Below are 69,585 nucleotides of genomic sequence, written 5' to 3' on the forward strand. Positions count from 1 at the left end.
CTTCCTCCCACCTGCTAGCTATCCGTCCTGTGTCTTTTATGCTGTTATGTGCCCGGTCCTCTCCTCCACGGAGGGAACCATGCGAGGAATCTGGACGGAAAGTCTGAGAGCTGGTACCGTTTCAGGAGCTTCTAAGACTTCACATGACTCCAGTTTCCTTGGCCTGGACTGTGATGGTCCAAGTGCATTCAGGTGAGCTTAGGTCAGCTTGCTAAGGGGTCCCTTCTGTGTTGTTCTGTTCTCATAACTTGAGCCATGTAAACTGTAAAGCCATAGTAAGTATGAAACAGTGGAGACTAGGTAAACTGGGTAGCTAGGATACAGGTGGAACCTTGACCATGGCCATGCAAACAAGCCAGCCGTTGGGTGCAGTCAAACCTCAAGGGTATAGCCTGTTTTATCAGAGTAGGTGTGAGCCTGGTACACGTTGTAGTCAGCTCTGCCTGCCATAACAAAAAAACACCACAGACTGTGTGGGTTAAACACATTTATTTATCACAGTTCTGGAGGATAGGAAGTCCCAGATCAAGATCCATGCTGGCGGATTCTTTTCTCAGTGAGCAGCTTCTGGCTTACAGACATTGCCTTCTTCCACTATTGTCCGATAGTGGGGAGAGGGTACATGGTGCCTGCTGTCTCTTCCTCTTCTTCTTCTTCTTTTTTAAAAAAGATTTTATTTATATATTTTAGAGAGAGGGGGGCTCACACGGGGAGGAGAGACAGAGGGAGAGGGAGAATCTTTAAGTAGACTCTGCACTGAGCTCAGAGCCTGACATGGGGCTCAGTCTCACAACCCTGAGATCATGACCTGAAGCCAAAACCAAGAGTTGGACACTTAACTGGCTGAGCCACCAAGGCATTCTACTTCCCCTTCTTATAAGTGCTCTAATCTCACCCTGGGGGCTCCACCCACAAGACCTTACCTAAACCCAATTTCCAGGGGCTCCTGGGTGGCTCAGTTGGTTATGCATCTGCCTTTGGCTCAGGTTCATGATCCCAGGATTCTGGGATCTAGCCCACATCGGGCTCCTTGCTCAGCGGGGATTCTGCTTCTCCCTCTGCCTACCACTCCCCCTGCTTGTGTTCGTGCTCTCTCCCTCTCAAATAAGTAAATAAATATATATCTATATCTATATATTTTTTGGTGGGCAGCAACAAAGCAAGGTTTTTTGAGTGACAACAAAGTGATCATACAAAGATCCCAAGGAGGGAGGGGTCCCAAGGGGGGTCCTAAAGAAATAAAATCTTGCCTTAAATAAATACAATCTTAAAAAGAAAATAAATGCAACTATGGGACACCTGGGTGGCTCAATTGGTTAAGCGTCCAACTCTTGATTTTGGCTCAGGTTATGATCTCAGGGTCGTGGGACTGAGCCCCATGTCCAGAATGAAGCCCGTTTAAGATTCTCTCTCTCCTTCTCTCTCTGCCCTTCCCTTCGCCCTCTCTAAAAAAATAAGTAAAAAAATAGTTTATGATGTTTCTCATAATTTTTACATAATTTACTCATAATATTTACTCATCTCCCAAAGCTATCTGAAGAATCAAGTGTGATGGTGACTTCAAAAGTGCTTTGTAAAATTAAAACCACATTGAGATTAAAACCACCTGACACCAGTTAGAATGGCCAAAATTAGCAAGACAGGAAACAACATGTGTTGGAGAGGATGTGGAGAAAGGGGAACCCTCTTACACTGTTGGTGGGAATGCAAGTTAGTGCAGCCACTTTGGAGAACAGTGTGGAGATTCCTGAAGAAATTAAGAATAGAGCTTCCCTATGACCCTGCAATTGCACTGCTGGGTATTTATCCCAAAGATACAGATGTAGTGAAAAGAAGGGCCATCTGTACCCCAATGTTTATTGCAGCAATGGCTACGGTCACCAAACTGTGGAAAGAACCAAGATGCCCTTCAACGGATGAATGGATAAGGAAGATGTGGTCCATATACACAATGGAGTATTATGCCTCCATCAGAAAGGATGAATACCCAACTTTTGTAGCAACATGGACGGGACTGGAAGAGATTATGCTGAGCGAAATAAGTCAAGCAGAGAGAGTCAAGTATCATATGGTCTCACTTATTTGTGGAGCATAACAAAGAACATGGAGGACATGGGGAGATGGAGAGGAGAGGGAGTTGAGGGAAACTGGAAGGGGAGATGAACCATGAGAGACTATGGACTCTGAAAAACAACCAGAGGGTTTTGAAGGGGCGGGGGGGGGTGTTGAGAAACCAGGTGGTGGGTAATAGGGAGGGCACGTACTGCATGGAGCACTGGGTGTGATGCCAAAACAATGAACACTGTTATGCTGTAAATAAACAAATTTTTAAAAAAGTGCTTTGTAAGCAGGAAAACACCTTATAAATAGCTGGTTGGTGGGGGAGGTCTTTTGCAGTGTTCTATGACTGAACACTGTTGCTCTAAATTAGCTCCCCACCTCTTCCTATTCATTTCCTATCTTCATCAGTTCTGAGCTCTCTTCATAGGGCTCATCACTGTCTGCTATGATTTTGTTTTTTTATTTTCTTCCTGACTTGATGTCAGTTCCCATTGGACAGAGACGTCTCCCTGGTTTGCTGCCTAATCCCCATCTTAGCATCCCAACATCAGATCAAACCTGGAGGATTCGTTAACTGCCCCCCAAGGGCTTTATTTTTAAACCTTGATCAAGTGCTGTTCTAGTTTGACTTGTACAATAGGTAGAAATAAAGCCTTTTGTGAATGACAACTTCTCTGTGAATGCTACAAAGGAATGAATAAATATGCACTTTGTCAAGTGGAAAAAAATCACTTTATTACAATGCACCCTGCCACTCTGCTAAGATCTTTTGTAAACAGAAAAATTTTTATGTTACAAAATGCTGTATAGACCACATGCAGTGTTTACAAATACTCTATCTCATGTGCCATTTGGAATCTTTGTAAGTGGTAAAGTGCTTTGTAAATGTCAAACTACTTAAAAACTATGGAATGTTCTGTAAATAAGAAGTTCTGTATACTACAGAACACTCTGCCTCAAAGAGTTTTGCTAAAGGCAAACAATATTTTTAAATGCAAAATGATCTGTCCACACCAAATACCTCTGTACTTATAAAGTGCTCTTCAACTGCAAAACACTTTACATTTTGGAAAGATAAATAGACTGATACATAATTTAAAATAAATTACTGGCAAGAGGCAAAGTGTCTGACACAGTGTAAGGTCCTGGGCACCCTAAGTAGTAATTTGTAAATAGGTGCGCGTTTGTTGATGGTCACCTGCTTTGTTAAGTATGTGATTTGTTGGTTATCCAATGGCATCTCTTTCTCCTCCTCTGGAATCTGGGTGGAATTTGTAGCTGCCTTGGCCTGTGGAATGCATACCAGACTTCCAAGGCAAGATCCTAAAAGGCAGTAGTTTCTACCTGGCTCTCTCTGTTCCACCTTCCACTCACTGATTCCCCATGAGACTAGTGCCAGCAACCCAATCTCACCCCTACTGGAGGATGCCTGGGCTGGTCCATCAACGGCTCTTGAACAACCTCCATCCCACACAGATCAGCCACCGACCAGAGCCCTTGGAAGAAAAGACCAGTGCCCCGTTTTCCTTCTAAAATTAGAGGACAGCTTCCACAGCTTTCCTTCTGGCCACCTGCCCCAGCTGAACCTGAGTCTTACTGTTCATGGCCCCATTAGGGAAGGGAAGAAACACTGGTTAGCTCCACACGTGACCTCAAACATGACCCATCCCTTAGCTGTGAAGTTGTAGCCCAGACTGTCCAAAGACCATAATCAGAGATGCAGTAAGCCCTCCACCCACCGCAGAATCCTGCCTCCCTTCTCCTGAGCACTGGGACAAAGCACGTGTCTGGGGTTGAGGCAGAGAAGATGGGACAGGGAAGGGGCGTTACTCTGGCTGACTGGGACCCCCTATCCCCACATCCATCCTCTTAGGCATAGGACCTAGCTACCCCTCCCATGCTTCTCCATGCAACAGCCTTACTCCAGACATGCTTTGAATGGCCCCTCAGCATGGGACAGGAGGGAAACCGAAGCACAGGGCTGATGGGACAGGTACCCCCTCTCCACAGCACCCCAGTGTCAAGAGCTCAGCCTGGAGAGTCACTGGACTCTGGTAGGTCAGGCTCTGCCTTCAGGCCAATGACGTCACCTCCTAGAGGATTTATTTACTTGTCAGACACTTCAGGGCTATTCGCTTGGTGCCAAGCCCTGTTCTAGCCACTCTGGCCATACTGTCTCATGGAATCTTCAATACCACTTGGGAGGAGCATTTGGGAGGGGAATTCTGGCCCCATCCTTCCAGGGCCTCAGGTCCAAAGGCAGAAATGGAAGAACACCTGCCTTCCATTCCCAATGGAGAGTAAAACAAACACAAGGCCACCCTGCACACAGCTGTCCACAGTGGCACTGTTCACAGAGCCAAAAAGTGTCAACAAGCCATGTGCCAATTACCTGATGGGGGGGATAAACCAAACGTGGTATTTCCATCCAGCAGAATATTATTCAGCCCTCAAAAGTACAGTGTTTCCTTTTGGGGTGATGAACATGATTGGATGCTGGACAGAGACAATGATTGCATGATACTGTGATTGTACGAAATGCCATTGAATTGTATACTTTAAGATGGTGAGTGTTTAATTTTGTTATGTGAGTTTTAGCTCAAAAAAAAAAAAAGGAAGAAAAAGAAAAGGAAAAAAAAAAAGCATGGTAGCAAGATAGTTGTTGGGTCCAGAAAGAGCAGAACTTTATTTTGATCTGGTTGGTTTTGGTGGATAAGAGCAGAGAAATAGGGGAGGTCTTTTAGAGTATGCAGCCCAGAGGCTGAGGGCCACAGTGGCCTTTTCAACTCAGGGAAAGAACAGGAGGGTTGGGGATGGTTGGGTATAGGTGTGGGCCTCAGTTTCCCCAACTGCACAATGGATGGTGATGACACCAAACTACTGAAGGTATTTCTTGGCCCTGAGGGCCACAGTGGCCTTTTCAACTCAGGGAAAGAACAGGAGGGTTGGGGGTGGTTGGGTATAGGTGTGGGCCTCAGTTTCCCCAACTGCACAATGGATGGTGATGACACCAAACTACTGAAGGTATTTCTTGGCCCTGAAGGCCAAGGTTTTACCCTCCATCAACAGGGCAGGCCATCTAGGATGAAGGGTGAAGACACCAGGCTGACAAAGAAGACTACAGAAGCGATTTTCTCCAGGGGAGAGTGAGCAGGAAGGAGTCAGGACTCCTCCACAGACTGCCTGTGGGCAGAGGCAGGGGCTAGATGGAAGAGCTCCAAGGGGATCTACAACCTTGGTGCCACTCCCTGGCGGGGTAGGAAGCAGAGCTGGAACTCAGGGGGCATTTTTCCCAGCCCGTTCCTCCGGGGAGTGATATCAATATCTTCCAGGGCCTTGGGAGATCTCAAGTTGAAGTTCTGCAGCACAGAGGTCAAGAACAGGAAGAGCTCCGAGCGGTCCAGGTTCTCACCCAGGCAGAAGCGTCTTCCTGAGGGTGTGAGGGGGACATGTGTCATTGGGGGAGCCCTCAGGAGCACTCAGCTGCCCCACCCCCACTCTCCTGGGACATTTGCATGCTCATTTACATAGATTTACATATGAAGTACTTCTGTTCTTGGCAACACCAGCGTATGCCTGCATGCCTCTTTCTATCTGGTCTCACCTCTTCTCAGCCTGTCCTCTACTGTGTCCTCCTCTGTCTCTCTTGGTCCCCAGTCTTTGCCTGTTAAGAGTTCTCTCTCTGTGTTATCTCTGGTTAAGTATATTCTCAGCTCAGCCGATGTTTTGAGAAAATGTGCAAATAGTGGAACAAATCTTGCAAGCATGCCCTGGGTATGAGGAATCATAAGAGAGAAGTAGAGGGGAAATGAAGCCTCTGAGGTCCTGGGTCTGGACCATACGTAGGAGGCGGGCCCCACTACTTAACAGGCAATTAAAATATAGAACTTCTCTGGGGTCGCCTGGGTCTGCCTTTGGCTCAGGTCATGATCTCAGGGTCCTGGGATTGAGACCCCATCAGGCTCTCTGCTCAGCAGGGAGCCTGCTTCCCCCTCTCTCTCTGCCTGTCTCTCTGCCTACTCATGATCTCTCTGTCAAATAAATAAATAAAATCTTTACAAAAAATAAAATATGGAACTACTCTGAACCCTCAATTTGCAGCACCTGCTTTAACCTTCTAAGTGTCCCACTCTTCTGGTCACCTTGGTCTCCTCCAAGCCCCCAGACCTACCCACAATCAGCACTAACGGCATGAGCCTTCCAGACCTAATCCCCACACCCCAACCAGTGACAGTTTCAATTGGTTGGTGGGCCCCATCATGCTTGATAAACATTCAGAAAATCACCCCTGCCTCCTTTCTCCCTGCAAGCCGGGGTCAACCACCACAGAAGTGTCCCGTCCAGTTGGAGCCTGGGTGGGATCCCATCTGCAGCAAATTTTCTAGAACATAGCTAGTCTATGTCAGTTTGTTATGGAAGCCTGAGCTGAGGGAGACAAAGAGGCTCTGTGAACAAGAGCCACTATCTCCTCCCGAGTGTCTTAGAAATAAATTTAGCAAGAAATATGCAAAACTTAATTAAGAAAACAAAAGCCTGAGATGCCACCAAATCATACAAGAGTTGGTTCAGTGGACACACGCTCTAATTTTGTCTGGGATATCTCAAATTTCTCAAGTTGTCAAAGCTGTCCAGATGAATCTGCAAATTTAAGTTAATCCCAATAAAATTCCAGTGGGATTTTTTGAGAATTTGAAAAAAAGTTCTAAAGAGTACGTGGAAGAAAAACAAAATGTGTTACAAGGACCATGTAACTGTGTGGGAAAGAAGGGTAACGGAGGGAGTTAGACCCTGTAAAATAATGGAACTTATTATACAGGTATAATAATTCAAATAGTATGGTATAGCTAGAAAAGACACATCCGTGAACCAGTGTGGATATGGGTCAGTATAAGTAAGCCAGGAATAGACCCAAGGAGATTTAAAGTGTTAGCCTATGATAAATTTCAAGTCAGTGGCTAAAAATTGAATTAACTGATAGGTGAATGAAGGCACTTGTACGACTATCACAGTCAGTGAATATTCTTTATATTTTTTGTCTAGGTCCCCCTGGGGCCTCATTCTAGTCTGGGGCTTGGATTTCAACAACTGGCAAATAAGAAGTAAATCAATTCCTTTTCCTCTTCTCCCTTCCCTACTGTTCTCTTTTTCTTTTCTTTTCTTTTTTTTTTAAGATTTTATTTATTTATCAGAGAGAGAGCGCACAAGCAGACAGAAGCGGAGAGAGAAGCAGGCTCCCTGCCAAGCAAGGAGCTGGATGCAGGACTTGATCCCAGGACCCTGGAATCATGACCTGAGCCAAAGGCAGTGGCTTAACCGACTGAGCCACCCAGGCATCCCCATGTTCTCTTTTTCATCTTACCTTCCTTTTATCTACCTACCTATTATCTATCTGTCTACCTATCACCTACCTTTGTGTGTGTGCATATGTTTAACAGGAAATATGGAAGGACATCCTCTGTGATATTAACAGGTCTGGGTTTTGGAGCTCCTCTCTACTTGCTAGATGAGATGCTTCCCAATTCATGTATTAGTTAATAAAGCCTATTCAATTTTTTTAAAGCCTGATTTTGACAGTGAATTACAGGTGATTTTTACTTTCAATTTTATTACCTCCTTGTTTGTATAAAAATTAGAAATAAACAATAAAGATCTTGGGGCACCTGTGTGGCTCAGTGGTTTAAGCCTCTGCCTTCGACTCAGGTCATGATCCCAGGGTCCTGGGATCAAACCCCGCATTAGGCTCTCTGCTCAGCAGGGAGCCTGCTTTCCTTCCTCTCTCTGCCTACTTGTGATCTCTGTCTGTCAAATAAAGAAATAAAATCTTAAAAAAGAACAATCAAGTTCTTTTTATTTTGAAAGAAAAGCTCAAATGCCTTCCTCAATTCTTGGCACATGGCAGACGCTCAATAATGGATCCCTCATTTGTCTGTTCTTTGTGTAAGAATGTGCAAGCATGTGTGTGTCTTTGTCTTTTACTTCATCTCCATCATTGACTTAGTCTCTGTCTTCCCTGTTATACCCCCTCTTTCCCTTCTCCCACACCATCTATATCTCTGCAGATTTCTTGCTTTTCCTTTTCTTCTGAATCCTCATCTTTTTCAAAAATCTTCACTGTGTGTTTGGGGTTGGACAAAGGGAGGAAGTCACACAAAGGGGAAGTGGTGAGCAGGAGTTCTCAAAATGTGGGGAACGTCTCAGCTTACCTAGGGAGAATGGGATAAAGGTCTCCTGCGTCCTGAAGTTGCCCTCCGCATCCAGAAAGTGGCCAGGGTAGAACGTTTCTGGCTTCTCAAAGTGGCATGGGTCATGGAGGACGGAGCTCAAGATGGGATACACAGTGGTGTCCTAAGAGGGTGTCAAAGCCAAGAGGAACCAAATGGGCATGAACAAGGAGCGGCTGAATCAATGATGGTATATCCACAATTGATTAACAATAGCTTCATCCTTTGTATGGTTCTATAGTTGGTGGCTGATATTTTGAGTAACTTTGCCCCATTTGGTTAATAGTTGTGCCCCAAGCCTTCTAGGTATCCCCACCAACTACCCCATCTCCTCTTCCTCCAAGACCTTTTGGACTTCTCCATAATCCATCGACTGAAAGTTTCACATTTGGCTCAGCAGAAGCCTCCAAGGAACCAACTCAACAAAAACCAGGATCTACAGGCACATCTCAGAGATATTGCAGCTGTGGTTCCAGACCACAGCATTACGTGGGTAATCCAAAAAGTGGATCAAATGAATTTCTTGATTAACCAGTGCATATAGAAGTTATGTTTATACTATGTTATACTCCATTAGGCATGCAATAGCATTATGTCTGGAAAAGAGTTTAATAATTACAATTAATTTCAAAATACTTTATTGCTAAAAAATGTTAACCATCATTTGAGTTTTCAGCAAGTCATTGTCTTGCTGAGAAGGGTCTCACCCAGTGTTGATGGCTGCCGACAGATCAGGGGGGTGGTTGTTGATGGCTGGAGAGACTGTGGTAATTTCTTTCTTTATTCCCTTGTTTCTTCCTTCCTTCCTTCCTTCCTCCCTTTCTTCTATTTTCTTTTTATTAAAGTAAGCTCTAGGGGCGCCTGGGTGGCTCAGTGGGTTAAAGCCTCTGCCTTTGGCTCAGGTCATGATCCCAGGTCCTGGGATCGAGCCCCGCATTGGGCTCTCTGCTCAGCAGGGAGCCTGCTTTCTCCTCTCTCTCTCTGCCTGCTTCTCTGTGATTTCCATCTGTCAAATAAATAAATAAAATCTTTAAAAAAAATTTAAAAAAAAGTAAGCTCTATGCCCAGCTGGGGCTTGAACTCATGACCCTGAGATCAAAAGTCACATGCTCTACTGACTAAGCCAGATACGTGCCTCTGGTTGTGGGCAATTTCTTAAAATAAGACAACAATGAAGTTTACCTCATTGATTGACTCTTCCTTTTACAAAGAATTTCTCTGTAGCATGTGATGCTGTTGGATAGCATTTTACCCACAGTAGAACTTCTTTCAAAATTGGAATCAGTCCTCTCAAATCCTACCACTACTTTATCATATAAGCACATGAGTATGAGAATATGTGATATTCTAAATCCTTTGTTGTCATTTCAATAATCTTAACAACATGTTCTCCAAGAGTAGATTCCATCTCAGAAAACCACCAATCACAGATCACCATAAAAAATATAATAATAATGAAAAAATCTGAAATATTTGAAAATTACCAAAATACGACACAGAGACATGAGGTGAGCAAATGCTGGTGGGAAAATGGCACCAAAAGACATGCTCAATGGAGAGTTGCCATAACTTTCAATCTCTAAAAAAGCAATATCTGCAAATTGCAATAAAACAACATGCACTAAAAGGAGGTATGCCTAAGTCTCATGGGTTAGTGCCCACTAGGTGATTAGTTGTTGTGAACATTATCCTTAGGTATATCTGTGCTTGGGAATCTGTGCAACCACAGAAAAAATGAGTTAGAACCATAGGTATTGACTTGAAAATATACTAACAGCATACTATTGTTACATTATGAAAAGAAAGACACACACACACAAACACACAATAAAAGAAAAGTTGCACATTGTAATGATTTGCACATGAAGACATGAGGGGAAGGAGACATGCACACTGGACACACAAATTTCAAAGTGATAGATAAAATATGAACTGAATCGGGGCACCTGGGTGGCACAGTTAATCGTCTGACTCTTGGTTTCTCCTCAGATTGTGATCTCAGGATAGTGAGATCGAGCCCCGTGTCAGGTTCTGTTTTCAGCCTAGAGTCTGCTTAAGACTCTCTCTCTTGGGGTGCCTGGGTGGCTCAGTGGGTTAAGCCTCTGCCTTTGGCTCAGGTCATGATCTCAGGGTCCTGGGATCTAGCCCAACATTGGGTTCTCTTCTCAGCAGGAGCCTGCTTCCCCCTCTCTCTCTGCCTACTTGTGATCTCTCTCTCTCTTTTTCAAATAAATAAATAAAATCTTTAAAAAAGAAGACTCTCTCTCTCTCTGACTCTCCCCCCATGTGCTTTTTCTCTCTCTTTCTCTCTCAAATAAATAAATAAACCCTTTAAAAAATATAAGCTCATCTATTCTGTGTATATATGGAGTGCATGTTCATATAAACTTAAAGAAATTATAGAAAGAGAAACAAAGCTTTGAATGTCTTCTCATGAAAGAGGAAGGTAGGGGAGATGACAAAATGCTTAAAAAAAAAAACCCAGCTCTATTGTAATACATACTTCAGTAAGTATATTGTTTTCCCCCAGTGTATCCAACATCTAATAAAGGTTTAAAAAAAAAAAGGACAGAAGGGAGAAGACTTTTCTACATTCCAAAATCTGTCTCCTTCCCATAGAAATCTGGAAATAATAATTCTCATTGTGATCCATTGACCAGAGACATGAACCATAAGACTACACCAAAATTCTGTGGTCTCACCTTAGGGAGATGATATCCCTGGAAGTGAGTGTCCTTGATGACACAGTGTGGAACACCAAGGGGGAGGACATCACCGAATCTCTGAATTTCATGGATGACGGCGTTTGTGTAAGGCATTCTTGCCCGATCTTCAAGGGCTGGGAGATGGTGTGAGCCAATCACTCTGTCAATCTCCTCCTGGACTTTCTCTAAAAATGGTAAGGATGGAAGGAGGGGGTAACATCAATGAATGTCAGTAATAGTGGGCTCAACAAAGTCACACAGAAGATGACCTGCAGACTGGGGAGAAGGGGTGTCTTGTGAACTCTTTGCTAAGATGTTGGGTTATTGTTCCTTCTCAATGAAAGGAACGTTCATTGACTTTTCAATGAATGAAAGTCAGTGGCTTCATTGTGGAGAAGTCTTGTCTGATGTTTCCACTCTAGTTATGAGTGGGGATCAGTTGAGTAATGATGGGTGGGTGGAAACTCACTCAACACTTAAGGCTATCTTTTTCTTTTCTTTTTTTTTAACTAATAATGGGTATGGCTGGGACTGGTGTCATATCATTTTGTCCCAGTGACTTGCTATGTGATCTTGAATAAACCACTTTCCCACTCTGTCCACCAAATTGATTACCTGTAAAATAAGGGAATTTGATTAGATAAGAGTTTCTCCAAGTCTGATTTGCAGACTGTCGGCATGAGAACTGAATGAGGGCCTTTCTAATTAGCTATAAATCAGCAATATACTTCAAAGTGTCAAGTTCTTTGTTAACCTCAAAACGTTCTGTCAAGAACCATGTGGTTTTGTAGACTGCAAAATGCTGTGTGAATGATACTCCGTGTGATTGGAGCACCCCTCCTAAACCAGGAAGCATTTTACAACTCACCTTATGTACTTTATAGAAGTACCTTTCAAGCCACAGGGGCTTCACTGAATGGAAAACATTTTTAAACTGTAAATTACCCTGTCAACTCCCAAGTGCTTTGTTCTCAGCAAAACTTTATAATAAGCTACTAATCCCTTCAGGGGTGGATCTTTGCTGACCCAAGTGGTCTGTCTGCACCCATCACACGACCACCTTCCAGTATGGCTGCAAGACCCTCAGCTCTTGCTGGCCCCCGACCACCAATGCCCAGCTCACCTACAACATCAGGGTTCTTAAGAAGGAGTACAAATCCATGCAAGAGAGTGTTGCTGGAGCTCTCTGTGCCGGCGAGAAACAGCGAGATGACCGTGTAGACAAGGTTATGAAAGTGAAACTCGCTCTCAGGATCAGAGCGCTCCTGGGGATAGCGACAGACAATCCTTAACATCTCCCCTTGCAAAGATTCTCAGCTTCTAGGTCTTTTCTTCCTACCCACCTCCATGTTACTCTGTGCCAGTTTCTTCTTTCTTTCTTTTTTCTTTTTGGTATTTCCTTTTTTCTCTATTCGAGGCCAACAATGGAGCAAAGGGGTGGGCTTTGGACCCAAACTGCCTATGTTTAAACTAAAGTCCTACCATTCACTAGTTAGGAGTCTTTGGGTAAGGAGCTTAACCTCTCTGTGCCTTAGTTCGTCATCTGGGGTTGTGTTTTTTTTTTTTTAATATTTTATTTATTTATTTGACAGACAGAGATCACAAGTAGGCAGAGAGGCAGGCAGAGAGAGAAGAGGAAGCAGGCTCCCCACTGAGCAGAGAGCCCAATGCGGGGCTCGATCCTAGGACCCTGAGATCATGACCTGAGCCGAAGGCAGAGGCTTAAACCACTGAGCCACCCAGGCACCCCTGGGGTTGTTTTGATATTATGTTTGTAAGTACTCCATACATGTTAGGGATTAATATTTTTTGGTTTTTGCTATCCTTTCTTTGGGTGTCTCTCTCTCCTTGCAGTTGTCTATCCAGGGGTGATACTGAATATACTTAATAACCAGCTACGCACTTGCCAGACCAATCAGAACAGACACCGGCCTCTGACCGATCAGAACAGAAATTGGCCTCTGAGCAATCAGAGCAGACATAAGCCTCTGCCTATCTAGAATGTGAGAGGTGGAGAAGGGCCTTAAAGACCCCCTGTGTGGGGCCGGTGGTCGCTAGGTCTTTTAGTTGCTACCTCAGACCACCGTTCCAGGAGAGTCTGGGAAAGCTGAGGAAGGACTGGGAGATGGGAAGGGAGGGTGGACTAGTGGCTTTCTTACCAATTCACAGGGAAGTATTTCAACATTTAAACATCACATACATCATACCCAAACATATTAGCTCGATATCAGTAGTGTGCCCATCGCTCTCTTTCCCACCCACCCCTCATCCAGCTTGGTCCTTGCCTTGTCCATGCAGACCAGGAAGGAATCGATGAAGTCCTTTGGGGCGCTGGGGTCCAGCATTTCCCGGTGCCTCTGGATGTTCTTAATGACAAAATCTTCAATTTCTAGGACTTTGCTGTGCACGTCCCTGTGGATGCCCGGAAAGTATTTCAGGATGCCGGAGAAGACTTCAAACATCTGCAGGGAAGTAAGGAGGTCCCAGAGTCTGTTCCCTCTGGGCAGGTGCTGCAGGGTTGAGGCTGTGCCCTGTATGGCACAGCAATAACTAAAGGGCTTAATTCACCCCCTGGCCTTGGGGAATGGCGTGCCTCCAAGTTGAGCAAACACGCACACATGTACACACTCAGTGGTGTGTGAACGAGTGCACCCTGGCCCAATCATGCTTACTTCTACTGAGATTTCTTCTCTCATAGGCCTCCCTCTCCTAAAATCTATTTCCTACCTCCAGGCTGACTCATCACCTTTTGGTGCCTTCTTGCATCAGTGTTAAGACAAAAAGCATCTGATTTTTGCCCAGGGTCCACCCATCCCAATTCCTGCCCTCCCTCACCCCCAGAACCTTTGGCTTCACCTGGCCATAGAAAGAGCTGGAAAGATCGGAGATATCATTCATTAAATGTAGCAACCGTAGGAATTCGGGGTCCTGGTTATTGAAGCGCTGGCCAAAGATGATAGTACAGATGATGTTAGCCATGGCGGAGTGAAAGAAGAAGGTGGGATCCAGATAGGCCACTGTGAACAGGAGTTCTGTCATGGCAGGGCCCTACAGGGTGCTTCTGGGAGGCTCTGACCTGGCTGGTGCCATCTCAGCTTGGTTGGTTGGTCTCTTTCTCTTTCTCTTGGCCAGCCTGCCTTTGCTGGGTCTCTTATGGTTTTTTCCTGGACATCTCAGGCTTTTGTCTCATGGTTTTCTTGGGCTCTGTCTGCATCTGAATCTCCTGGTGCACCTTCGTCTTTCTCTGGTCTTATCTCTGACTCTTTGTTTGAGACTCAGCCCCTTCTTCTCTGTCCTCTCTTTCCATGCCCTTCTTCTTGGCCCTCTCCCCCTGACTCTATTTTCCCCTTTACCCTTTTCTTTCTATGCCCTTTCCTTACAGTTTCTGCTTCTGGATCGATCTTTGTCAGCATCCTGGGTTTTCCCTCTAACTTGCTTCTCTGTCTGCTTTCTCTGACTTTTCCTCTCTCTGTCCCTGTTTTCTTCATTCTCTTTCTCTTTCTGTCTGTCTCCTTCTCTCTTTCCTTGAACTTGTCTCTGCATCTGTCTGTCTCTATGTCTGGGTCATTTCGTCCTCATCTCACCCACCCCCTGCCTGCCCATCCACCCCCTGCCCCTGCCCCTGGGCTCACTCCGGGATTTCTGGAGCTCCTCTACCAGATGCTGAGCCTCCTCCTGGATTTGCTTCTCAATGCTCTGCTTCCCCATCCCGAACTTTCTCATGGTGAGCTGGGAGAACTGCCGAAGGACCTTCCAGGACTTTCCATTGACAAAGACCAAACCTGATTGGGGGGGCATGGAGGGAAGTTTGGGAGGACACATGAGGCCCCCACCCCTGTGCCCCACTCACCTCTCCCCTTGAAGAAGGGATCAATGATGGCGATGTGTCCTCGGCCAGAGAAAGTCTCAGCTTGATCCACCAGAGCCTCCTTCACTGCCTTGTACCCATACAGGATGACAACAGGCCGAGGTCCCAGGTAGACTGTGAAGACATCCCCGTATTTCTTCTGCAGCTGTGGAGGCGGGGTCCAGCTCTCACTCTCTCACCCAAGAGTCTCCATCCTTACACCTGGGTCACACCCTCCAGTCTAGCCTAACCACCACCACCAGTCCCCATTAATCCCTATCAAGGAAGAAGGGAAACCCGAACTCTGCGGCCTCTTCCAAGCCTCCTTCATACACCCTTGCCCCAAATGTTCTCAACTCAGCTTTTCCAAGAACTCTCCCAGCTTCAAATTTTAAAAATGACAGAGACTCAGGGCGCCTGGGTGGCTCATTTGGGATAGAGCCCTGCATCGGGCTCCCTGCTCAGCAGGGAGTCTGCTTCCCCCCGCCCCCACCCCGCTCCCTCTGCCTCTCTCCTGGCCCCTGTTCTCTTTCTCAAAGAAATAAATAAAATCTTTTTTTTTTTTTTAATGACAGTGACTCCTCATATGTAAGCTCTAGTAACTCTCCCTTCCAAACCCTGCAGGACACAGCTCAAAGCTTCACGTCTACCATCATAATTTCTCCCTCCAGTCTACCTTCCCTGTATTCCTTCTTATAGGAATTCCAGAAGCTTCTCTCGTGGACATATTGGGCCAGATGGCAGATTGAGGCTGGACGAAGATAATCCCCAAGCTGGCCTGAGAAGTCCCAACCACAGTTAGAACCCCAACTGCCTTGCTGCTTGTGATCTCTTACCTGTCCAGCCATCTCCTGCTTATCCTCCTCCTTCCCCCTCCCCAACTCACCGACTGGAAGGTCTTGAGAAAGCCCTGGTGGTCTATTTGCAAAATGTTCCCCAGGAAGGGCAGAGGCCAAGGTCCTGGAGGGAGGCATCCCCGGGAGTTTGGGTAACCCCAGAGTAGCAAGAGGCCAATGAGGACACTGAGAAGCAGGAGGGTTGGCAGCACCATTGTCCTGGTCGTGTCTGCCTTCCATCCTGCTGCCCCTTTTTAAAGGGAGGCTGCTCTGTTGTTTGTCACTTTTTTGGGTTGGTGGGGGCGGATGGGTCATAAATCTACCTTGGGACAGCTGTTGGGAGCTCTTCAGCAACAGGGATCCCAAAGTTGGCAGGTGCTGCAGAAGCCAGGAAGTTTAGCATATCACATGGGTCCCAAAACTAGCCTTCTTTTGGGCTCTGGCTGCCTGGAGTATCTTAGCTGACAATGCCCTTGAACCTGGAATACCTTCCTGAAGGAAGGGTAGTGGCGTCAGCCTGTGGAACATGTAGAGGCTGGTGAGGGGAGGTTGCACCACAAGGATAGCTCTTGGCCAGTTTTCTTAAAGGATAGCATTGCATCGTGAGAGACTGAGAATATCTTAGAAGGCAGAATTGGTACATCTTGCATTCTTTGGGAACAGGAACTTATTCTGGTCATCAGAAGAAAATGAGATATGAAGACAAAGACAAGGTCTGATGGGGGAAGTCTAGCTCCATGTTGGGGGTGCCTTTGAGTTGCCTGATTCAACCATTCGTTCATTCATTCCTCAGAAAATTTTTGCCTTCTTGGAACTGGCCTGGCAGTGAAGAAGTTCTCACCTTCCAGAAAGATCCTTAGTGACCTGGCAATAGATGGGTCTCACATAGAATGGCATGGATCAGGCTTTGTTTATTTGAGTGTCAGGGGAATTGAAGGGCACTATCAGGGAATCCAAGGTCCCAGTGTAGAATCATGCAGCTCAGGGGGTTGTGGGCCGAGGAGACCCTTGCCCCGAGGGAAGCAGTAGGGAGAGTCTTTGGGAATGAGGACAGCAATGGTCTACAGTGTGGATGAACTTCCAAAATATGATGCTGAGTGACAGAATCCAGACACAACAGAGCACATACTGTATGATTCCATTTATATGAAATACACAGACAAGGCAAAGCCATAGAGACTGAAAGCAGGTTAGTGGCTCCTGGGGGCTAAGGGGAAGGGGGAATGGAGAGTGACTGCTGATGGGTACAGGGTTTTCTTCTTGGGTGATGAGAATGTTTGGAACTAGATAGTGGTGGTGGTTGTACCACATTGGGAATGAACTCAATGCCACGAAATTATACATCTTAAAACGCTTTGTTTTATGTTATGTTAACTTCACCATAAATTAAAAATATATTGGGGGGCAGTTGGGCAGGACCAGCTGAAGAATCTGAGTTTGAGAGGCAGGGAGATGGAATGTGAACCTTGCTTCTCCACTCCCAGCCATACGACCTGGGACAACCGATGCCAGTGCCTGGCCTTTGTTTACTCATCTGTAAGATGGACGCGATCATCATACCCACCCCCATGGAAGTCCTGGAAGGAAAATCCAAGTGAGATCGTGTATGCACAGATCATGGCACACAAACAGTTGCTAGGAGGGGGTGGTAGTTCTGAGGAAGGGAGGAGTCACTGGGGGAAGCTGTGGCTTGGGAGGTAGAAGGGAGCCATGTCTCCCCTCTTAGCCCCCAGCTTTTACATATGCAGTACGTCCAGAACTCTGTTAACAAAGGAGAGAAAACATTTCCAATGAGTCTTTACAAGAGCTGCAGAATGGTGGGCTGAGATGAGGTGGCACCAAGGAGGGGAGGACGCTGGCTGGCTGTGGGTCTCTTCGTGGCAGGAAGACCCAGAGAGAGGCAAGGAGGTATTCTCTGCAGAGGTGGGATACTTCATGATCCTGGGATTCTTTGACACCCCCCTTCCCTCAGCACCCTCCACGAGACAGAAAGCTGATCTGGTACACAGGGGGCACTTTGCCCACACCAATCTCCCGGGGAGTGAGGTCGATGTCCTCAGGGGCCACAGGGCTGGCCACAGAGAAGTTCTGGAGGATGGTGGTGAAAAAGAGGAATAATTCCATGCGGGCAATGCCTTCACCAAGACAGATGCGCTTCCCTGTGAACACACAAGATCACCAGCGTGGGCACGGAGACAATGCGTGTTCCTTGCCCTCTCACATGGCAAACCCAGACATCTGTGGCCATTGCAATAGATGTGTATGGGATTAGCCTTTAACCTGCAATTCAGGGTGTAATTCCTGGGGGTTCCTGGGCCCTCTGAAAGTACAAACATTTAGGCCCCAGGAGAGAGTTTGTAGCTTCTTTTAGATTTCCAGAGGGTCCAGTGGTCCCCCAGAGAATAAAGACACATTTCTGGTTGGATGTATGTGTGTGTCTGTCTGTCTGTCTGCCTCCACTGTGTAGGTGTGTGCACCTTTCTGACATTTTTAACGTCTTTCATTTCTAATATGGGGAGAAGAGTATCCATCAAATAGGGCCATTGTGAGGTTAAAGAAATGAATATTTGGGGGCGCCTGGGTGGCTCAGTGGGCTAAAGCCACTGCCTTAGGCTCAGGTCTGATCCCGGGGTCCTGGGATCAAGCCCCACATCAGGCTCTCTGCTCAGCGGGAAGCCTGCTTCTCCCTTTCTCTCTCTGCCTGCCTCTCTGCCCACTTGTGATCTCTGTCTGTCAAATAAATAAATAAAATCTTAAAAAAAAAAGAAATGAATATTTGGAAAAATTCCTAGACTAGCACTTGGCCTCTGCTAAGGATGCAATCGGTGGGTCTTGCTTTGTGTTTCCTTCTGGGTGTATGTGGCATGGAGTGCGTGTGTGGTGGTGAGTGTGAGGCTGCAGGAGAGCAGGGGAGAGTGCGTGTGCTGGGGAGCCTAGGGGTGTAGCTGGTACTGTGTGTTTCCCTATCTCTGGGTTGTCTCTTATCTCAGTCTGAGAGCCACCGGCGTCAAGAGTTTGGGGCAAAAATCAAACTGCACCTAAAACTGTGAGTGGGACTGGCACTCGTGAGAGGGGAGTCTACGGCTTCCTGCAGACTCTCGGAGGCGTGAGAGCTCCCCAGTAGGTTACAGAGCATGGGCCTGATGAGAAATGAGGACACATGGAGGGGAGCCCTCAGGCAGAGACACTGAAAGCCTCCGCCTTTATGTTCGGGCCTGTTCATCGGCAAGCTGGCCACCTTGGAAAGGCCAAGGTTTTCTAGACCTTGCATTGGGCCTGCGTGGAGGTTTCTGGGGAACATGTCCACATCTTTTTGCCCATCAGAAATTAGGAAATACGAAATTAGGAATACCAGGGGCAGAGCTCGGGTCTAGTCCTCCTACACCTGGTTCTTTGACCCAATTCTTTCCAGAACAGCCTGGCTCTACTCTCTCCTCCCACCCTGTCTTCTTCATCCCCGGGGCTATCTATTGGGACACTTCTGCATGCTTTTTGCTTTTGGGGACACCATCTTTTTGCCTTGGCTTGTCTTTCTTTCCCACCATGGCGAAATTGCTCAGTATCTTGCTCTGTTTGAATCTTGTCTCCCTCCTCTTTTGCCCACTTTCTTCCATTTTAAACTCCCTGTCTCTGTCCATTTGCATCTGACTCCATCTGAAACACTCTCTCTCTCCCCTTTTCTGTCTCTCTCTCCCCTCTTTCTTGCTCTATTGTCTCATGTTCACTCTGTCTCTTTCCGTCCCTACGTCCCCTGTCACTGTCTCCCTCTGTGTCCCACCTTGTCCCCCTTTCTGTTTCTCACTCACTCCTTCTTTGTCTGTCTGTCTCTGTCCTTCTTTTTCTACATCTCTGTCTTGACTCTAGGGTCCTCCTTTCTCCCAAAGGATGAGGACCCTGGGCATTGGGGTTGTCTCTAGAAGGGGCCAAAAGGTGGAGAATATGGACAGAGACAATTCAGAGCATGTCAAGAGCCTCTCTGGTTCCCCAGCACCAGCAGGATAAATCCAAACACCCCCAGCTGAGCTCTTCACCTTTGTCCCCTTCTATAATCCACACTCCAGCTCCCAGGGTTTATCAAGTTTCTCAAATATGCCATCATGTTTCCACCTGCAGGCTTGGACCTTGCTGTTGCCTCTGCCTCAATCACTCTTTCTAGAGGCCAACTGATACTTATCCTTGACGTCTTAGCATAGAGACCAGGGCTTCAGGGCAAGTTTTCCCCACTGAATCATCAAGAGTAGTCAGTCCTTCCTATTTTGTGTTCTCAAAGGCCCTTTTAGAGCACTTATCACAATCACGATTCATCGTAATAAAAATCACCACCTCTGTGACTTCTCCCTTTGTGGTAAGCAATCTTAAGCACATTGCAAGCACCGACTCATTTCATTAGGGACTATTTTTGTGGCCAGATTATAAATCCCCATCTTCCCTGCTGGACTGTAAATTTCCCGGGGCAGGAACTGTGTCTCCATGTGAATTGTCCCACGCGTTATTTTCAGCCCCCAGCCGAGCACCGAGCTCAGAACAGTGCTCGACAGATATTTCATACCAAGGTATAGAGAGGTTAAAATATTTTCCCTGGTCCAGCTCACCAAGATGTGCCTTTGGGACGTGATCTTACTTCGTAAGTCCCCTCTAGGGTTGCAATAAAGATGGAACAGATTAAAGTGGGTAAAGCAACGGACACACACACACACACACACACACACACACAGATGCTCAGGAAGCAAAGATCTCTCCTTGATTGTCTCAGGGTGGGGGTAGCACTCTGGGGTCTGAGAAAGGGAGTGGAGGCCCAGCTCACCTATGGAGAAGGGGATAAAAGCTTCATTCTTCTTCAATGCCCCCTTGGCATCCAGGAAGTGGTCAGGGTTGAAGACATCTGGTTTTTCAAAGTAACGTGGATCATTGAGAGCAGAGTGCAGGATGGGAAATACTTCAGTACCCTGCGGGAGGATCACAGGGTCAAAAGATACTGCCATTCCCTTCCTCAGTGCACCCCATAATAAAAATAAAATAAAAAGGGGCGCCTGGGTGGCTCAGTTGTTCAGTGTCTGCCTTTGGCTCAGGTCTTGATCCCAGAGTCCTGGGATAGAGCCCCACATTGGGCTCCCTGCTTGGTGGAAAGCCTGCTTCTCCCTCTCCCACTCCCTCTGCTCTGTTTCCTCTCTGGCTGTGTATCTCTCTGTCAAATAAATAAATAAAATCTTTAAAACAAAATAAAATAAATAAAAATGATGGACCTAGATAAAACCAAAGCAAACCAAAGCAAAAACAGGTCCCAGGCAGAGATGAGCCACACCGGAAAGATGCGGGAGCCCAGCTGACCTCACCTTGGGAATGATGTACCCTCTGAAGCAAGTGTCTTTGGTGACCATATGGGGCACGCCAATTGGGATGAGGTCCCCGAATCTTTGAATCTCATGGATGACGGCATCCGTGTATGGCATTTTGGCTCGGTCATCAAGGGATGGAAGGCGGTGTGGGCCGATCACCTGGTCAATCTCCTTGTGGATTCTTCCTGCACAGATGAGTGGGATCGGGGAACCTCATTTTAAAAAGACCTTCCAGCAGGGACATTGCTTTCTATGGCCCAGCGAGCCAGAGAAAAGGCATAATAAATGGTTAGGTCACTGATACCCCTCAGAGCAACGAGCCTGGGGAAGAAGTGGAGGGGGAAGCAAGAATTCTCCCCTTTTGAAATCTAATGAATGCTATGAATTCTCCCCACCGGGCACAGATAAACACACACACACACACACACACCACAATTTTGCATAGAATTTCAGATTAAGAACTCAAGACTATAAGCCTGCCAAAATTCTCCCTCTAAAAGGAGTTGAAAATGAGCTAATAATTACTGTGTGTGTATTAGAGATGGCACACAGAGCTAGGTCCTCAGGAATGAAACAGTGGAATAGATCAGCAGACTAACCCGTGAACAACTGTATAAATAAATGAATACAGAAATCAATCAACTTATGAGTGGAAAGATCGATGAATGGAAGAACATTAATGAATGTGTGTATGTATGTGTTTATCACTCCATATGTGAATTAATGAATCATTCATCATTGATTAATAAATGGCCCAATAGACAAACCTGATTAACCAGTAAATCACATAAATGGATGGCGGGCTAGATCTATAGAGGAGTAAGTAAATTAATTAACGAAGCAATAGGTAAGTAAAGAAATGGATGGGGGGCGTATAGATGAGTCTGCCTTTAAGGGACGGGAGGAAACAGTGGGAGAACACGCTGACCATCCATCATCCTGTGTTCATTCACAGGACTGGCTTCGTTAAGGGCTCATTCAATACGGGCAGTGCCCCTGGTATAAGAGACGAACACCGGACACGGCCTGCCTCATTCAGGAAGGACGCCAGCTCCAACTCCTGCAGCCCCAAAAGGGGTCAAAAGACCCCCTCCACAGGCTGTCCCGGCCCGCCCACCTGTGATGTGGGGGTATTTGAGCATGAGCAGGAATCCGTAGCGGAGCGTGGTGCTGGTGGTCTCCGTGCCCGCGAAGAAGAGCGAGAGTGTCGTGAGGATGAGGTTCTGATGGTGGAACTCGCTGCTGGGGTCAGCCTTCTCCTGAATCCAAGGGAAAGCAAGGGGGCGGGGTGGGAGGGGCGGCTTTGCTGCAAGCGCTTCCCTCCGGGCGCCCTCCCCCGCGTCTGGGGCTCTCACGCGGTCTGTGCGTCCAATCGGGAATCCCTGCCTCTCTCTCTGCGCTCTGTCCCGGCTCCAGTGCATTTCCCACCTCTCTGCTGTGTTTGTCTCCCCCTGGCTCCCAGACTTCAGGCCTCTGTGAGTCTTGTCATCTGTTGCGGTCCTTGGGTCAGGCGTCATGCCTTTCCCCTTTCTTTCTCTCTCCCTCTCTGCTCCCGACTTTCTCCTGTTTCCTCTGTCATTTCCCTTCTGTGTCTCCCCTCCCTTTTCCCAATCTCCATCCATACCCTGCGTCCTTCCCTCCTTCTTCCCCATTCCCTCCCTCTCACCTCTCCCTTCTCCTCACACCCCCATCTTTTCCTCCCTCCCCGCCCTCCCCACTTCCCTCCCCCAAACCCCACTTTGTCCATGCGGATCAGGTAGGCATCGATGAAGTCCTGGGGGGAGCTTGGGTCCAGGGCTTCACGGTGCTTCTCCACAACACGGCCAATAAAGGCGTTGATTTCCTGCAGGTTGTTGTAGACTTGCCTGTGAGCACCAGGAAAGTACTTCAAGAAGTTGTGGAAAAGCTCAAACACCTGCGGGAGAGAAGGGGCTGTGAGGTCGTCCTGGGGCTGAGCTGTGGGTCCCAGGGAGGCGGGCTCTCTGGGGCCCTAACACCTGGGGTGGAGGAGGGGATCTCCTCTCCCTGTGTCTCGCTCTGTCTCTGTCACCCTCTGTCTTTGCCTCTCACTCACTGATTCCAAGTTTCCTTTGATCTGTCATTCTCCCATTTTTCTCCTTCTGCATCTTCCTCATTGTCCTCACATCTCTGACTCTCTCCTTTGTGCCTCACCTTACTATGTCTTTAATCACCCTGACCTTTGTCTTTCTTTTCTTTTTTTTTTTTTAAGTAACCCCTTTGCCCAACGTGGCTCTTGAACTCACGACCCTGAGATCAAGAGTCCCAGCCTCTGCCAACCGACTGAGCCAGCCAGGTGCCCTCTCTGCACCTGTCTTATCTTCTTCAGCCAGCTGATCTCTTTGGCTCAGACCTCTCTGACTCTGTGAACCTGCCTCGCCTCCCTTGCTGTGCCCAACGTTGAGAACCTGTTGCTTCTGCAAGATGAGCCTACTGACTCCTTAGGACAGACGATATTTATTTTGAAACATATTTCCAGTATCATCTGAGGATTAATGTAACACCTAACTTGTTGCAAATAATTGCCAAAGAATGTGGGAAAGGAAAGAGTACAACATAAAATTCTTAATCCTTCTTTCTAGGAATAACAGTAGCACTGAAGAATCACCTTCCAGAGTTTTCTCTCTCTGTGATTTTCTGTGGGAGGAGAAAAGTGAAATCACCTGCTGGGCTTCTTGGAAAATACACATCCCGGGCCCCATTCCAGATTTGTGGAGCAGACTCTCCGGTAGGAAGGTCACACGAATTTGTGTTTGTGACGGTCCTACGCACATATCCAACATATTCCTGGTTAAGAACCATAGATAGGCATAGTGCTCTGAAGTTTAATTTTCTTTTTTTTTTTTTTAGAGAGGGAGAGAGAAGTGGAGGTGAGACAGAAGAAGAGAGAGAAAGAGAATCTTCAACAGGCTCCATGCTCTGAGCCAAGCCTGGGCTGGGCTCCATCTCACAACCTTGAGATTGGGATCCGAGCCGAAGTCAAGAGTTGGAAACTTTACCAACTGAGCCACCCAGGTACGCTTTCAGTTTGATTTTTTAAACTTAAAATATAACTGGGGTATTTCCAGGTTCATTGAGAAAGAGAAAAGATACTATTTTGTTTTAAAAGTGGAGCATGGGGCACCAGGGTAACTAAGTGGGTTATGTCCTCTGCCTTTAGCTCCGGTCATGATCCCAGGGTCCTGGGATGGAGCCCCGAATAGGGCTCTCTGCTCGGTGGGGAGCCTGCTTCCTCCTCTCTCTCTGACTGCTTCTCTCCCTGCTTGTGATCTCATCTGTCAAATAAATAAATAAAAATCTAAAAAAAAAAAAGAAGAAGAAAGAAAGCGGAGCATGAGGGCGCCTGGGTGGCTCAGTGGGTTAAAGCCTCTGCTTTCGGCTCAGGTCATGGTCTCAGGGTCCTGGGATTGAGCCCCACACTGGGCTCTCAGCTCGGCAGGGAACCTGCTTCCCCCGCTCTCTCTGCCTGCCTCTCTGCCTACTTGTGATCTCTATCTCTAAATGAACAAAATATTTAAAAAAAAATAAAAAATAAATGAAAACGAAGCATGTTACTTCATAATCCGGGAGACATTAAAAAAAAAAAAAACAAAGAGGAAGGAGAAGTGGCAGACACAAAGAAATGTCGTTCCTTATTTTCATGTGTCCTTTGAATTGCTTCAAGCAAGGAGCTTTGCCCAAGACACAGGTGAAGGTTTGGAGAAATCAGGGACAGAAGAGGAGAGAGCCTGACAGCCTGACTCATAGTTTGCCCCCCTGTCTCATCATACTCAGCCTTCCAGTCCCTGTCTCCTGTCCCACCCTCCAGCTCTCAGTGTCCCTGTCCCTTCCGGTTGTCCCTGCCCCCCCTTCCAACCCGAAGCTGCATTGCTGAGCCCCCAAAGCAGATTGCCCCTTTCCTTTGCCCTGGGGACCCACTTCATGCCCACCCTCCCACACCCTGACCTGGCTGGAGAAGGAGCTGATGAGCGTGAAGGACTGGTAGAACAGGTCCAGCAGCCGCAGGAACTCAGGGTCTCTGTAGCCAAAGCGTTTTCCAAAGACAATGGAACATATGATGTTGGCGGTCATGGAGTGGAAGAAGAAGGTGGGGTCCTGGAGGGCTCCTAGGAGGAGGAGGAGGCACGGATCATGGGACACAGATTCAGACAGAGGCCTTGGGAATATTGGCGACTGCCTCGTCTCTGCGTGTCTGCCCTCCCTCGCCCAGTGACGGTAAAGAAAGGGGGAGAGAACAGCTAACATACACCAACCCTGACATTGTGCCAGGCCCTATTCTAAGCACTTCATGTATTATTTTATTAAATTCCCACCACAAGGGGCGCCTGGGCGGCTCAGTGGGTTAAAGCCTCTGCCTTGGCTCAGGTCATGATCCCAGGGTCCTGGGATCTAGCCCCGCATTGGGCTCTCTGCTCAGCAGGGAGCCTGCTTCCCCTTCTCTCTCTGCCTGCCTCTCTGCCTACTTGTGACCTCTCTGTCTAAATAAATAAAATCTTTTTTTAAAAAAAGGGTGAAATCTGAAAATAAATTGTAAAAAAAAGTGAAATCTATAAAAAAAAATTCCCACCACAACCCTGGAAGGAAAGTGCCGTTCTGTTATTATTTCCATCTCACAGATGGGCAGAGAGGTTGTGTGACTTGATCAGTGTTAACCCAGTTTCTCATCTCTAGGGTCGGGTTTCAGACCCGGGAAGCCGAGCTCCAGAGGCTATGCTGTTAGACCCTCTCTGGTCTTGGCTCTGACCCTGGGAGCAGGGAGTTAAGTCCCAGGGGCAGATTAGAAAGCTCTGCTCTCCCTCTCTCTCGTCTTCCACTCCCCCTCATCTCTTCTCTCCACCTCTAGGGCTCACGGTGTCCGGGGAATTGTTCTATATTTGCTAGTTGAGGTCTGTCTATATTCTCGCCTCCCTGACTATGTGTCCAGGAGCGACATGGCATCAGCCTTTCTCTGTGGGTCTCACCTGTCGATCTTCTCTTGTCCCCAGCAGACCCTTCCCTGAGCCTGTCTGTCTGTCTGTCTAATTTTCTCTGCCTTGGTTTCTTTCTGCCTCTCCCAGGCTCTTCCAGTCTCTCTCCGTCTTGGTCCCTCCATCTCTGCCTCTTTCTCCTTCCCTATCCCGCCATCTGAGTCACTCTGTTTCTTCCTGTCTGTCTTGGTCTTCTGTCCCTATTCCTCTATTGCTCCCTATGTCTCTGCCTCTCCCTCCCAGCCTCTATATTGATGTCTCAAAATATCTCTTGTGGAGGACCCTGTCCTCTTTATGTCCCCCCTCTCTCTTTGCCTTCTTCTGGTTAAGTCCTATTTTCATCCTTGATAGATGTAATTAATCCATGAGTTGGCTTCCCTGAATCCAAGTAAATAGCATGCTAATATCTAAGTTTATGCCTTTGAGTTATTCTCGACACTAGACACCCCACACCTCTTCTGGCTCTCTGGGTTCTTCTCCTACTCGTCCCTGTGTGTCCCTCTGTCCAGTGATCTCTCAGGATCATTCTCTGGCTGTGCTTCTGTTTCTCTGCCCGTGGATACCCTGCGATCCGTGCCTTGCCCGGGACTCACCCTGGGTTTTCCGTAGTTCCTCCACCAGGCACTGAGCCTCCTCCTGAATCCGTTCCTCCACACTCCGCTTCCCCATCCCGAAGTCCCTCATGGTGGCCAGAGAGAATCGGCGAAGGGCCTTCCAGCGTTCCCCGTTGGCGAAGACCACACCTGGGGGGCGTAAGGAAGGCTTGGGCTGCCGAGGAGACTGGAAGGAGACCCTGGGTCCCTCTGCACCCCCTTATCCTCTCTTCCCGGATTCATCCCCCCCAATTCCCCTTCTCCATCCTTCCCCTCCAGGTGCCTTCGCGGTCCTTACCGTAGCCCTGGAAGACCGGCTCAACTATAGCAATTTTCCCCCGGCCGGAGAAGGCCTCAGCTTGGTCCACCAGGGCCTCCCGTATGGCCTCTATCCCACACAGCATGACCGCGGGCCTTGGCCCCAGGTACACCGTGAAGACATCCCCGTATTTCTCCCGGAGCTGTGAAGCATATCCACACCCGGGGTTGCTATTAGTCCATTCGCCCCGATGCAGCCCTCCCAGTTACTAAAGCACAAAGACACATACGTATGGATTGATCCTGCTGCCCCCAAGACCCTCCGCCCCAGGCTGCCTTTCCCCTTCCCAGAACCCACCTTCCCAGAACCCAAAAGGATTAACCCATGACCCAGCCAGGCTCTGCCTGATCAGTGCCCTAAGCAGTACAGGTGGTTAAATATCCCTTCCTCCCGCCCCCACCTCTGAGTCCAGCCAGATCTCCCCAACACTGAAACCGAAGGGTCATTCTTCTTGTGACCTGAAGACATCAACCTGCTATCTGCCTCCTCACTCGATTTCCCTGCAGAGCTACCCGGAATCACCCACTGGGTAGACATGAAAGGAAAACAATGGCTTCGGGATGATCATGAAATCTGAGGAGCCATAAAGTTAGTGAGCCGCTTGCCAAATTTCTTGCCGTGTTTGAAACCAAACACAGGTCTACTCAGTGACTCAACAGTTCCACTCCCAGATGCACGCCCAACAAAAATGTGCCCACATGTTCGCCAAAATACAAACAGGAACATTCATGGAAGCTTAGCAACCCAGCTAGAGGATAAGTGTGTAGTGATACAGTCGTGCCATGGAATACCACGTAGCAATTAAAAAGAAGGGGCTCTTCTTTTTAATACAGCCAGCAGTATGAATGAAAGTCACAGGGTAGTGTTAAGTGAAAGCAACAAAACACTAAAGTGTCTTGAGGAGAGGGGGAAGGGGGTGCAGAGAAAGAGATGTAATCTTAAGCAAACTCCACACCTGGTGTGGAACCCAGTCCAGGGCTCTATCTTACAATCTTGAGATCATGACCTGAGCCAAAATCAAGAGTCCAACGCCCTAAGGACTGAGCCACCCAGGCGTCCTGGTCATAATTCTGTTTATATGAAGTCAGGATAGTGGGAGGGTGGTGACTAAGAGGGGACTGGAAGTGGGTTTCTGGGGACAGAATGTGTTGTTACTTATCTGTACGTCAATTATATGAGTATGTTCCTTTGAAAGAATTCACTGAGCTGAACACAGGGTTTGTGCCCTTTTAGGGATGATGTTAAACCTCAATAAAAGTTGACTTAAAATCATAAAACTGGTTAGGGGTGCCCTGGGTGGCTCAGTCAGTTAAGGGTCCCACTCTTGATTTCAGCTCAGGTCATGATATGACATCATCGTGAGATCGAGCCCCAAGTCAGCTCCAGACTGGGCATGATACCTGTTTAAGATTCTTTCTCTCCCTCTCCCTCTGCCCCTCGCCATGTTAGTTCTCTCTCTCTCTCAAATAAATAAAAGCTTTTAAGAAATCACAAAAAGGCTAAGTTTACTGCAAAATCTCTCACACTGATCTCTGCAAAGCCTCCTTACTGGTATCCCTATTTTCATTCCCATTTCGTTACAATCCTGATCATCACCCACCACACCCTACCCTGAAGCCAGAATAATCCCATGAAAATGTAAATTAGTTAATACCCCTAACTGCTCCAAATCCCAAATCCTCCAGTGCTCCCGCTGTGCTGAGAGTAAGATCTGAATTCTCCACCATGGCCCCATGACCCCTCCGCTTGTCCTCCCCGGATCCTCTCGGATCCAGTCTCCATGTGGTCCCGCAGACATGCTGAGCTTGCTCCTGCCTCTCGCTGGTGCCTTCCTCCTGCATCCTTCAAGGTCCGTGCTCACAAAACGAGACGGACTGAGCCTCTCCTTCACCATACAATCGAAAGTAGCTCCATCACTCTCTAAAATAGCACCCCACTTTCTTGTAATCATAGCTCTTGTCTACCTCACATCTCCTTATTTGTTGGTCTTGTATGCCCTGTCCAAAGTCACATCATCAATGCCTAGAATATTCCCAGGCACACAGAAGGTGCCCAGTAAATGATACTGAATGAGTGAATCAAATCCACTGAATGAGTGGATCAAAGTAGCCGCCGTGGAATGAGCACTTACTACACCCAGGGCTTTATGCAATGCACCACCCAGTTCTCAACAATGTTATAAAATACACACTCTTATCACCCTCTCATTTTCAGAGGAGAGACCTGAGACTCGATGAGTCAGAGCTGAATCTAGAACACAAAATCCACCTCTGTCTGACTCCAGAAAGATCTGGGAGCTGGGCCACCCTCGGCAACCTGTCCCATCATGACACTAGCCCATTAGCCCACTAGCCCGTTCTCTCTCTTCCTATCTCCAAAGATGATACGAGAAGGGAGGACCATGGAAGAACTGTAGGGGGTTCGGAACTCTGAAAATCATATGCAAAAATATTTGTGGACTTTTGAAGGGGATAGAGCCCACAGCTTAACCAAATTCTCAAAGGATTTTGTCATCCCCATATTGTTGGCCATTCAGCCCAAGAGGCCGTTGGAGATGAAGGCACTCCATGCTGAAGCCCAGGGTTCCCTCTGTGCCATCCCAGCTGTGTGACTGCAGACAAGTGTCCTCCCCAGCCTGAGCCTCACAGTCCATACCTCGAGGATGTGGATAGCCCCTCACCCAGCCCGCAGGGTTGTGGTGAATCAGACCTGATGAATTCCCACAGCAACGCCAATAAATTCTAGCCTCACAATTCTGAGCGAGAACATCAAGTCTGGGAGTTTACAGGAAAGCACGGTGCCCTTGTGACGCAATGAAACTACATAATATGTAGAAAACAATGAGAACTACATAAGATGTGAATGTGGGGAAATCCTCTTTAGTAAAAGCAAAGGGATGGCAGGCCAAGATTCAGGAGTGTGGTCGCCATGGCGTGAGGAGCGGACAGAGGAGCATAGGGCAGCTGGAAGTCAATGTTGGTCATCCAGTTCCTCTGCTGGGAAGTGGGCTCATGGGTGTGAGCAACATTATTAATAAATGAATGGATCACCAGACAAGAAACCATGCCTGGAAAGCAGTGATCCAGAGCCTGGTAAATACTCCCATGTTAGCTCTTACGGCTCATTCAAGGTCATTATTGCTGCACTCTGTGTTCGATCTCCTGGACTCTTTGCCTCTCCTCTTCTGGACACCGACCCCAACTTGGACCAGACTTTGACCTCTTCTGTTGGCAGAGGAGAGACCTATTTGATGAGTGACACCACCCCCTTTTCTCTCTCTTCCAGGGCCCGGCAGGCCCCCAGAGACTCCACCGAGCAGAAGCATGAAATTCTACACCATGGCTCACACCCAGACAATGCTTCAAACCCCATGCCCGCTCCAGGGACCATACCCACATACTTCAACTGAGCAGGGACACCCGACTCTCTGACCACCGTCCAGTGTACTGCACCCCCATGCCCCTTCCTCCACCCCCAAGCCTGGAAGGATGCCTTCACGCCTTCTGGTGAGTGATCCCCCAGCACAGAGATGGGGACCCGCCCTTGGACCCCATCCAATCTGCATCTCACCCTGAGGAAGGATTTGAGTAAGCCATTCCTATCCATCTGAAGAACGTTCCCCAAGAAGGGCAGAGGACGGGGACCCGGCGGGAGGCGGCCATAGGCCTTCGGGTGGCCCCTGGTCAGCAGAACCAAGAGTCCAGTGAGGAGAGCAAGGAGGAGAAGGACGCTGAGCTCCATGACTGGGTCCAGCTGCCTTCCTCCCGCCTGCAGCCCGGAGTGCAGCCTTTTATCCCGAGCCTGCCTTATGTTATGTAACTTCATTCCCTCCCCGCCTCTCCTCTCATCACAGCCAAGAACTTGAAAGAAAGAGCAGTACTAACAGACCCATACTTCCTGCTTGGGCAACCCCATGGGTCTGCGGAGATGGTGTGGTTGCAATTCCAAAGTCCTCGAGAGTGTGCGTGCGGCCCGCATGTGGTATTTGTCTCGCCCTGTTCCGCTGTGCACATGCGCCACCTTTCACTCCCCCATGCCTCCTCGCACCTGTGGGCAGTGATTTTGTATGTGAAGCGCTGTTTGTGTTGACGGGAACGTGCTGATGTGTTTCCACGTATGAATCTGCCCGGGGTCGTGTATATATTTTTGCGTGTGAGTGGGCTTATGTGCATTTATGTGGCTTCATGCGTGACCATGTATTTGCCTTTGGGAGGCGACGGCAGTGTGTGTCCCTGTGTGTGAGTCCATGTGTGCCCACCAGTTTGTGCGTACCCCCCGTCCCTGGCTCTGCGGGCCTTCCAGGGTTCTGTGTCCACCTGCCACCCTCCATCCTTCACCCTCCCTCGGTGGCTGCCACAGATAGGAGGGATGGGGCAGCCGGATGGGGGTGGGGGAGGAGGCACAGAACTGGGGAGACTCAGAGGTACAAAGAGACAGAGACTGAGGCCCCACAGGTGCAAGGTTCAGAGCCCCCCCACCCCCCTGCCATCCACCGGCTCTCTAATGGCTCTGAGCAGAGCCAGGCGCTTCTCTCCAGGACTCTGGTTCTGCTTCACACTGCGGGACGTTTCTCTGACCCTCTCTCTGTGACTGTCTCTCTCTTGCTCGCTCTCTCTGTCTTGGTGTCTCTGTTTCTGCCTTTAGACCCTGAGCTCCAAGAGCACAGAGACTGGTCCTTTTTGGCTGACGTGCCCTGTGCTCCTGTCTGTCCCCATCATCATTCTGGGTGTCTGGAAGACTTGGTCCCATATTTGCCCAGTGTGTGAATGAACGTGGCCACATCCACTGGTCGTGCCCTGGGCCTGGCTTTCCACTTGACTCTGTCTCTCTTCTTCAAGAGGAAATGGGGGGGGGGGGGGTGGCACCTGGGTGGCTCAGTCGGTTAAGTGTCTGACTCTTGATTTCACTTCGGGTCATAATCTCAGGGTCTGAGATGGAGCCCCAGGTCAGGTTTTGTGCTAAGCGGGGATTCTGCTTGAGATCTTTCTTTCCCTCTGCCCCTCCCCACTGTGTGTACGTTCTCTCTCTCTCAACCTAAAATAAATGAGTAAATCTTCAAAAGGGAATGGGGGGAGATGAGGCAGCAACTGTCTTGCAATGCTGGATAAACCCTTTGCAGGACCCAGGACCCTGACCCTAGCAGTTGTCTCATACACCTCTGACCTAGGAGAAAAGGACTGATAATCCTGATATCTTGAATTCAGGGGTGGAATCTGCACTTTTCTGACCTGGGAGAGGTGCCACCATGGACTTTCCTGACCCAAGTCCTGCCTCCTGCTGTGCCCTGTGACCTGGTCCTGAGCCTGGGCCTCATTCCAGCTCCAGAGAATACTGACTGGGACCCATGAAGTACTTTACACTGAGTAACTCACTTTACTCCTCACCCTTTGAAGTAGGTACAGCTGTCGTCCTTACTTTATAGATGCAAAGCACAGAGAGGTTTAGAGTGTTACCCAAAGTCACACAGCAGGTTGGAGCTGCATTGCTCAATATGGTACCCACTTGCCATATACAGCTATAAAGCACTCAAAATATGCCCAGGAGAAAATGTGAAAAATAATTTTAAGTAGAAACTGGTAGTTCAGTTCTTGGAGAACTTCTAAGTACATTTGGAACAAATTGGGTATGTGAATCCACTTCTTCAGTTCTAAATCTCATGAAATCTAAACGCAGATCAAGTATTTCCAAAGAGAAGTCAGAGTCTCAACAAAGATGTCCAGAAATGCAAAGTACGCATCAGATTACAAAGACTTATAATGAGAAGAAGATATGCCATGAGGCAGAGGCAAGACAGGGAGAAACCAAGAAATAGAGGAGGACTATAACAGGGGTTAGAGGCAGAGAAAAGGAGGGGACAAAAGAGACAGTAAGAGAACAGAAGAGCGAGAGAGAGGCAGAGATGCAAAGACACAAGGAGAGGGTCTGTGGGGGACGCAAGCAGACCTGGGTAGGTGAAAAGAGCCGGTTTTCATATGTGAAAGTATGCTTACTTTTTTTTCATTTTTAATAGTTTTCCCGAGATATAATTGACATCCGATAAGCCACATGTAAAGTACAATTTGGTCAGTCCTGAAACATGGCGCACCTGTGAAACCATCATCACAAATGAGATGATGAACGTAACAATTACCTGAAAGTTTTCTCACAACCTTTTGTAACGCCTCCCTTCCCATTTTTTAAAAAAGATTTTATTTATTTATTTGACAGAGATCACAAGTAGGCAGAAAGGCAGAGAGAGAGGGGGAAGCAGGCTCCCTGCTGAGCAGAGAGCCCAAGGCGGGGCTCGATCCCAGGACCCTGAGATCATGACCGGAGCCGAAGGCAGAGGCTTAACCCACTGAGCCACCCAGGTGCCCCTCCCTTCCCATTTTTAATCCCTTCCCCCAGCAACCACTGGTCTGTTGTCGCTAGAGATTAGCTTGCACTTCCTCAATTTTATGTGGAGTCATGGGGTATGCACTATTTTTTTTGCCTGTCTTCTTTCCACTCTGTATCATTATTTTGAAGTTTGGGGTTAGCTGAATAATGGCCTCCCAAATATGTCCTTGTCCTAATCCCCCTAACCTGTGAATGCTACCTGATATGGTAGAAGGCATTTTATAGATGGGATTAAAATAAGGACCAGGTCATATGGGGACTAGGCCAATGACGTCATCCCTTAGCCAGTTACACGGAGGACAAGTACATGAGCTCCCCAGTCATCATCACTCATCACTCACCATCAGGGAAATGCCAGTCAAAAACCACAATGATGTTATCACCTCACACCTGTTAGGATGGGTGTTATGACAAAGACAAGAAACCAGGGCCCTGCCCAGCTCAGTCGGTGGAGCATGCGACTCTTGATCTCAGGGTTGTGAATCTAAGCCTCACGATGGGTATAGAAATTACTTAAAAAAAAAAAAAAAGACAAGAAACAACAAGTGCCGGTGAGGATGTGGAGAAAAGGGAATCCTTGTGTACCATTAGGGAGGACGTAAGTTGGTGCCGCCAGCATGAGAAACAGTATGGACGCACCTCCAATAATTAAAAATAAAACTACCCAAAAGAGGTGTTTGCTCTGTCCACCCCATGCATTGACCTGGTATTGTAGTACTTCTAGGAATGGTGTGCCTCCTCAGGGGCAATAGTAACAGGGCAAAAGGCAAAAAGCAAAAGGAAAAAAAAAGTACTACCATAGGATCCAACTTCTGGGTACTTATTTGAAGAAAATGAAAATATAGGGCGCCCGGGTGGCTCAGTGGGTTGAGCCACTGCCTTCGGCTCGAGTCATGATCTTGGGGTCCTGGGATCGAGTCCCGCACCAGGCTCTCTGCTCAGCGGGGAGCCTGCTTCCCCCTCTCTCTCTGCCTGCCTCTCTGCCTACTTGTGATCTCTCTCTGTCAAATAAATAAATAAAATCTTTAAAAAAAAGAAAATGAAAATATTAACTCCAAATGATATCTAAACACACACACTCACACACACACCATTTATTAGCATTATCTACAATAGCCGAAGCATGGACACAATGAGTACTCCGCGGTCATACATATTTATAGATTTCCTATAAATGTCACTCAGGTCAAACTGGCTGATAGAGTGCTGTTCACTGCTACTATATCCTGGCTGAGTTTCCACCCACTTGTTCCATAGGTTATTAAAGAGGGGTAATCAACTCTCTGAGAGTAACTGGAATTTGTCTATGCCCCCTTGCAGTTTGTTTGGTTTTTGTTTGTTTTTGCTTAATGTATTTTGAAGCTCAGTTATGAAGTGCATACACCTTTGTGCTCTGAGTCACCCCACATGCACGGGAGTGAGGCAAGATCGATGCTTTATCTCAGTCTGAAAGTCAAAACTGCCCGGGCCAGCTCCGCACCGCACGGTATCCCTCTAACCCAGGAGGAGGGGATTGACAATCCTGATACCTTGAATTCAGGGGTGGAGCCTGTACTTTCTTAACCTTGGAGAGGTGCCACCGTGAACTTTCCTGACCAGGGGTCCTGGCTCCTGCTGTGCTGTGTGATCTAGTACTGGGCCTGAGACCCCAGGAGTCGCGGATAGGGAGGTGTGAAGTGCTTCACACAGACTAACTCATTTAATCCTCACCCTCTTGGGTGGGTTTTGCTGTTATCCTCATTTTATAGATGGGGAGAGTGAAACCCAGAGAGGTTAAGACCATGCCCAAGGTAACACAGCACTCTAGAAGTAGAATCAGTTGTCAAATCCCATCTCAATCCAGAACATGCTATCCAACCACTTCCCTCTACTGCCTTTCTGAGAAAGACGCAGAGACACAGAGACACAGAGAGAGATAGCAGAGAGTGAGAGCCGGAAGACACATTATCCTCTCCAGGTCTAGGACTCTGATGGACACACTCTAGGAAGCGCTCATGTGATAGAATAAAGCACTAATTTTTAGAGTCAGGCAGACTTAGTCTCAAACCTCTGCTTCGCCCTGTACTTGTCATGCCAAAGACACCTAGGCTCAGAGAGAAGTCCCCTGCCCACTCACCAAGCTGGGAAGTGACAGAGCGGGGACTCAGAGACCACAGTTCCCCGCTCTCCCCCCCCCCCCCCACTGCCTGCTGCTCCTCAGGTCAACTAGACCAGGCAGTTTTGGGCCATCAGTGCCAAAGGTACACCTCTGGGGGCTCTCCTGGGTGGGCGGCTGTAAACATCTGGACGAGCCCCTCCTGCAGGGCTCCATGGTGTTCCTGCTGCTCCACTCTGCCCTCCCGGGATCAGGCCCAGGACTCCCTCCTTTCCCTTCCAGCCCTAGAGGTTCCCAGGCCTGGGGGTGGGGGGCTGCTGTGTGGTTCCCAGGAAGATGCCTTCCCTCTCATTATCATAAGCAAGTGGTTCGGAAGGCAGATGCTACAGGCCAGGCTCGGTTATGGAAAGCAGATAGAACTGTGGATTTTACCAGTCCTGTGAGAAACATCCAAAAAAAAAAAAAAGCTTTAAAAGTTTTTCCATTTGCTAAAAACAAACAAAAACTTTTTATTTATTTATGTATTTATTTATTTATTTATTTTTTAAAAAGATTTTATTTATTGATTTGACACAGAGAGAGAGGTCACAAGCAGGCAGAGAGAGAGACAGGAAAGCAGGCTCCCCACTGAGCAGAGAGCCTGATGCGGGGCTCGATCCCAGGACCCTGAGACCATGACCTGAGCTGAAGGCAGAGGCTTAACCCACTGAGCCACTCAGGCACCCCAAAACAAAAACTTTGTAAAAAGTAAGTCTAATCCTCCAAGTTCCAGAGAAAACAAATGGCACATTTAATCCAAAATAACGAATAGCTTTCAATGATCACCTCTGTTACAGCTATCTGAGAAGCTACGAAAACACTGACTAATATTTTTATTTAAATGAGTTTTTAAGTGTATATAAGGCAAATACCTGCTAAGAAATACATTACGTAGAGCAAGAACATAAAAGGGAAGGAAAGTCCTCCTCCTTGATCCTGTCCTATTCCCTAAATTCTAAGTCCTACAACCTACCAATAAGCACAGTTAATGGCTTCTTGTGTATCCTTCTAGAATTTGCCCAAGCAAATGCAAGCATAAATACGAAAATACGTGTGTTTTTGTTTTGTTTTGTTTAAAGATTTTATTTATTTATTTGACAGACAGAGATCACAAGTAGGAAGAGAGGCAGGTGGGGGGGGGGGCGGGAAGCAGGCTCCCCGCTGAGCAGAGAGCCTGATGCGGGGCTCAATCCCAGGACCCTGAGACCATGACCTGAGCTGAAGGCAGAAGCTCAACCCAGTGAGCCACCCAGGTGCCCCGAAAATACATGTTTTACAAACATTCATCCAACCACTCATCTTGGACATTGTCCTATGGCAGTGCATAGGGTTCTGACCCATTCTTAACCACTGCAAGGCCTTCTACTGTGAATGAACCATAATGGATCCATTCATTCCCCTGGTTGTGGACATGTGATTGTTTCCCGTTTCCACCTGGTTCAGTATACCTCCTTCTGCATGGGACTTGGGTCAAAACTGGGAGTATTACTGAAGGAGCAATGGCTAGGATATCTGGGTCATACTTGGCTGAAGAAGCCACTGCCTGCTTATACAGACTGCTGTTGAAAGAAAAAAGACTCAGACCCAAGTATGATCTAAAGCAGTAGCCGCGAATCCGTAGTATCCCATCTGACTTTGTGGCATATTTGAAACCCGACTGAGTCTGTCTGCGGTCTTTGGAAGCCACAGCACTTCAACTGTGATCACATGTCACAATGCCGCTGGTGGGCTCCTCCTTGGAAGGAGGCATGGCTTTGCTTCTCAGATGGAGCTGTCCACCTGCCCTCACAGCTAGATAAGACAAGGTGGCCTCCTGGCTTACGGGGAACAAAGGTATATGTTCAAGAAGGAAATCGGGAAGGATTTCACTGAGAGGCGCCCGGGTGGCTCAATCGGTTAAGCGCCAGACTCTTGGTTTTGGCTCAGGTTGTGATCTCAGGGTCGTGGGATGGAGCCCCAGTTTGGGCTCCTCACTCCTCATTCAGTGGGAAGCCTGCTTAAGATCCACGCTCTCCCTCCCTCTGCTCCTCCCCCCCAACTCTCTCTCTCAAATAAATAAATCTTTAAAAAAACAGAAGGTCGTATTTTTAAGCAATCTCTACACCCAACGTGGGGCTCAAACTCACAGCCCCAAGGTCAAGGTTCCACCGACTGAGCGGGCCAGCTGCCCTCTGGCTTAATTATTAATAATATCTCCTTGGCTCTCAAAACAATCCCAGTGCAGACAATAAATTATATGGCCTCAGATTTAAATGTACTTTGATTTTACAGCCCACTTATCTGGGGGAAACATTGAATTTAGGGGCTAGAAGAGTAAATAGTTAACATCATACTTATGTTGAACCATGGGCTTCTTCAAACAACCAAAATAGGGGCTTTTATTAACCACTTACTCTGGGCCAGGCAGTGTTAATGTTTTACAGTTATTAATTCAATCCTTCCATGGCTTCAAGAAGTGAATACTGCTATCCCCATTTTGCAGTTGAAGGAACTGAGGCACAGAGATTACTCGCTGGTAAGTGGGGGAGCCAGGACTTGAAACGCCTTGCTGTTCTGTGTCCATCCTGGCCAATCAATAATCAGTGTCGCGGTTGGACTGGCCCTGGTGGGTTTTATTACGATTGCAAGATGCCTTTCAGCAGTAACCATGAAGAAGCTTAAAAAAAAAAAGTCGGGGCGCCTGGGTGGCTCAGTGAGTTAAAGCCTCTGCCTTCAGCTCGGGTCATGGTCCCAGGGTCCTGGGATCAAGCTCTGAATTGAGCCCTCTGCTCAGCGGGGAGCCGGCTTCCTCCTCTCTCTCTGCCTGCCTCTCTGCCTGCTTGTGATCTCTGTCTATCAAATAAATAGATAAAATCTTTTAAAAAATAAAAAACAATAAAAAAATAAATGTATGGCTTATAGGACCTGGGAATTACACAGCACACCTGAGGTCATACAGTGAGGTTGCAAGAAGAAAGAAGGAACCCATAGGCCTAGGGTTCTACTTTTATTGGGGATTCTAAGAGTGGTGGCCTAGGGTTTTGCAGATTCAGTCTTTATTGGATGAATTTAGAGCAGAAATTTAAAGCATAGGAAGAGAAAAAAACCAAGTGGCCCAAATGGTCAGTTATCAAAATCAGCCAAGATCTCTAAAACCAAGGGGCCCGAGTAGGGGAAGGTGGCCTAACTCTCTCTAGGCATGAGACTGGCACTATGCTTATTTGAGAGAGATATTGAAGTGGCTGTCTCAGAAATGAAATCTTCTGTTGGGCAGTTGCATTACAAAAAGGAAAAGAGGGCGCCTGAGTGGCTCAGTCAGTTGGGTGTCTGCCTTCCGATTGGGTCATGATCCCGGGTTCCTGGGATTGAGTCCCACATTGGGCTCCCTGATCAGTGGAGAGACCTGCTTCTCTCTCTCCCTCGGCCCCTCCCCCACTTATCCTCGCTCAGTCTCTCTCTCTCTCTCTCCAGTAAATAAATACATAATTTTAAAAATAAAATAAAAGTCTCTGGAGGATAAGAAGCCAAGCCAAGGGCTCATCATAACTTGCCTGCAATACCTGTCCATTTGGGTGAATTTCCCTCTTCTCGAGGTCCCCCAAATATCCGGAGGCTCCTGGGCTGACCAAGAAGTGACTTTCCTTAGGTTCTGGGAACCCTGTAAGCAAAGTACCTGGCCAGTTTTATGGAGCTTCGTTGGCTCCATAAAGTCAACCTTAGTTCCTTAAGACTGTCAGGTCCTATCTGAGTCTATGCATTAGTGTGTCAAATATGACATTCCACAAAGCTTTGGTAATATAACCAATGTTTCCAACCATGTCCTGTTACAAGAAGAGATTCTTATGGAACTTAGGTAAATAACTATATTGCCATAAAAATAAAATACTCACGGAGGGTTTCCAAATTCTGGAGCGAACAGGTAGGCAGAAAAAATAACCGTCTCATCTTTGTTCCCAAAAGTATACTTTACCAAATTGCTGAGGTAATAGTTAGCTTAAGAAGAAAAGGGTCCTTAAATCTGGAAAACAAAAGAATAAAGAACCAGCAATTTTTTCAAAATGTCATAAAATATTGTAATCATCCTCATCACTCCATCCAGTCCTATAGAATTAATTCTTTTTTTTAAGATTTTATTTATTTATCTGACAGCAAGAGAGGGAATACAAGCGGGGGATTGGGAGAGGGAGAAGCAGGCTTCCCGCTGAGCAGGGAGCCCGATGTGGGGCTTGATCCCAGGATGCCGGGATCATGACCTAAACCGAAGATAGGTGCCCAACGACAGAGCCACCCATGCGTCCCTAAACCAACAAACTTAAACTAGCTTTTATTCACTGAAGATTATCCCAGAGCACGTGAACTTGAAAAACATTTAGGTTATTTCTATATTTCTGAGTTTTAGGAATACTTAACTAATAAGTGCTTATCTTTAAGCTAGTTAAACAGTACTGTTTTACAAGTTAATATTGGCAGGGCACCTGGGTGTCTCAGTTGGTTAAGCGTCCAACTCTTGATTTCTGCTCAGGTCATGATCCCAGGGTCCTGGGATCGAGCCCCGCATCGGGCTTTCTGCTCAGTGGGGAGCCTGCTTCCTCCTCTCTCTCTCTCTCTCTGCCTGCCTATCTGCCTACTTGTGATCTCTCTCTCTCTGTGTCAAATAAATAAATAAAATCTTTAAAAAAATTTTAAAAATAATAATATTGACAATACCATCAGAGGTAGAGATGAAATTTTAAAAAACCTATACACAACATACATCCATACAGAGATGTGCAGACAGACTCAGAGATTACAGATTTCATTACAAAATTTCAGCCACAAATCAGGTACAATAGAAAACTCACTCGTTTGTTAATTGTAGTTGAATCCACATTGTGTCCGGCAAACAAGAAATTAAGGCTATGCACTTCAATGTCTAAAGCTTTTTACTAGTATTTGTGTGGAAGACTTGTAAGATTTGCATTTGTCTTTGACAAGCAATCTTAAGAAGGCTGTGGACTAGATTTTGGGCAAGAGGTTTTTTTTTTAAGATTTGTTTTTAATTGGGGCGCCTGGGTGGCTCAGTAGGTTAAAGCCTCTGCCTTTGGCTCAGGTCATGATCTCAGGGTCCTGGGATTGAGCCCCGCATCAGGCTCTCTGCTCAGCAGGGAGACTGCTTCCCCTTCTCTCTCTGCCTGCCTCTCTGACTACTTGTGATCTTTCTCTCTCTGTCAAATAAATAAATAAAATCTTTTTTTTAAAAGAGTTATTTATTCATTTGAAAGAGAGAGAGATAGCACAAGCAGGGGAAGGAGAAGAGGGAAGGGTAGAGGGAGAAGCAGACTCCCCGCTGAGTAGGGAGCAGAATTGCTTTCCTTTTTCAGGCTGAATCATACTCCCTTGTATGGCTAGACCACACTTTGTTTAATATCCATCCCCTCCATCAGTTTTATTAATTCACTCACTCAACACATTTACTTGGTACCTACTATGTACCTAGGACAAAAGCTACAAATAAAACTGACAAATTTCCTGCCTTCAAGTGTTTCCAGTCTGGAGTGTTTGGAAACAGATGACAAACAAGCAAAGTATATGGTACATCAGATGGGTGGTAAGTGCTATGGTCAAAAATGAAGTAGGGAAGGGGTCAAAAGAAATGCTGGGCAGAAGGGAGGTCTCCTTGAGAAGGAGAGTATTTGAGCAAAGACCTGGATGAGGGAGGCTTCTTTCCTCACCTACCTCTCCCCGCTCTTGCTTACTCAAATCCAGCTGCAGGGGCCCCCTTGCTGTTTGAGAACACACCATGCCCATCTGCCTCAGGGCCTTTGCACTGGCTAGCTCTTCTGCTTGGAATGTGCTCTCTCAGTAGATCCAGCTTAAAGAATAAATAAAAATAAAATAAATCCCAAAGTTGCCATGTGCCAGCTGTGTGACTTTTAGGAAGTGACTTTCACTGACCTTCTCCAATCCTATGGGGGAATCATTACCATATCAATCTCCTGGTGTTATCATGAGAATTCATGGTGTTATTATATACCCTACACCTATGAGCCCTCAAAATGTTAGCTTAATTTTCTTAATATTTTCACATTGATAGGAGCCACTGTTTTTTTTTAAAGATATTTTATTTATTTATTTGACAGACAGACACAGAGAGATCACAAGTAGGCAGAGAGGCAGGCAGAGGGAGAGGGGGAAGCAGGCTCCCTGCCGAGCAGATAGCCGATGCTGGGCTCCATCCCAGGACACTGAGATCAAGACCTGAACCAAAAGTAGAGGCTTAACCCACTGAACTCAGGCACCCCAAGAGCCACTATCTGTTCACCAAGCCTCCATTAAATGCTTCCCCTATAATATCATATTGAGTCTTCATGATATGACTGTGATATGATTCCTCCTTATAAAGGAGGAAACTGAAGGGCAGCCTGGTGAAGTCAGGTGGGTTACAGGTAATGAAATGGGAGTCTGATTCACGGGGTCTCAAGTCTCAACCATTATCTCAAGAACACTGGATTTCTAAAAGTTCCCATCTTCTAGAAAGATCACCACTATCTCATGGCTGGGGGACTAATCTGCAACAGGAATGGAAAAAGTTCTCACCCTCTTTGTAGCCTCTCCAGATTTTCGCAAGGACTTGGACGTAGTAGAATCTCCACAGGAAAAACAAGGAACCTGTGCCCAGAGGGAGATCCAGCCCCAGAAAAAGGTGTCCAGAAAGGCACCAGACCCTTCATCAAGCATTTTACATTATTGTCTTTGAATCATTCTAACAACGTGGAAGTTGATACTACGATTGCCCGCGTTTTATAAATGAACAAAGGCTCAGAGATAGTCAATGCTTAGATCTCAGCTATGAAGTGGCAGAGCAGAATTCAAACTCAAGACTAATAATCATCACCCGCCCCCACCTCCGGCTGCCTGTGGAGCTGGGAGATAGCACTACCAGGTGGTAACAAAATAAAAAGTACTAGCTAACAACATTAGCCAAGCAGTGTTCTAAATGCTTAATTTAAATTTAAATTAAATTGTTTAACACCTCCTCCTAAACCCACCCAAAGGCAGGTGATTAATAATAATCTCCACCCTCCCTCACATTTATTTTTCTTTTCTTTCTTTGAAAAAAATTTTTTCATTGTGGAAGATTTCGAGCATATACAAAGGTAGATATAAAATATATTCATGGCCAATCTCGTTCTCACCACAGCCCCTTCCCCCACACACCCCCAAAACCCGGATTATTTTGAAACAAATTCCAGACATTGTATCAACTCGCCTATAAATATTTTTAGTTATGTAGCCTTAGAAGTATCCCCATTTTACTGTTAAGGAAACTGAGGCATCAAAAGGTTACATGACCTGGCCAAGGTCTCTTTGGTGATGGGGTGCAGAGGTTGGATCAAACCCTAGGGATCTCGCGGAGGAGACCTCACTTTTAATTATGGTGATGCCTCTGGAGTGTGCTACTAGTCAGACAACAACAAAATTCTGTCATTTCTTTTCAAAGTTGTCAAATTGCTTCTCAAATTGCCAAAATTAGAATGCAAACAGTAGAGGGAGCCTGGGTGGCTCAGTCGGTTAAGCCTCTACCTTCAGCTCAAGTCATGGTCTCAGGGTCCTAGGATTGAGCCTGCATCGGGTTCCCTTCTCACCAGGGAGTCTGCATCTCCTTCTGCCCCACCCCTCATTTGTGCTCTCTCACTCTCTCACTCTCATTTGCTCTCTCACTCTCTCTCAAATAAATAAATAAAATCTTTAAAAAAAAAAAGAATAGAGATGAACGTATTTTATCAATGTTAATTCTACTCAAGCTGATAACTGTGGCAGCTGTGTTAGAGAACATCTCTGTTTCTGGGAAACACACACAGAAGGATTTAAGGGTAAACAGCCATGTTGTGTGCGATTGACCCTAAATGATCCAGAAAAAGTGTAAGATAGATGAGAGAGAGAGACAGGACAAATTATATTGGAAATGGGATAAGATGTTAACCCAAGATGAGTCTGGGTAAAGAGTACGATGGATGTTAATTGTACCATATATATTCTTGAAACTTTTCTGCGTGTTTGAAATTACTTCCCCTCAAAAGATTTAGAATTTAGAAAAAGAATGCATACTATACCTAGTATATGATTCGATAGGTGTGAAGATTTCGAACAGGCAGAAGTACTCTAGATAACGGAGATAACTGGTGGGTATCGGTTGGAAACAGGGCAAAACACAGTCATCCAGGATGCCCCCCAAATTCTATTATGAATGTGTCTTATTAAGCTGTGTGCTTAATTAAAAGCTTTGCACTTGGGGCTCCTGGGTGGCTCAGTCGGTTAAGTAGCTGACTCTTGATTTTGGCTCAGGTCATGTTCTCGGGGTCCTGAGATCAAGCCCCACGTAAACAGCTGAGGGACACTGGGATGGCTCAGTCTGTTAAGCTTCTGCCTTTGGCTCAGGCATGATCTCAGGGTCCTGGATTGAGCCCCACGATGGGATCAGGGCTCAGTATAGGGTCTGCTTGCGATTCTCTCTCTCTCCCTCTCTCTCTGCCCCTCCCCCCACCCCTATTCTCTCTCTCTCTCTCTCTCTCTCTCTCAAATAAATAAAATCTTTTAAAAAAAAATTGAGGGGCACCTGGGTGGCTCAGTGGGTTAAGCCTCTGCCTTTTGCTCAGGTCATGATCTCAGGGTCCTGGGATCGAGCCCCACTTCGGGCTCTCTGCTTGTCAGGGAGCCTGCTTCCCCCCCTCTCTCTGCCTGCCTCTCTGCCTACTTGTGATCTCTCTCTGTCAAATAAATGAATAAGATCTTTAAAAAAAAAAAAATTGAGACCCTGAGAAGGGTCTCAGAAGGATTTTGTTGACCTGGAACTCTGAAAGTTAGGTATAGAATTGTGTATTCAGAAGCTCCTTACCCAAAGTTCTGCACTTGGCTTGGAAACCACAGTTGCTCCCCAATATCAGAGTGCCTTAGATCTACCAGACAAGGGGGGGAATGCTTCATTCTTCCCATCTTAACTTCAAACGGCAACACCTGCAATCATCTATGACCTAAAGGACAAGTTTTTCTCAGTAAGAAAGCAGTAGTCACTCAAGAAGGAGAGTCATTGTGACATTTCCAGTTGCAGGGTGACCTTAGGAGAATACTGTTTCCTGTTAACGCTGCAGCTGGCTTTGTCCTGCGATTACGCCAGCCTGCCGCAGAGCCGGGCAGATTTTTACTTTCTTATTAGGAGCTAAATTTTTACTTTCTCTACTGCAAATTCAAAAAAAATGCTCTATAGTTTGCAGGGATACGTTAAGATTTAGCAAGACATTGCTTCTCTGAGCCTCGGTTTCCTTCTTGGTAGGATGGGACGGAATCATGAGTGTAGTTCCCGTGGGATTTTGTGAGAATTAAACGGGATCCTCTTATTATTGTTACTATCTCTCCCTCCGTGTCTTCCCTTCTACCTCTCCGGCCATTTCTGTCCCCACTTCACCGCCCCCCATCCCTCCACCTTCCCGCCTCAGCCCTGCACCTGGAGCCTTCCTTTGTGGGCTGCAGCGCCATCTGGTGGTCCGGAGGGTCTGATCCTTGGGGCAAGTGCAAGACGCGGTGCGGTTAAACGCGAGGGTGCTGGGCTGGAGAGGGTTATAGGGCCCTGGAACATTCGTTACCTGTTACTACTGGAAAAAACTACGGTCTGTGTGTGGGGCAGAGGGTGTGCCCTGTGCACGCTGTGCTGACTCTCCGTGGGTCGGCGCTCGTGAACGCGTGGGTGCGTCCCTGTAAGGTAGTATATGAAGGGCCCTTGAAAAGCCTGAGACCTACCTGAAGGTTTCTGAGTCTGAAAGACAGGTGTGTGCAAGTCTCTCCGAGGGGGAGTATTAACGCTGGGTCTGGGCCCCAGCTTCATATCTGTGTTGTTGGGACGCTGTGTGGACCCAATCTTCCCTGAAAGCAAAAAGAAATGCAAAACATCTTAAGTGGCTTTTATTAATGATATCATAAGAATATTATAATATATAATAATAATAGATACAAATACAGACTATGGGTATGAATATATAATATTAGCATAGGTATATACAGATGGTATTGATATAGATAGATGGTATAGACATATATATCATAAAGGTGACATAGAATGTACATAAAAGAATAAATTATGTAGATGGAAATGACATAGAGGTAGACAATTTAAATAGAGATGGTGTAAATACGGTACAGACATACGATACTGATGCATAAACGGATACAGGGATACTGAGAACATAAAGCCGGTAACTGCGTTAATCCCATTAAGAACCAAGATCTTCAGCTTCAGAGAAAGGGGTTCCTGAAAAAGCCAGAGACACACTTGATTCTTCTATTGCTTTATCATCTTTCAAATAATGAGTTGGTTCCTTGGCACCCTTCAAAGGTGACCTGTGAGGTTCTTTTGAGGATGATGATGCTAATTCTCTGATATGCTTGATCAGAGTGAGAATTGTATGGTCATATCCAGAATCTAGGGAGGAAATATAAACAAGTGCTTAGAAAGGTAAGTAAAGGAAAGACAAGGCAGTTATTAACTCTGGGAAAAAACCAGCCGGTAGGATAAGGAAAACGCGGCTGGAGGTCACGACACAGCCCATCCGTGAACTCTATTACACAGTCATGATAATGTAAACACTGAATATTGATTTAACTAGAGATGGAAATAAATTCATCTGACTTGGACTGTGGGGAGGGGAAGGAGTGCTTACAAAGGCACCCCGGAATTTGGTCCCAGAAGGAATTCCGTAGAAGACTGAAGTCCCTGCACCTGCTTTGTCCTGGTGTGGAGGGCTGGCGATACCCGCCCTCGATGCCCACGCCCTCATCCCCAAATGTTCTTCCTTACATGGTGAAAGAGACTTTGCAGGTGTGATTAAATTAAAGATCTTGAGATGGGGAGATTATTCTGGATCATCCTGGGACCCAGTGTAATCACAAGGGTCCTCATACGAGGGTAGCAGGAAGGTCAGAGTCAGAGGGGAGGGATACAACCAGGAGCCAAGAAATGAGAGCAGCCTCCAGATGGTAGGAGAGACTGGAACAGATTCTCCCTGGAGCCTCCAGAAGGAACCAGCCCTGCTCCCACCTTGGCATTGGCCCTCTAAGACTCATTTCAGAGGTCTGACTTCCAGAACTGTAAGAGAATAAATGTTTTAAGCCAAGTTCATGGTCATTTGTTACAGCAGCAATAAGAAACTAACACACCCCAGTATCAAATCCTTCTGAAAGGGGATGAAAGAGGAGATCTGAAGGATCCTCAGCCTCAAGCTCCTCCCTTCCATAACCCTATCGTGGGCTTTTGTGGCCACAAAGAGATGGGGAGTACCTCTGGCTTAAACAGCCTAGTCCCCACATCAGACAGCATATGCCTCACCTCCTGGCTTTTGCCCAGGCTCTCCCCATTCCCTCGTGCCTGGATTGAGGATTCAGTGAAGATCTAGGATTCAGATTCATTCTGAGACCTCGATCAGCAGTTAGTTTGTCCTTGGGGGTCAGGACTCTGCTGACTTTTACCCTCTTGGAATGCCCACTGATGATAAGATTATCCAGCCCCTGCTTATTTAATCCCTTGAAGAGAAGCCAAGCTATTGTAGCATCTGCTTTGGGCTTCCTCGAAGTCCCCTCAGCCATGCCCTTGCCTCTCAGAGGAATTTCCCAAGAGATTAAAGAACTCGTTCAGCTATTGCCATTAAGCATTTATCTTCAAAAAGAAACTGTGCAGAAGCCCTTGGTATCAGAATGTTAACAGGGTGAGGCTCCCACCCATTCCTCCAGCTCCCACCCCCCAACTCCGGGTACCTTTTACTGCCTGAGTGGAGAACATTGTGGAAGCCACTTTCTGACTCTACTTTGTCGCAGGCTCTCCTTTGCAAAACTAAGGTGATGGGTGAGAGCGTCTCTAATGGGGTTCCAAGATTAAAATTCCACAGTTGTGAGAAACTTGAGTTCCCCAGGCAGTATGGCACAGGCTTTGGGTTCAGACCAGAGCTTCGGCCTTAAGCCTGCCAGTTACTGGTTGGGTGTTCTTGGGAACACTCCTGAGTATCGGTTTCATCTGTAAAATGGGGATTAAAGAAGACAATGCCTCTTGAGTGCACAACCGGGTACCTGGCACCACACCCTCTTTGTACGTCATTGCTATCCTCTGTAACAGGCAGACGCAGGGACAAATGAAAGGAAATTAATGCCCAGATCCTCATCTTTCCAATGGACAATGCTCTAAACACATCAGCCTGAGAAAGTCCCTGGTTGTGTAGGACTTAGCCATTTCCTATTTCCATCCTTCATCCACTTTCTTAAAATACAAAAGAAAAAAAGAAGAAATAAAAGAAAACCTGACTTTCTTCCTATCCTCAGTTCATGCTCTTGGGGCAGAAAATCCTCTGGTGACCAAAGAAAGAGGTTTAGAACTCACACTGGTGTTGAGAAAGGGAGGAACTCTAATGACTAGATAATGAATCCTTGTGCAAATCTTTGCTTTTCAGGTTTTTGCTTCCAACATTTTGCATCCAACAAAATTGGGGGAGGACTGGACAAACTGTCAGCTGAGAAATCATGAAACTATGTTTTGGAGATGGATCAGAATTGATTTCTGGCATACAGCTTAAGGTTCAAAGAATTAAGGGATAAATAAACTGCTTTACTGATATGTGTTGGATTCCCATCTATTTAATGATGTGAACACATTTTTCTCCACGCTTGCCTAAAAAAAGAGAAAAAGGGGTATATCCATGAGATATACTATTAATAATCTTCTGGGTTTTTTTTTTTTTTCTGTTTTAAAAAAGGGGGAGGGCACCAGGGTGGCTCAGTGGATTAAGACTCTGCCTTTGGCTCAGGACATGATCCCGGGGTCCTGGGATCGAACCCCGGCTCTTTGCTTGGTGGGGAGCCTGCTTCCTCCTCTCTCTCTACTTGCCTCTCCACCTACTTGAGATCTCTGTCTGTCAAATAAATAAATAAAATCTTTTTTTAAAAAAGAGAGAGAGAGAATTATTTTTAAAACAAAAACGAACATAAGAAAGAATACCAGAGCAATCTTAAGCCAAAAGTTTTTCGAAAATAAACTAAGTGGACAATTCCTGATAAAATAATAATAAGGGGCACCTGGGAGACACAGTCATAAGAAGCCAACTCTTGGTTTCAGCTCAGGTCACGATCTCAGTGTCGGGCTCTGCACTCAGCATGGAGTCTGCTTAAGACTCTGGCTCTGTCTGCCCCTCGGCCCCCAAATAAATAAATAAATAAATCTTTAAATAATAATAATGATACTAGAACTTGCCAAAACTGACATAAGAGGGGCGCCTGGGTGGCTCAGTGGGTTAAGCCTCTGCCTTCAGCTCAGGCCATGGTCTCAGGGTCCTGGGATCGAGCCCCACATCGGGCTCTCTGCTCCACAGGGAGCCTGCTTCCCCCTCTCTCTCTGCCTGCTGCTCTACTTGTGATCTCTCTCTCTCTCTGTCAAATAAATAAATAAAATAATTTTTAAAAACTGACATAAGAAGAAATAATACACATGAATAGTCCTACAATGATTAAAGAAAATGAATCTATGGGGCGCCTGGGTGGCTCAGTGGGTTAAGCCTCTGCCTTCGGCTCAGGTCGTGATCTCAGGGTCCTGGGATCGAGCCCCGCATCGGGCTCTCTGCTCTGCAGGGAGCCTGCTTCCTCCTCTCTCTCTGCCTGCCTCTCTGCCTACTTGTGATCTCTCTCTCTCTGTCAAATAAATAAATAAAATCTTTAAAAAAAAAAAGAAAGAAAATGAATCTATAATTAGACACTTTCCCCTCTAACATCTCTGAAAGCCTCACTAGTCAATTTTACCAAACAGTTAAGGAAGAAATAATGCCAACCTTATACAAAGACTTTCAAGAAATAGAAAAAGAGCAGCTTGGGTGCCTGGGTGGCTCAGTTGGTTAAGCATCTGGCTCTTGAGCTCAGCTCAGGTCTTGATTTCAGAGCCATGAGTTCAAGCCCCATGCTGGGCTCTACACTGGGGCATGGAGCCTGCTTTTAAAAAGAAAAGAAAAAAAGACTATACTTTCAGGGATCATTTCTAAAAAGAAAAGAAAAGGGGCGCCTGGGTGGCTCAGTGGGTTAAAGCCTCTGCCTTCGGCTCTGGTCATGATCCCAGGGTCCTGGGATCGAGCCCCGCATCGGGCTCTCTGCTCAGTTGGGAACGCGCTTCCTCCTCTCTCTCTGCCTACCTGTGATCTCTGTCTGTTAAATAAATAAATAAAATCTTTTTAAAAAGAAAAAGGAAAGAAAAAGAGTAGCTTCCGTCAGTTTCTTCAGTCAGTAGAAACTTGACACCAAAACCTGCCTAAGACAATTAATTTACAAGTCAATCTCGCTAATGAACTTAGATATAAAAGTCACAAATAAAATATGAGCAAATAGAATCTAGCAAAATATAAAAAGGACAATATATCACAGTTCAGTTGCCTTTGTCCCAGAAAGGATGGTTTCACATTAGAAAATCATTTAATGTAATTGACAGGGAAAAAGTTATATGATGATGTCAATGGATCCAAAAAGTATTTGACCAAAAAAATGCAACACCTATTCATGATTTTATTTAAAAAAAAACAAACAAACAAACAAAAAAACAAAAAAATAAAAAAACCTCCTAGCAAACTAAGAATAAATGCCTTAATCTGGTAAAGTTTCTTGTAGCAAACTGCATAACTAATGTTATATAATATAAGTAACATTACAACTGTTCCCTTTGAGATTGGCAGCAAGACAAGGGTGCCTCCTCTCACCACTTTTCTTCCACACTGTGCTAGGGCACCTAGTCTGTGCAGTAAAACAAATAGAAAAATGAATGGCCTAAGAGTTGGCAAGGAAGAAACAAATGAGCCATTACTTATAGATGATGTAATTTGTGCATATAAATTCAAAAATTGATAAGTGAACATAGATTGTTAGAAACAAAAGCAATATATTTGTTTCTAAATGAAAGCAACAATTAGCAGATGGTATTTTATTTTATTTTTATTTTTAGAGATGTATCTATTTGTTTTAGAGGGGGGAGATATGCAGGCATGGTGAGGAGGAGCAGAGGGAGAGAGAGAATCCTGAAGCAGGCTTCTCCCTAAGCAGGGAGCCTGACATAGGGCTCAATGCCAGAACCTTAGATGACCTGAGCTGAAATCAAAAGTTGGCTATTCAGCTGACTGAGCCAGCCAGGTGCCCCGCAGATGGCATTTTAAAATAAAATTTAAGGGGTGCCTGGCTTGCTCAGTTGGTGGAGCACATGACTCATGATCTCAAGGTTGTAAGTTCGACCCCTACATTGGGTGTAGAGATTATTTAAAAATTAAAAGAAAAAAACTTTAAAAAAACGAAAAAAGAAAAGTCAAGACACTCCTACATGGGAAGAATTTGGGAAGATCTATTCTATTTGATTTTAAAATTTAATATGAAGCTATAGTAATTAGGATGGTGGGGCATTGCCACAAGCAGGAACAGAGACCAAAGGATGGAAGAGAGTGGGCAGCCCAAAATAGGGACCCACATTTGGATGATGCCAGAGATGGCTTTATGGAGCAATGGGAAAGGTATGGTCTTTTCAATAATCAGACTGAGACAATTAAGCAATGCAGAAAAAGAAAAGTCAATACCTACCTTGCATCACACCATGTATCAACTCTAAGTAGATTGTAGATCTAAATATGAAAGACAAAGCAATAAAGGTTTTAGAAGATAATATTGAAGTACATCAAGGAACAGAGAGTGTTCCAAAATAGGACACAGAAAAGCACTAATAATAATGGAAAAATTGATAACTGAGATAACATTCAAAGATAGTTCACCATGAAAAGAGCAAAAAGACAAGCCATAAGGTAAAGAAAACATTCGCAATAAATAACCAACAAAGAGCTCAGATCCAGAAAGTATAAAGAATTCCTGGGACACCTGAGTGGCTCAGTTGGTTAAGCGTCTGCCTTCAGCTCAGGTCATGATCCCAGGGTTCTGGGATCAAGTCCCACATCAGGCTCCCTGCTCAGTGGGGAACCGGCTTCTCCCTCTGCCTCTGCCCCTCGCCCTGCTTGTGCTCCTTCTCTCTCTCTCTCTCTCTCTCTGACACATAAATAAATAAAATCTTTTTAAAAAAAAGAATTCCTAGAAATCAGTCATAAAGAGACAGACAACCCAAAAGAAAACTGGGCAAAATTTACAACAGACATCTACAAAAGAGGAAGTTTAAGTGCCAGATGAACATATCAAAAGATAGTCAACCTCATTAGCCAAAAGGGAAGCCAAATTGAAAACACAATCGATGGGCACCTGGGTGGCTCAGGCAGTTAAGAGTCTGCCTTCTGCTCAGGTCCTGATCTCCAGGTCTTGGGGTTGAGCCTTGGGGTTGGGCTCCCTGCTCAGTGGGGTGTCTGCTTCTCTCTCTCCCTCTGCTCCTCCCCCCTGCTCCTTCTCTCTCTTGCTCACGCTCTCAAACAAATAAAAATCTAAACATATATAATATATTTATTTACTTATATATATTTTAAAAAAGAAATACAAGTTCAAAGAGAAAAAAGAACATGTAAAATTAAAGGAAAAAGTGCTTACGTCTTTTTGTAAATGGTTAATAGTAGACCTCATTTCTCGAAGACTCCACTGGCTATATTTTTAAAAAGTGGCACACCGTTTATTTTTCAATGTCCATATTTACAATACACCAATGGGAACAATTTAAACTGATGGGGAAAAGTCTGCCATCCACTTGAAAGTGTGAAGATACAAAATTTTAATATTTTATTTGTTTATTTGACAGAGATCAGCAGTAGGCAGAGAGGCAGGCAGAGAAAGAGGAGGAAGCAGGCTCCCCATCCAGCAGAGAGCCCGACGCAGGGCTCGATCCCAGGACCCTGAGATCATGACCTGAGCTGAAGGCAGAGGCTTTAATCCACTGAGCCACCCAGGCGCCCCTTGAAGATACAAAATTTTAAAAAGAATTCCATGTACTACATAAGCAAAACAGTGAGAAGACTGTTGCTTTTCAGGTATCTGAAAAGGAACTCGGGCAAAATTGTGGCATCAAATTCAGGGATTCACAGAGCAGGATCCCCAAAGCTATGGTTTTGAACAATATTCAACTCTGGTTATAAAATTTACAGTATTGTTAAAAACTTCCTTGAAAATAGTAAATGAAGGAGCTCCTGGGTGGCTCAGTGGGTTAAAGCCTCTGCCTTTGGCTCAGGTCACGATCCCAGGGGCACCGGGCTCTCTGCCCAGCAGGGAACCTATTTCCTCCTCTCTCTGCCTGCCTCTCCGCCTACTTGTGATCTCTGCCTGTAAAATAAATAAATAAAATCTTTAAAAAAGAAAATAGTAAATGAAGGTAGAATCATCTCCAGTGATCTCCAAGGCTGCTACAAAATCCTTAAAAAGATAAATTTGAATGCAAAATAAATATTAGCCACGCATTGGTTTTAAAAAATATTATAAAATGTAAATTCTGTTGGGGCGTCGGTTGAGAAGTTTCCCTATCTAGTGGTGGCAGGTGGCCGTCCTCTCCCCTAGACCCTCATCCTCAGTTCCTTGATCCCCCCTTGCTCCTCTAACGCACCTCCAAAAGCTAGGATCCCTGTGGGCTAGAACCCCCGGTCTCTCTCTCTCTCCTGGTGAGTCTAGCCATTCCTAGCCTTCAAATGCCACCTCTGCCCACTAAATGCGGGGCATCCCAGCTGCACCAGAGGTGTAGGCAGTGAAAGGGTTCAACCCAGGCAGAGCAAAGAAGACAGAAGTTTATTGGATACACTGCAAGGAAGCAGCGGGCAGGACAGAAAAAGAGAGACTGTCTGTGTGCCACGTGACAGTGGTGAGGGGCTATAGTTATAGGGTCCAATGGAGGAGTATGGGAAATATGTAGAATTTTCCCTTTTTTTTTGGTAATCTGGTTTTAAGTAGCCCATTGGCCGGTGAGGGCTTATGGCTTAATGAGTCTGTTTTCATTAGCTCAGTGGTCACTATGGGCCCTTTTGCCCTGCTCAAGTGGCCATGACTCAAGCCTGTTGCCTAAAAGCGGGATCTACACTAAGGACCCCCAATTCTATGCCTGTTGACCAGAACTGGCATCATCTGGCTCCTGCCTGTTCCCTTCCCACTCCAGCCACAAAGGCCTTGTTGGGCCTCCAGGTCTCAGGACAAGCTGTTTCCCCATCTGGAATGTTCACTCCCTCTTTCTGCCCAAGCCCTGCCCTCCCTGGAGGCAAGAAACCAACTGCCCCCAATACTCTGTGCTGGAACCATCCTCAACAACCCTGATCCCCAATCCTCCTCTAATTCTCAGTGCTACCCTCTGAGCCTCCCAGTAGGCTGTTCCCTCTGCAGGGAACACTCCTGCCCATGATCTCCCTCTGCTCATTCTTTGGATTCATTTATGCCCTAATTCCAGGAAGCCCTTCTTGACACCCCCACTTCCCAGGCTAGCAGGCATTTACTCTGGGTTCCCGCAGTCCCCTGTGCTTCCCAATCCCAGTCCTGATCACACTGGGCAGTAAATGGTAACTGATCTGTCCTCCCACTGCACTGTGGGCCCTATGAAGGCAGGGCTGTGTCTGTCTCCACTGTGACCCCAGCATCACCCCGCCAGGCCTGGACACAGGAGCCGGCTGGCATCAAGTCTGGATGTAATGAGCTGAGCCCGGGGTTCTCCGGGGCCTCCAGCAGCTGGCACAGGGGCAGAGGGGCCTTCGGTATCCTCACCTTCTCATCACCTCCACTAATTCTGGAAGCTAGAGCAAGTTGAAATAAAACAGGGATTTACGTGCAGATGGAATTTACTGCAGATTTGGAGACTAGGTTGCACGGAGGGGGATGTGACTTCCCCAAACACCAGGAGCCAGTAACCCCACGACCCTGGGCTCCACCTTTTGTCAGCTCTCCAAGGGTGGGTCTCACTTTGTGGGGAGATAGAAAGCAATGGAACCAGTCCTGGCTGGTTCCTGCAGGTGCACGGAGACTCTCAGTGACCTTAGCAACTGGGGCAGGAAGAGGGAGCAAGGAGTTGAAGGGAGAAAGGGACTCCTTTCTCAGTAGTCTTGGAATTTTTATGAGCCCATAATCTTCTACTACGTGTATAATTGACTACCTATGAAAAATTAGCGGCCCTAAAGGCATTGCTTCCGGGTTGGCTGTCCTGAGGTTTGGCGCGTTGCCCAGCTCGCAGCAAACACCCAGAGCAAGATAACCGTGGACTGTGGCAACCCTGCCAGGGTTGGCCATTAATCAGGCGACGCTCTCTATCCTCTGAGGGAGGCACTAACATCTCCTCCCCATCCTGCTGACAACTACATGGGAAGGAGGTCAAGTCCACCCGCCCAAGTTCATACAGCCCCACGCCAGCGTGGGATTCGGAACCCAGGTAGCTCCTGGCCACACAGGGCAAGTGAAGAGGAGGACCCGGGCAGGGAGCGGTCAGTCCCTCTGTACCCGCCTCACCTCCGCGGTGGAGGCAGCTGCGTGGCAACCCATCAGGATACGGAAAGGCCCCCGGGGCTCGCTCATTCATTTCTTCATCTCCACCCAGAGCCACAGGTGTCTGTACCCAGCAGACTGGGAGTAGGGATGGAGCGAAACAGTCCTCTCAAAGCCAGAGAGGGGACAGGGAGGGACGGGCAGGAGTGGAGAAACAACCCAGAACAGTGGGCACTTACGAGCTTTGTGACCTGGAGCAGGTAATGGAACTTTCTTCTGCCCCCATTTCCTCGTCTGAGGTCGGGAATATTTTGGCACTTCCCTCAAAGCAGCCTGGTGAGGATAACAGGATTCCTGCCTTTTGTTGGAGGCGCTCCAAGGGGATTCCTTAACGCAGCCAGGGGTTGGGAGGAGTGAGGGGTCGGGACTTAAACTAATGACCGAGAATTTAAAGCCTGCCAGTTCAAAGGTGAGCAGAAAACCCAGCCACTACCCTCAGGGGCTTACCAAAAGGTGGTGTGTTGTGTTCAGGCTTCCGTGCAGAGTAGCACCCTTATGGCATTGGACAGGTACTATGTCCTTGGGAGAAAGGTGCAGTTATGAGTCCATTTACCAGTGGGGAAAACTGAGAGGTTGACTAGCTTGGCAGAAACCACACAGAGACATGGCAGGAGCAGGTCAGAGTTGCATTCTGCTGACTCCTGTTCCAAGAGGTTCCCTCCAAAACTCCCTGTCCTCCCACACCATACCCCCTCCCCAAACATTTCCTGTTCCTTTTTTTTTTTTTTTAAAGTAAGCTCTATGCCCTAGGTGGGACTTGAACTCAGGACCAGATCAAAAGTCACATGCTCTACCCGGCAGGAATCTGAAAACTTCAGCTCAGGTCATGATCCCAGGATCCTGGAATCGAACCCCACATAGGGACCTTGCTCAGTGGGGAACCTGCTTCTCCCCTGCCTGGCATTCCTCCTGCTTGTGCTCAATCTCTGTCTCTCCCTCGCTCTCTCTGTGTCAAATAAATAATTTTTTTTAAAAAAAGAGCATTTACTTGAAATAATTATTTTTATTTTTTAAAAGATCTCACTTATTCATTTATCAGGGGGAGGGCTGGGGAGCACAAGCAAGCCAGGGGAGCAGCAGGCAGAGGGAGCAGGGAGCCCGAGGCTGGACTCCATCCCAGGACCCTGGTACCACAACCCAAGCTGAAGGCAGACACCCAACCGATTGAGCCACCCAGGCATCCCTTGAAATAACTACTTTTAAAACAGGAGGAAGGCTGGCGGGTATGGAGCCCACTGTTAAATGGAGACAGATATGGAGGGGAAGGGGCAGGGGCCATCACAAAGACCACCAATTTTATTTTGCTTTATCTTTTGGCTCCTTCCTGACATGAATTTGTGGGAGCAGTGCCTTTTTTTTTTTAAGATTTTATTTATTTGACAGACAGAGATCACAAGTAGGCAGAGAGGCAGCAGAGAGAGAGAGGAGGAAGGAGGTTCTCTGCTGAGCAGAGAGCCCGATGTGGGGCTCGATCCCAGGACTCTGGGATCATGACCTGAGCTGAAGGCAGAGGCTTTAACCCACTGAGCCACCCAAGCACCCCAGCAGTGCCTTTTTTTTTTAACCACCAACACCACCCCATCTCCCCAGAGCCTCTTTGGCTCCCCATGGGCTATGGCACATAAAAGGTATGTGAAAACAGAGGGTGGGATGCTGTGGAGGAGGATGGGATCTGGGGATGAGATGACCAGACAGCAGTAGCAGACTTGTGAAAAAGAAAACCATGTGGGGGGGGGCATTGTGGAGGACCCCTGGCTGGTTCACATTGGCATAGAGCTTACTAAAACAGACAAACAAACAAAAAGTCTCCAAATGGTGTCATTTAGACCAAGATCCCAAACCAGGGCTTCTACTTAATCTAACTGCAGTTTCAACCTCCCCCAAAAATGTAGACTTAACTGGTCTGTCGGGAATTTTTCAATGAGTGCCATGAGTCTGCCACTTGGACCCTCTCCAGTCCCCAAAGAAAGATGAGGTAATCGGCAAAATAAGACCCTTGCTTTTCCCAAACAATGTAATGATGTAATGTAATGATGCTAATAACTGTCTTGCCCCGCCCTCCTGTACAAACCTTCCATTTTGTACATTTCCTTGGAGCGCCCCGTATTTGCTAGATGGGATGCTGCCCGTTTGGTAAATATTTTTAAAAGGCCAACTGGAGCTTTAAAATTTACTCAGCTGAATTTTTGTTCCTTAACAGATTAATGAATATTGCTGCTTTGCTTCCTGTGACATAGTCAATTCCCTGATGTTACTCACAACCAAGGATGCTCTTAGAATCTTGGGAAACACGAGGGCTGGGAGCCGGGAAGGAAGCAAGACTCATCTTTAACTTCTCCTTTTCTCGAGCAGTTCTGGGTGCTGGGTGGGACGGCTTGAGGGAGGGAAGGGCTGGGAGGAGAGAAAGTCAAGGGGAAGGCACATGGCCAAATAGGAGGGAGGTCAAGGCTTATCCCCACACAAGTCAAGTTCTAGAACCATAAGGCTTGGGGGATACCAGGCAAAATAGCCACCCATCCACCCCCAAGCAGTTTCCAGAACCCACCTACCACTCCCCCTGCTGGAAACCCTGGGGATGGCAGCCTGTAGAGTAATCTAAGAAAATGCATGATAGGAGCTAAATTTAAAGAGGGTCAAGGGCGCCTGGGGGGCTCAGTTGGTTAAGCCACTGCCTTCAGTTCAGGTCATGTTCCCGGAGTACCAGGATGGAGTCCCGCATTGGGCTCCCAGCTGCATGGGGAGTCTGCTTCTCCCTTTGACTTTCTCCCCTCTCACTCTCTCTCTTTCTCTCTCAAATAAATAAATAAAATCTTTAAAAAAGAAAAAAAGAGAGAGAGAGAGTCAAGCTGCAGCCTCACCAAACCCAGATCAGAGGGTGTCTGATGAGAAGTAGCTGGTAGGGGAGACAGATCAGTTGTCGGCCAGCCAGGGTGAAGAGAAGACTGGAATCCACCAGAAATGATTGTTTCTGTGAAATCTATGTTGGGAACCAGACTTCTTTGGTCTTTAGGCTCAAGAATTTGGAAACCTTGATGGCCTTTTACACGAATTTGAGAGACTAACAAATTGTATTCATTCATTCAACAAAATATGTATTGGGCACCTACTGGGGGCCAGACATCGGGAATATATCCGTGAACCAGAGAGAAGTCTCTTCCCTTCATGGAAAGAAAATTCTGGCGGTGGAAGGTAGAATAAAGTAATATATAACACAGTTTCAGGTAGTGAGACCAGCTATGAAGAAAATTTTTATGTATTTAACAAAACACTCAAAGCTTCCTATATATACCAGGCACTATGGTAAGTGCTTTAAAAACGTGTTTAATATTTATTAAATGCCTTATTTAATGAATTAAAGCAGGGTCTGGGATTGGGAGAGAGAGCTAATTCCATTTGTGTTGTCTGGGAAAGTGTGTTCTGGAGAGAACTGGTCTTCAGCTGGGAATAGAATATGAGCCAGCCTTAATCTCCAGGCCAAACATTTCAGGCTGAGAGCTAGTGCAAAGGCCCAGAGGCTGGTTTTGCTGTTCAAGAAACTGAAAGAAGGCCAGTGTGAGTGGATTTTCATGAGCAGAGAACAGAGTGGGCCATGATGATGTCAAACTCAGCTGCCAGGGGACAGATTCTGAAGGACGTTGGAGGTCACCATTTGAGGCTTGAATTTTATTCGCAAGGTAGTGGTTAAAAGTCTTGTCTTGGAACCTTTCGAATCTTGGAGACTGGTTAGTTTTCTTACCTAGAGGATCTTTATTCACTAAAAAGTGAATAAAGGGAAACTTCATTGAAATGGAGTCGGGAGGTTGGACAGGGAGAGCGTGCAAACCCTACCGCTCAAAGTCAACTACAAACCCAAAAGGAAGAGAAGAACCTGGCCATGGATACTACTTTCTTATACTGGAGGGAGAAAGGAAGGCTTGGCTCCCCCCATCCCCCACCACCTCATTAGCCCAGCCAGTGAGAGACAGTCACAACCAGACAGTGAGAAGCCACTCTACTTCTGATTCCCAGTTTGCTCCAATGGACTTTTTCTTTAAACACCCTTACCAAAGCCCTCACCTTTCCTCTATAAACAAGCGTATCTCAGCTGTGTTTCCTGGGTCTGCCTATCTATGGTTTTGCGGTAGCCTGTTTTCCCTGTACTGCAATTAATCGCCGTTCCCAAAGAAACCCATGTTTTCCTAGTAAAATAATTGGCAGTTTTATTTTTAAGGTTAACATTTGTAATCAAGTCATCTTATAACATTAGACCCCTAGAACCTTTGCAGTCTTCTAATTTCCCTCCTAGGCCAGAGCTGTGTCCCTCAAAACATGGCCACAATGTTTCCTGCCATCTCCTCTAGTCTTGATTCTAGGCTCCGGCATCCAAAGGGTGTGCCCCGAAACCCAGGAAGAGGAGGTGGGGAGGCTGGTCTACATTTTGTTGCCACAAAGTAGGTGCCAGTTCTTAGTTCCTCCTTTGCCTTGTTCCGGAGAGTTCCAGGAAGTCCCAAAACCAACCTCCCGGTCCCAATAAACCTTCATCTGGTCCCAACCAACCAACCAACCAACCAACCAACGGGGCTTTAGTCCTGGGACAGCCAACAGGCATCTCAAACTTAATGAAACCAAGTGAGAATTCCTGATTCCCTGACCTGCCGCAAAATCTGCTCCATCAGCTTCCCACCTCTGGTTCCCACAGGTACCCTAATCGCTTTTCTGGCCTCTGGAAAAGGCATCACCATCTTTCTTTTTGCCCAGGGCAACAAATCTAGGAGTAGGGGTTTAAAAAAAAATTGTTTCACTAAAAAACATCCTTCTGGGTTATCAGATTCTGGTCTTATTTCCTGTCTTATGCAATAGTCTCTTCTCTCTCCTGTAATAGTCTTGTAGCCGAAAATCTCTCCTTACCTGACACCAGAACTGTTCAGATTTGACGTTGACCTTAATTCCTTCCTTTGCTGTCACACCCAATTTGTAGCAAATCCTGCAGGCACTACCTCCGTAGACATCCCAAATGTATCCATTTCTTTCTGTCTCCCCACTGCCACCCACCCAGCTCCAAGCTGTGGGCATCACTAGCCTGGACCTTGCTTTGCCTAGGTTCTTGGCTTTTTCTTCATCACTTGCTCCCCAGTTCACCCGCTCTCCAGTCACCCACAATTTATTCACCAGAGGGTAGAAAAAATATGTCTTTAAATGCAAAGAGAAGGGACGCCTGGGTGGCTCAGTCGGAACCTCGGCTCAGTTCATGATCCCAGGGTCCTGGAAACGAGTCCCGCATCGAACTCCTTGCTTAGTAGGGAGCCTGTTTCCCCCTCTGCCTGCTGCCCCGCCCCACGCTCGTGCACTCTCGCTCTTGCTTGCTATCTCTCTCTCCCTGACAAATAAATAAATAAAATCTTGAAAAAATAATAAATGCAAAGAGAAAACTAATCTGGGAGGGGGCAAGCAGTGATCAGTGCCGGAGACAAGGAGGGGAGGTTTGACTGAGAAGGAGCATGGGGCAGTTTTTGGGAAGATGGTAGGCAGTTGTTGAAATGCATCTTTTTTTTTTTTAAGATTTTATTTATTTATTTATTTGACAGGGAGAGACACAGCGAGAGAGGGAACACAAGCAGGGGGCGTGGGAGAGGGAGAAGCAGGCTTCCCGCGGAGCATGGAGCCCGATGTGGGGCTCCATGTGGAGCTCGATCCCAGGACCCTGGGATCATGACCTGAGCTGAAGGCAGATGCTAAACAACTGAGCCACTCAGGCGCCCCTGCATCTTAAATGTGCCCAAGATGTGTTCATTTCACCGTGTGTAAATTTACCTAGGGTGGGGGAAATGCCCTGTAAGTAAATACTGAACTCCAGCAAATGATGGATGTTGTTGTGTTTAGAAGTGAAATGTCCTGGTGTCTGCAAATGTCTAAGATGCATCGAAAATCATAATAATAAGACGGATGGACGGATGTGGAAAGATGAAAGGTATGCAACATAGCAGGGATAGTAACATGGTATTGGTGGCATCTAGGGGGGTGAAAATACAGGTGTCTACTGTATGTTTGAAAGTTTTCATGATAAAATGTTTAAGGAAAGTACAAAGGAAACTGAGTAACTATTCTGCTGAAAACTCTCGCACCTGTTTCCTTTTGCAAGAAATAGATGCTGATTGCTTTCCAGGTCGCTGCATACCTCCCCACTGACTTCATCGCTATTCAATCTTCTGACGCAACAAATACTTATTGAGCACGTACTGTGTGCCAGACACTGCTCTAGACACTGGGGTTACAGCTTTGAACGGAATAGCATGGACCTGACATTGTAACTGTCTTCCTCAAGGAGCTCATTGGGGCAAACCTTTCAACAACTTGAAATTTCTTAATTTATGACTTCATTTGCATGTCAATATGAGCTTGGGGAAGGCAGGGCTCCTTCTCTTGCTCATACCTGTCTCCAGGTCTAGACAGTCTTGTTTATAGTCGGACCTCAATAACAATTAGTTGAGAGAATATTAGCTAACATATAGCTAATATTAGCTAACATAACATCGTTATCTGTGCACCTGGCCCCATCTGAAGTTGTTTGCCCATGAACCCATAAATCCTGAAAACTATCCCCTTTTTACAAGAGTTAACCGGCACCCAGAAGCTAGGCCGGGAACTCAAGCAGTCTGGCTTCAGACATCATGTTCCCAACCACTACAGGAAACTGCTAAGTGAAGGAATGATTCAATTAATCATTTCCCATGACCTGAGTTCAATTCCAGCTCTGCCGCTTGTTAGCTGCGTGGCCTGGAGCCAACCGATTTATCTTCCTGAACTTCAGATTTAACCTCATGGTGAAGACGAAGGATGCTGGAGGAAACTGGCTCCAAGATGCGCACACGCACAAGCGAACTCACACCGGGACAACCTGGAGCAGGGAGGTGGGAGCTGGGGAGGGCGGCGTGGGATCACCGCTCCAGGCACGGGGTGTGGCCTCCTGGAGGCAAAGTCTCCGGCTTCCAGTTTCCTCCAGTGTGCCCACGCCCTACCTGGGGCCCCGGGCGCTGTCTCCGCCCACCCCCCAACCTGGGTGACCTGGTAGACAGCCTCGCTAGAGCCGGTCCCCACAGCCCACCGCCGCGGTGGTCTGGAAGAAAGAAATCCGGCGGCGGGGAGAGAATCCCGCCTGTCGGTAGCAGGCGAGGCTCAGTGCCCCGCCCCCCTCCGCCAGATTTCGACCCGAAGGAGCCGCCCGGCTCCCGCCCCCGACCGGCCCAGCCGCGTGGAGCGTCTGGAAACCGGCCGAAGGAGCCGACCTGCCGCGATGGAGACGCCCGGCACCTGGGCGCTGCTGCTGGTGCTGCTGCTGGTGCTGCTGCTGACGCTGGCGCTGCCCCGAACCCGAGGCCACCTGCCCCCCGGGCCCACGCCGCTGCCGCTGCTGGGGAACCTCTTGCAGCTCCGGCCCGGGGCGCTGTACCCGGGGCTCTTGCGGGTGAGCGTCCGCGGGGACGCCCCGGCTGGGGCAGGGGAGCCAGGGCCAGGAGAGGGGGGTGCCCAAGGAGAGACAGCGGAGCACCAAGGGCAGAGAGGCCCTGGGGTATCCTAGAGGAGGCAGGCCAAGGGTGCAAGGGCCGAGGGGCTGAGGGGTTCTGGGGTGGGGCAGGAGCAGGGCTCCAGAGCTTAGAAGGTCCAGTCGTGGGGAGGGTTTTGCTGGGGAGAGAGAACCCTGGTGTGCTGGACCCTGGCTAGGAGGGGCAGAGACGTCTGCCCCCGGAATCCTGGAGAGGATGAGAGCAGGGAAGGAGGCAGGATCCAGTGGCAGGGGTCCTGGTGCGGGAAGGGGGGGGGGAGGGCACAGAATCCTGGGAAGGTGATAGAAGGAGAGGATTCAAGAAGCCAGAGGCAGGAGCGCTTTAGCTACTGGGATGCTGGCGCTTTTATCCCTGAGGGAGAGGCAGCGGGGGAGGGGCAGAGAAGAAAATGGGGAGGGGTCGCTGGCAGGAGGGGGAGATTTGGCTGGAGGGTTCCAGATCTGTGTCTGCTGAGAATCCCGGTTGTGTGGCGCTGAGCTAGGAGGGAGGTGGAAGTCCCCGTGGCCGCAGGGAAGGAGGACAGGAAGGACGGCTGAGGCTGTTCCAACCTTTGGGGGCAAGAAGGAGGAAGAGGCCAGAGGTTCGCCGTCAAAAGGAGTCTGGGGGGACTTCAGGACACGGGGAGGGGGATGGGGGTCTTGGGGGGAAGATGGGGCACGTGCCCAGCTGTATCCACCCTCAGCCAGAACTTGAGGGTTTAGCAAGATGATAGAAAAGGGTGGCTAGTTTGGGAGTGGGGCAGGAGCTGAGGAATGGGGAGAGACCAGAGTCTCAGCTGCCCATTTTTGCTGCCATGTGTCTGAGTCGGGGGAGAGGGGTGGTTCTGGGTTGTCCCAGGGTCCGCACTTGGGGCTCTGTAGGAGGTAAGGGGTTGGGAACTCTATGGGGAAGGGAACTGGGAGCCTGGTACAAAAAGAGAACTGAACCTCCCAAGGGGGCTATTTCTGTCTGGGGCGGGGGAAGGGGTTCCTCTTAGGAGCCTCATCCAGTGACAGGGCCATGATGGGGACACCTCCACCAAAAGAGGCCACAGCTTGCCCCACAGCGCCTGCCCCTTCTCCCTCCCTGCCCCTAGCTGAGTAAGAAGTATGGACCCGTGTTCACCGTGTACCTGGGACCCTGGCGGCGCGTGGTGGTCCTGGTGGGGCACGAGGCTGTGCAGGAGGCCCTGGAAGGTCAGGCTGAGGAGTTCAGTGGGCGGGGCATGTTGGCGACACTGGACGGGACCTTTGATGGCCACGGTGAGTCATGAGCAGAGCTGGGGACTGTGGGCTCCCTCGGTCAGAGGCTCAGAGCCTGCCACCATTTACTGTGTGACTTTTGCGCATAGCTTGGTGTCTCTGGCCCATTTTCCTCATCCATCGCCCATGAAATGGGGTGCTAATCGTGCTTATTACCCAGGTCATCCTGAGGACTGAATGTGGCCTGGGTGAGATGTTGCGGGGTTCTCACTGCTCCAGATGAAGCCCCCAGGACTAGGAGGGACCAGGAGAGTGTTCTAGGCACTGGGACCACTTAATGTGTAGAAACCAGTCTCTGCTAAGCCTGAAAGTAGAAGGCTGGTGTTGGGGGCGCTGTCGGGGCACCGCTGTGACCCTGAGCTTGTTGGCCAGTGCGGAGAAGGACCTGTCACCAGGCTAGAATGGGGGAAGGCAGAGGGATCAGGGCCAGGCTAGGGGAAGCCCTGAACTGCGGGGACCAGAGGAGTTGTCTGACCCAGCCTGTTTGGTGGGAGATGTCCGGGAAGTCTTGAAAGACCGGTTGCCTGGGTGCCAACTCCTAGGATGAGCAGGAAGGGTGTTCCAGGCAGAAGAGTTAAAAAAAAAAAAAAAAAAAGGCATGGAGGGGAGAGAAGAAGCATTCATTCATTCAGCTGACAAATTTTTATCATGCCTGGCCCCGTAGTTATTAGTGGGGACACAGAGGTGACCAAGACAGATGTGATGTCCTGTCATCCTACATGTAGGAGAGGTGGGCATGTCATGGGACTGGAGGGAGAGAATAGACTTCTCAAATAAGAGGTATAGCTCTAAGATCAGGACACAGGAGAACTGTACTGGCCCAGGTCGGGGGAGGAGAGAGAGACTGGGAGAAATCAAGGAAGGCTTCTTGGAGGAGATGACAAATGCAGTGAGATATGAGGATGAATGCAGTTAGTTCAGTGAGGATGGAGAGGTTAGTGATCCAGGCAGAGGGAACAGAGGGGGCAGAGACACTTGAGGGGGGATCCTGTCACCACTGAGGAAGTGAGAGAAGACCAGTGCAATTGTAGCACGATGAGTAACAAAGCTGGAGAAGTGGGTCACACAGGGCCCGAGTCACACCAGAGTGCTCAGCTTTGGGATTTTCTGGAGGCCATAGATGGAAGCAGGGAAGATACAAGTCAGAGCTAGAAGGATCCTTGGGTCACTGTGCAGCCCAGGCTGGGGACTGTGCTGTTCTGAGGCTGGGGGAGTGGGGAAAGGAGGGTGTGGTTGGAAGAGGCAGCCAGAGCTCTGGCCAAGAGCAGGGCAGGGTTGGGGGGTGCACAGAAATGTGGACTGAGACAGGAACAGGAGAGGTGCTGAGGCCAGTTTGGGACACAGTGGGAGGGTGGGCTGGGGATACCCTGGAGGAGACTTCCAGGAGGCCCCTAGGGGCTGGCATTGTACCTATGAGACCCTGAGCTCAGAGAAGCAAGGTTTTGTCCAGAGCAGACCCTTAGCTAAAGGAGGAAAATGTCAGTTCCATTCCCCTCTCTTCTGGTTCAGGTTCCAAATGACATGGGGCAGGGAACCCAATAGTACTTGTAAATGTTGGGAAGGAGAGAGGGAGGGAGAGAGGAGGGCGGGGAGGAGGAGAGGAAGGAAGGAAGGAAAGAAGGGAGAGAGGGAGCGAGGGAGGGAGGAAGAAGTCTTCACCCATCCGGGTTCATCACAGAACTCAGGGAGCCTGGATAATCCCAGTGACCAGCTTCTCAGGAGAATGTCACCTTCTGCCCCAAGGTTAGACATTTATGGAGCACCTAATGAGTCCTTAACCCTGGGCTAGGCTGGAATGGACTCAGGACAGGGCCTGCAGCATCCGCCTCCAGACACCTCACTGGGAGGGAGGGAGCAGTCCTGGGGAATGGGAAGAAGGGCCGGTCCCTCCTTGAGTCTAGCCTTCTGCACAGGGGTTTTCTTTTCCAATGGGGAGCGGTGGCGGCAGCTGCGGAGATGCACCATGCTGGCCCTGCGGGACCTGGGCATGGGGAAGCGAGAAGGCGAGGAGCTGATCCAGGCGGAGGCCCGGTGTCTGGTGGAGGCATTCCAGGGCATGGAAGGTCAGCAGGGTGGGGTGAGCCTGGGGGGCCCCTGCGTCAGGCCTGAGTGGTGGTGGGGGGTCCAGGGCTGGACCTGTTCACTGCCACCTCTGACTCCTCCTCCACCTTCCCTCTCTGTCCTCTTCTCTCCCCATCTACCTTTTGCCAAGTCTTTCTCAGTCTGTCTCTCTTTCCATGTCTGTTTCTCTGTCTCTCCCTTCTCTCTATCCATCTGTCTCTTTCCTGTCTGTTTCTCCATCTTTCTTTCCCCACCTGTCTCTCTCGATGCCTGTCTCCTTCTGGTCGAGGCTGGCCCCTCTCCAGCACGGCCCGCCCCCCGGCCTCTCCCCCCAGGACGGCCATTTGACCCCTCCCTACTGCTGGCTCAGGCCACTTCCAACATCATCTGCTCCCTCACCTTTGGCCTCCGCTTCCCCTACGAGGACGAGGACTTCCAGGCCCTGGTCCGGGCGGCTGGTGGCACTGTGCTGGGGGTCAGCTCCCCGTGGGGCCAGGTAAGTGGGCGGACCCCTCTCCAGCCACCTTTTCCAGGGAACCCCCCAGAGCACCCCTTCACGCTGGTGCAGGGCCAGGCCCCGTGGGAACAGCTGCCCTTCCCCCCTCAGGCCTACGAGATGTTCTCCTGGCTCCTGAAGCGCCTGCCGGGCCCCCACACACAGCTCCTGGGCCACCTGAGCATCCTGGCCACCTTCGCCGTCCAGCAGGTGCAGCGACACAAGGAGAGCCTGGACAGCTCAGCCCCACCGTGCGATGTGGTGGATGCATTCCTGCTGAAGATGGCAAAGGTAGGGGAAGGTCAGGGCCAGTCCCCCCCACCCCCAAAACGGGGCTGGTGACCTGGCCATCCCCTACTCAGATATAGCTGGAAATCCGTCTACTATGTAGATGGTCTCCAGAACTTTTCTCATCTTCTCAAACTGAAACTCTTGACTTGTTAAACAACAGCTCCCTGGTCCCTCTCCCAGCCCCTGGCAACCCTCTTTCCGTCTCTGAGTTTTCCTATGCTCAGAACCCCACAGAAATGGAATCCCACAGTATTTACCCCTTTTGCAGCTGGCTTATTTCACTTAGCGTGATATCCTGAAGGGCTATCCGTGTCATAGCCAGTGATGGCATCTCCTTCCTTTTTAAGGCTGAATCCTTATTCCCCTACATGGATAGACCACATTTGGCTTATCTGTTCATCCATCAGAGGACCCTTGGGGTGCCTCCCCCATTTGGCCATTGCGAATAGCGCTGCTGGGAACGTGGGTGCACAATACCCCTTCAAGACCTTGCTTCTCGCTTGTTGGGGTACGTGCCCAGAAAGGGAATTGCTAGATCATACATTAATTCTATTTTAATTTTTTAAGGGTCCTGATACGATATATCAGCTGTGCCTTATGACCGACCCACTGACGGTGACAGGGTCCCCGCTTCTCCACATCCTAACCACATATCATTCTGTTTGTTTTGTTAGAGCGGCCACACTCTTTCATTTTCAAACACAGCACAACCAAAAAGAACCAATATCAAGAATCCACTTCCCCACTCGCCTAAACATTTATACAACCCCCCCGACAAAGCTTGAACTTGCTGGCGTGGCTGTGCTGGGCCTCTCTTATTGCCCGCAGCCTGAGTTCTCTGAGTCCCTCTGCCTGGTTTCTCCCAGGAGGAGCATGACCCAAGCACAGAACTGACTGACAAGAACTTGCTGATGACAGTCATTTATCTGCTGTTCGCCGGGACGGTCACGGTCAGCACCACCGTCCGCTATACCCTCTTGCTTCTGCTGAAGTACCCTCGGGTCCAAGGTAGGAGGCTTCTGCGCCAGCCAGGCCTGGGGCCAGAAGTGAGGGCTCCAGAGGAAGAATGTTCAGGAGAACGGACAGCCTGAGCCGGGGCCTGGAAGTGAGAATGAGACCAGCATCGGGGGTGCCTGAAGGGCAAGAAGCTGGGGAGGCTGCCGGAGGCAGTGAGAGGTGCAATGAAATGAGAAATGGGGCAGGAGACCTCTCAGGGCCTTGTCGCCTTGTTGGTACCTTATATGCCTAATCCTGAGCAATAGGAGCCATGGAAGGATGCTGAACAGGGGAGGGCAGGGTCAAATTAGCATTTTAGAAAAATCCTTGGGGCTGAAAGAGGTAAGGTGTGCAAGAAGATGCCAGGAGGACGGGACAGGGACCTGGGCAGGAGAGGACAGTCCTAGGCCAAGCTGTGGGGAGGGAAGAGGGGCCAGGTGGGCAAATAGGACACGACCTGGGAGGCCCAGGGGGCTGGGGGACAGGGGGACCATGGGACTACCCTGAGATGACAGAAGGAATGAGGAACTGTTTCAGGGGAGACACTGATGCCAGTATGGGACAAGTGTGAGGAGCCTGGGGCCACCTGCTGGGAGATATCCAGGAGGTCACAAGACATCTAATTCAGGACTGGAGATAAAAAGCAAACTGGGGTCCTTGCTCTTGGGGTCCTGAGTTCAAGCAGCATGTAGGACGTAAAGAGTTTTCTTAAAAGTGGGGGCCGCCTGGCTGGCTCCATGGGTAGAGCAGGTGACTCCTGATCTCGGGGTTGTGACTTTGAGCCCCATATTGGGTGTAGAGATTCCTAAAAAAAAAAAAAAAAGCTGGGGTCATCAGGGCCAAGGCAGGATGTGAAGCTGGGGTAGTATGGGAGGGTACCTGGCCCAGACGTGAGCTCCAGAGAAGCCCAGGATTTGGGGGTCAGGCAGCTGCTGTAAAGGCTGTCAAGCCAGTGGGGTGGGCTGACCTGGAAGATGGGGCTTCGGGTCTGGTGGCCTCGGGGGAATGGAGTCTGCTCTGACTTCAGCTCTCTGGGCCTCAGTTTCCTCATCTGGGAGATGGGGATGGATAATGGTACCCACCTCACAGGATTGCTGTGGGAGTTAAGAAAGGAGAGACCCTGCGCCCAGCACACACAGGATGTTAGGGACCTAGTCTCAGCGAAGCCTGGGGGAATCCTCCTCCCTACTGGCCAGCCTGCCCCCCACCTGCTGCTGCCACTGTAAGATGGGGAGTCACAGGGGCCAACCCCACCTCTGACCTCCTGTCCCCCTCTTCCTGAGTGCAGAGCGTGTGCGGGAGGAGCTGATCCGGGAGCTGGGGGCCGGCGGCGCCCCAAGCCTCGGGGACCGAGCCCGCCTCCCCTATACCGATGCCGTTTTGCACGAGGCGCAGCGGCTGCTGGCTCTGGTGCCCATGGGAGTGCCCCGTGCCCTTACAAGGACCACCTGCTTCAGAGGATACACCCTGCCCCAGGTGGGCCTGCCCCCAGCCACGCCCCGTGTCCGTCTCAGCTGCAGCCTCTCTGTGGCTGTGTGTCTGACTTATTCTGATTATTGGTCTCTATCTCTCCTCAACGACCATGTTCCTCTTCTCTGCAACTCTGTCCCTCTGTCTTTCTGTGTGCCTTTCTCCTGCCTTTGACTGTCTCTGGGCCTCAGTTTCCCCACCTGTCCAGCAGATAGCCTACTTCTACCTCCTTCCAAGGTGGCTGGGACAGTCACATGCCAGGGGTGACAGGTGACAGACAGGGAAGCAATTTGAGAACTGAGGGCGGAAGGAGTCTCACAATGAAATGAGTCTCTCCCCTCCCTTCCCTCTCATCTCCCCGCCCTCCCTCTCCCCGCGGAGCTTCTGCCATCCGTTAGAGAGCAACTCATCACCAGCACCACCAGGGGGCGATGTCCGCCTGGAAACCCCAGGAGCCTTCCCGCTCCCTCCTTGAACTTCGTGTAGAATCAGATCCGGTCCCGGTGTTTTCTCGCTGGGACCTGGAGCAAATCACTTCAGCCCATGAATCTGTCTCTACCCCTCTTCTAAATCAGGAACAGTAATAGTATTAACTTGGGATCTCAAGGAACCTGCGGGATAATGCTTGCAA

General features: G+C 48.0%; 3 protein-coding genes and 1 long non-coding RNA gene across 5 annotated transcripts in view; 2 read left to right on the forward strand and 2 right to left on the reverse strand.

Annotated features, from left to right (window-relative positions):
- Positions 1–4,980: 4,980 nt before the first annotated feature.
- LOC123930906 (cytochrome P450 2B11-like) lies at positions 4,981–15,156 on the reverse strand. Of its 2 annotated transcripts, XM_045987393.1 has the most exons (8): positions 14,838–15,156; positions 14,620–14,769; positions 13,844–14,004; positions 13,273–13,449; positions 12,111–12,252; positions 10,985–11,172; positions 8,265–8,406; positions 4,981–5,491 (listed from the first exon to the last, which is right to left on the reverse strand). In XM_045987393.1, the coding sequence occupies exons 2-8, from the start codon at positions 14,708–14,710 to the stop codon at positions 5,289–5,291; spliced, it is 1,104 nt and encodes a 367-aa protein (XP_045843349.1). In that variant the 5' UTR covers positions 14,711–14,769; positions 14,838–15,156; the 3' UTR covers positions 4,981–5,288. The 2 variants fall into 2 exon arrangements, with proteins under 2 accessions (XP_045843349.1, XP_045843350.1); XM_045987394.1 differs by lacking the exon at positions 14,838–15,156 and having other exon boundaries at positions 13,844–13,930; positions 14,620–14,741.
- Positions 15,157–16,796: 1,640 nt separating this feature from the next.
- Positions 16,797–30,718, reverse strand: LOC123930905 (cytochrome P450 2B11). Its single transcript, XM_045987391.1, has 9 exons — positions 30,474–30,718; positions 26,883–27,045; positions 26,585–26,734; positions 24,970–25,130; positions 22,745–22,921; positions 22,124–22,265; positions 21,004–21,191; positions 20,475–20,616; positions 16,797–17,829 (listed from the first exon to the last, which is right to left on the reverse strand). Exons 1-9 carry the CDS (start codon positions 30,642–30,644, stop codon positions 17,639–17,641), a joined length of 1,485 nt encoding a protein of 494 aa, XP_045843347.1. The 5' UTR covers positions 30,645–30,718; the 3' UTR covers positions 16,797–17,638.
- A 6,864-nt stretch (positions 30,719–37,582) lies between these two features.
- LOC123930907 lies at positions 37,583–48,025 on the forward strand. Its single transcript, XR_006816177.1, has 2 exons — positions 37,583–37,930; positions 47,862–48,025. It is a non-coding gene; the product is annotated as an uncharacterized LOC123930907 (long non-coding RNA).
- Positions 48,026–61,762: 13,737 nt separating this feature from the next.
- The window catches only part of LOC123931869 (cytochrome P450 2S1), a 10,452-nt gene continuing 2,629 nt past the window's right edge, over positions 61,763–69,585 (forward strand). Inside the window, exons 1-7 of the mRNA XM_045989507.1 lie at positions 61,763–62,299; positions 63,475–63,640; positions 65,554–65,703; positions 66,037–66,197; positions 66,309–66,488; positions 67,355–67,496; positions 68,773–68,960. Coding sequence (XP_045845463.1) covers positions 62,129–62,299; positions 63,475–63,640; positions 65,554–65,703; positions 66,037–66,197; positions 66,309–66,488; positions 67,355–67,496; positions 68,773–68,960 — 1,158 coding nt within the window. The 5' untranslated portion in view covers positions 61,763–62,128. The remainder of the gene's footprint in view (positions 62,300–63,474; positions 63,641–65,553; positions 65,704–66,036; positions 66,198–66,308; positions 66,489–67,354; positions 67,497–68,772; positions 68,961–69,585) is intronic.

Source organism: Meles meles, chromosome 19 (assembly GCF_922984935.1).
Source record: "Meles meles chromosome 19, mMelMel3.1 paternal haplotype, whole genome shotgun sequence".
Taxonomy (NCBI): Eukaryota; Metazoa; Chordata; class Mammalia; order Carnivora; family Mustelidae; genus Meles; species Meles meles.

What these genes read in the sequence shown, in the direction of transcription:
- LOC123930906 (XM_045987393.1), bottom strand. Translation starts at nt 14,710, where the DNA reads ATGAGAAAGTTCGGGATGGGGAAGCAGAGCATTGAGAAGCAAATCCAG. An exon ending in TAAGAACCCTGATGTTGTAG is followed by an intron (nt 11,173 to 12,110) that starts GTGAGCTGGGCA and finishes TACCATTTTTAG; the next exon opens with AGAAAGTCCAGGAGGAGATT. An exon ending in AGGGATATCATCTCCCTAAG is followed by an intron (nt 8,407 to 10,984) that starts GTGAGACCACAG and finishes ACACCCTCTTAG; the next exon opens with GACACCACTGTGTATCCCAT.
- LOC123930905 (XM_045987391.1), bottom strand. Translation starts at nt 30,644, where the DNA reads ATGGAGCTCAGCGTCCTTCTCCTCCTTGCTCTCCTCACTGGACTCTTG. An exon ending in TACTCAAATCCTTCCTCAGG is followed by an intron (nt 27,046 to 30,473) that starts GTGAGATGCAGA and finishes TATGCTTCACAG; the next exon opens with CTCCGGGAGAAATACGGGGA. An exon ending in ACCTGATCCGCATGGACAAA is followed by an intron (nt 22,266 to 22,744) that starts GTGGGGTTTGGG and finishes CCTTGGATTCAG; the next exon opens with GAGAAGGCTGACCCCAGCAG.